A 71,404-nucleotide genomic window follows, 5' to 3' on the forward strand; every position below is an offset into this window, starting at 1 on the left:
TTATTACATTTATATGCCGCCTTTCCTCCAAGGAGCCCAAGGTGGTGTACATGATCCTTCTCCTCCTCTCCATGTTATCCTCACAACGACCCTGCGAGGTAGGCTAGGCTGAGAGTCACTGACTGGCCCAAAGTCACCACTGACTTTGGTGTCAGTGTCACCATGGCCGAGTGGGGACAAGAACCCAGCTCTCCCGGGTCCCCGTCCAACACTTTAACCACTACACCACGCTGGCACCACTGGGGCGATGGGGGAACCCGCGTCAAATACGAGACTGTCTCGCAGCAGCCCGATCCTATGCCCGGGAAGCATCGGGCTCCATGTAACCCTACCCTACCCTTTCTGCCTACTACGAAACTGGCAAAGGAGAAATGGGGGGACTACAACTCCCAGAACGCACCACGCGAAAGAGAAGGTGGGGGAGGGGGAAGGAGCGCGAGCGGCCCCGGCTCGGAAGAGGAGCCGGTCACGTGACTTCCTGAAAGTTGCCTTGGAAATGCGGGCAGGTGAGAGGTGTTTACGTGGGAGTGACTTGGGGATACTTAAAGGAGAGGAGGGCTGCCTGGCTTTCTTCGCGGGGGGGGGGGGGTTGTGGAATTGCTCGGCTCTCTTGTCTAACTTTCACTGCACCTGGTTTAGATCCGGCCTTACTCTTGCTTTCTGGGTATCCTCGATTCAGACGTGCAGTCCGCCCCTGTGCGTGTTTTACTTGGCGGTAGTTTATACTGGGCGCAGTGGGATTCCCCTAAGCTTGATAATTGTTTTTGCTGCCTCTTTCTCTCTTGGTCCTTCCTTCTGCCACGTAGCAATTTAGCAGGAGGTGTCTGCCCCTTTGCTTTATCCCGCTGCCGGGAAAAGCTTTGCTTGCTCAGTGCATGCCTTGGGGTGCAGTTAAAGGCATGTATGTAAAAAACAGACAAGCAAGCAAACAGCCCTGGTGACTGTATTTATTGGCAAGTAAGCGTGCAATAGGATTTCAGATTGCAGGATTACAGTCGGAATGCTTCCTACAGGGGTTCTACTGTGTTCAGTTGGTTTCAGTAATGGACTTTTATTTGGATGGGATGGGGTTTTTTTTTGGGGGGGGGGAGAACATTACCCTGTAGAAAATAAGAGGCATTCATTTCCCCTGCAGGATATAAATACTTTTAATGTTTGATAACACTGTTAGGCAGGTCTTGTGACTGTATGTGAACAATCTCAGTACATTTATTGAGGCTAGAAATGATTCAGTCTGAACTCTTCAGAGATGAGGTCAGACTGTAGAAATCATGGCATCTTGGATTTTGCAAGTTTTGGTGGTGGTGGTGGTTTCTTCTCTTCTTCTTTTTTACGAACAGGAAAAAGTAAACCAGACAAACAGTGTGAAAACAAAAGGCATCCTTAGACTTAATTTCCTGTTAAATGGTACCGCCAATTTATGGAAAATAAAATGCATGTTCGGTAAATCTCATTGGCTTGATCTGTGTTCCAAGAGAACACCAGGAACTTGTATTGTGTTCTAGCTTCTTCTGAGTGGCACAGATTCAAATTCTACCAACCACCGATTGGAGATGGAGAATGTACTCCAAGCTCATGTGTTCCCTTCCCCCTACCTTCCCTCTCCTTGTTTGTGAATTCTCCCTTCCTTCTATGGCTTGCTGTAACCACAGTTTAATGTTTCATCAGCATGGGGGCTATCTGAGGTTAAAACTTCCCAAGAATGCCCCCACACCAAGGTTTGCAAACCCACTTCAAACCATGATTTCAAATAATGGTTTGGAAACACCAACCCATAGCTCTAACTAGGGCATAACCCAAGTAGTATTTCCGGTGTGCAAAGGTCTTCACACATGTTTCCTCAGCCATCCTTATAAGAGCTCTGTAAGGTCGGGTGGTGGTATCCCTCTGTTAAAAATGGGAGGGGGCATGCTGAAGTAGAACTCACCCTAACTTGGTTTCTCCAGGCGGTTGCTGAAGCAGTGCCCCCGCTCCCCCCCCCCCGGACCCATGCTTGGGCCGCCCATTAGCTCGGCGAGTTCCCAGGCTCACTGTGATCCTGTTTGGTGAACGCCCGCCATTTTCGTGCCTTTGATTGCTATGCAAAATGAGAAGTTAAAAAATATCCATATTTAAATATGCGCAGTTTGGAGCTGGGAAAGCTAAATAAGTGCAATATTGGAGCGCGAGCGGGGGGCGAGCAAGGGCAGCGTCTTGGTGGATGCAGTCTGGGGGTCATGGGCAGGGGGAGCCCAACAAATTCCCGGACCCAGTCAGGCTCCCGCAACATCCTTATGCTGAAGTTGAGGGAATAGCAAATTGCCAAGGCCACAAAATGAATTTGTAGCCGAGGTGACATTTGAACTGGGCTCTACAGGAGTCTGAGCTCTCACTCTTGGCCTCTGAGCTCCACCAGCTCTGCCAGAAGAAAAATGTGCGGGGAGAGAATGCAGAGGTGGTAGTTGACCTCAGTAGGCAGGTCCTCTGGGTGTTGATGTCCGCATGTGTTCAGTGAACATGTAATGGTAGAGGAGGAAGCAGGATTGATCCTGCAGGTCACGCTCCATGGGGACTGCACATTCTACATTAAAAATGGGTGCTTGCATGCAGTTCTACACACCTAGGGCTTCTCAAAGCTTTGAGGAAACTTGATTGGGCTGTATTCCTAAAAGCATGGAGGAGATGCCATGTATGTAAAGCTGTATGTGTGTAGGCCCAACACCAGACATGTGACCAACGGGCACAGTCCCATTTCTCCTTGCCCTCATGCATTCAGTGAATCAGGAGGGTTGAGCTCCCTTCTTTCTTTCTGCCTGGCATGTTACATTCCACCAGCACAATAAAAAATGGCACAGTCTTGTGGCACCTTAAAGGCTAACAGATTTGTTGTGGCCCAAGCTTTTGTGGATGATATCCACTTCATCAGATCCATGAATTGTTGACCTCAAACTGGCAGATTTGCTGTGGTGGGGAGATGTAAATTGTGTTATCAGAAGGAATTGGAATGCAAAAAGATACAGACAGTGATCGTTACCTTAAAAGCTGCTATTCACTGTTGCTGGATAACATTGCAATGGTGAGCCCATTAACATATGTAAAAAAGGTAAAAAGGTAAAGGGGTCCCCAACTAGTCCTCCGACTCTAGGGTGTGGTGCTCATCTCCATTTCTAAGCTGAAGAGCCAGAGCTGTCCGAATACACTTCCGTGGTCATGTGGCCGGCATGACTGAGCACTGAGGCAGTACCTATTTATCTACTTGCAATTTCTTGCTTTTGAATTGCTAGGTTGGAAGAAGCTGGGACTGAAGATGGGAGCTCACTCCATCACGCAGCACTAGGGTCTCAAACTGCTGTCCTGCTGGTCTGCAATTCAGCGTCTTAACCACTACGCCACCGCAGCCCCATTAACATACGTAGTGTGATTTAAAAAACAAACCCATCCCTGGTCAAACCACACTGTTGAGAATTCTGAATGTTCTTCCACCAACAGGCAGAGCCTCTGCAGGTGTTAGCCAGCAGTTACTCCTTCACTGTGTCTATCTTTCTCAGTCTGTGGCTGGTCACAGCTTTTATCTTATCTCTCTTGTTAGCAGCTAATTTTCCTTGCTCCCCCTCCCAACCCTTAGGGAAAATTAGCCAGCTAAAGGAGAGATAAGATAAGCATAGACAAACAATGGGAAGAATAATGGTTCGATGTTTACCTCCAATTACCTCCAGATTAGTCTGCTTGTCCCCGGAGGCACCTTCAGAAGTTCTCCATCAGTCAGGGCTTTTATTTTATTTATTTCATTTCTATACTGCCCAATAGCCGAAGCTCTCTGGGCGGTTCACAAAAATTAAAACTAAACAGCACACAATAAAACAATTTAAAATATATAGAACATTAAAACCATAATATAACAATACAACCACAATAAAACCTAGCAGCCGTGCGGGAGTTTAAAATACAAATTTTTAAAACAGCAAAGCTAAAAGTTTAGAAAGCTAAAATGCTAAAATGCCTGGGAAAATAAAGTCTTCACCTGGCGCTGAAAGGAATACAATGTAGGTGCCAGGTGAACCTCACTAGGGAGCTCATTCCAGAGCCGGGGTGCCACAGCAGAAAAAGCCCTCCTCCTAATAGCCACCCGCCTCACTTCCTTTGGCAGGGGCTCACAAAGAAGGGCTGCTGCTGATGATCTTAAGGTCCAGGCAGGCACATATGGGAGGAGGTGATCCTTCAGGTAACCTGGCCCCAAGCTGTTAAGGGCTTTAAATGTTAATACCAGCACTTTGAATTGGGCCCGGAAATGGACTGGCAGCCAAGGCTTGGCTTAGGAATGGCTATGTCTATGTCTCACACAATATAATCTATAGCCAAGGGCACAAGTGCAGTGCATGCTATGCAATGCTGGTTTTCCCCATGTAATGGGAAGCACAGTACAGCAGCCTTCCCCAGTGTGGTGTCCTCCAGAGGTTTGCACTGCAACTTCCGTGCTCATTGGTCATGCTGTCTGGGGCTGATGGAGTCTACAACATCTGGAGATCACCATGTTGAGTAAGGCTGATGCACATGCATGCTTTGTTTTGGAGTGTAGACGCATCTGGCAGCTTGCAGGTAATTCTTGACTCACCCCAGGTGAGTAGCTAAGCTGGAGTAGAGGAGAACATGAAGATACCTCCTTTCCAAGCCACTGAACATGATCCCACTTGTCAGGCAGAAGTGGCACAGCTACTCCTGTACGTAAAGGGGAAAGGCCATCAATGATAGAATGCATGCTTTGCATGCAGGAAGTCCAAGGTTCGATCCTTGGCATCTCCAGGAAAGACCCCTGTCTAAAACTGTGGAGAGAGCTGCCAGTCAGTGTAGATAATACTGACCTAGAAGGACCAATGGTCTGACATGGTATAAGGTAGCTTCCTATGTACAGAGGTAAGGCTTGCCCTGTTGGATAATCTATATAAAAAAGTATGGGCACATTTTTTCATGTGAATACAGCTAAACAACTTGGGACCAGGATATTTGAGAGCCTGCACAGTCACTGACTGTGGAGCTGACGGACTCGACCTTGGGGGAGCTGGGGGTGGTGACGGCCGACAGGAAGCTCTGGCGTGGGCTGGTCCATGAAGTCACGAAGAGTCGGAAGCGACTGACCGAATAAACAACAACAAGAACAGTCACTGAGGGCATCAGATGAGGTGCTCTTGGTGGTTCCACATGAAGTCTGTTTAGAGTCCACTTGGAGTAGAGCTCTTAGTGTACTGGCTCACTTTCTGTGGAATTTCCTGTCAGTTGATGTCAGGAAGGCACCAACGTTGCTTTGTTTTTCGCATCTGCCAAAGGCATGCTACCACAAGATGTAGTGATGAGCACCAATTTGGATGGCTTTAAAAGGGGGTTACACAAATTCCTGAAGAAGACTACCTGGCTAGTAGACCTGATGGCTATGTGCTACCTCCAGTATCAGAGGGAGTATGCCTATGTACACCAGTTGCTGGAGAACATGGGCGGGAGGGTGCTGTTGCACTTGTGTCCTGCTTGTGGGTTTCCCGTGGGCAGCTGGTTGGCCACTGTCTGAACAGAATGCTGGACTAGGTGGATCCTTGGTCTGACCCAGCATGGCTCTTTATGTTCTTATATTTATTTAAACAAGCCTTCCCTGACTGACCACCCATGGTTTTGTTGTATAACTTGATTTTAAATATTTTTATTTTGTATTTTGAGTCTTTTCTTTTTACTCTTTACCACTCAGGAATCCTTTTTTGATATAGAGCAGTTATAAATTTTGTAAATAAGAATAAAAATAAAAATTTAAAATAAAATCAGTAAACTTAGGGAAGGCAGAGTTTGGGGGTTGATAAGAGGAGAGTGAGACAGACGCAGGCATGAATTCCTTTAAAGAGGCCTTACTCTTGTTCCTGAAGTCTTTGTTCCTGCGATTGTTACTGTAGTAAGGTACACTTTACCTTTCTCAGTGTGCCTCTGTCCACTCTAGAGAGGTGGAGGGCTATGTCCTTTCTTGCAGGTCAAGCCAGTCTTACAAGTTATAATTATAACTATGGAATTCTCTACCACAAGACGTGGTGATGGCCACTGACTTAGATGGCTTTAAAAGTGGATGAGGCAAATTCATGGTGGATGAGGCTCTTGGCTAGTAGGCCTCATGGCTATGTGCTACCTCCAGGATTGGTGGCAGCAGGCCTCTGAACACTCGTCACTGAGGAACAATGGCAGGAGAGGGCTATTGCCTTCATGTGGGCTGCCCATTGGGCACTTGGGAGAATCGCTCAGCCTTGGGTCTGATAGAGCAGGCCTCTATGTATGTCCTTAATGGCGTTCATCAGCCTCACACTGTACTAGGCCTGACCCATTCTTGTCCTCTTTCTGCCTTTAAAGCTGAAAGATGGCAAGGAAGCCAAGATGGGCTGGACTCTTCCTGCCTGTGCAGGAGAAGCTTAGTTGGTAACAGAAAACAAGAAATGATGCTTGCATGGTTCAGGGCAGACTTTTTTTTTTTTGAAAGAAAGCATTGGATAGCGAGTAAGAGCCTGCTTTTGGCAAAGCTTGTGGATTTCCACCCGGATACTTCAATGTAAAGGCATATAATGAGTTCATGGATTTCACTGGAGCATACATAAATGTATTGGGCCTTTTAGAGGGATGGGACATTGATCCTATGTTTACTCAGAAGTAAATCCTGACTGATGCAGCGGATTCTATTCCAGAGTAAGGGTGCTTAGCCTTACAGTCTTAAACTCTTTGCTGATGCTGTCTCGGCTTTGGTTTGCCTTGACTTTATTTTTTAACGCTTTATTTTTTGAAGGGAGAAGAGAAATGACTTAATCTACATTCCAGCCTTAAAGGGCAAAGGGGGTTGGGGGAGGGAGTTGGGGAAACCGGAAGGACAGCTATGCCTGGAATATTGAGGAGGCAGCCTGCAAACAGGGCCCTTGCGTCGCAGGTCACGCATCATCACGTTGCCGTGTTCCTGCTCACTTTCTTCAGGTAGGTGGCTGTGGTGGAATTTGTGCAGTACAGATGTTTGGATGTTCAAATTGGGTGGCCACAGAAGGTGGGGAGATGCCCAGAAGCACTTCCTGGATGCTGCTGCCACCTGCTTAGCATTTCGTTTTCATGGGTGATCTGATCCAGAGCAGGTGTTCTCTGCAAGCTCCATGTTGCCTGTAGGGACGTCTCCTGGTTGAGCTTTTTTCCTGTGGAGAATTCATGGAGAATAAGGCTGTCAACCGCTACTAGTCATGTCTCATTGCTGCCTCCAGAATCTCATTGTTGGGTCTGTTAGCATAAATTATTTAATGCCGGGGTCTCCGACACGGTTGGAGCACCAATATGTCCACAAACATGTCTCTTGACACCAGTCAGGCTACCTTGCACCTCCTGATTTTAATTTAATAAGATTTTTTAATGATTTTTTTTAAACTGGGAAGCTGGCACGCTGCAAAGTGAAGGTCTGCCCCCCAGCGCCATCTTTCTTTGGGTTCAAAAGACTGCCTTTTTTTTTTTAGCTCAGACCCCACCTCTGCCCTTGTACTTAGGCTCTGCACTTTTCTTTTAGTCTCACTAGTTTGCCTTCTGGAAAATGAGTTTTTTGTGACTGGCTATGTCCACTACGGCAGCCATTTAATGAATGGGCAAGTCCCCCATGGTGGCCCTTTTGTAAGAACACTCACAACACTCTCTCGAAATTCCAGATCTACCCACCGACCCCAAAAGGTTGGGAACCCGTAATTTAATGGCTTGTTTAATGTGAGTATAACAGTAATATTATTGGTACTGGATATTGTTAATTGACCTGTTGGTATGTCTTGCACTTATTTAAATGTTTGGTATGTTTTAAATGAACTGTAATTGAGTTAATGTTGTATTACAATTATGTCTATTGTATTTTTTCTATGTGAACTGCTTTAAGCACAACTTATTGTACAAAAAGCAGTATACAAATAAATGGACCATGACTGTGGTTCAGGTACTGATTCTCCTGAGACCATCTTTGTAGTTCTTCCCCACCTCAACCATAATTACCCTTGCCAAAAGCAAGAACAAGCCTCTCGGAAAACCAGATAGCATTTTCTGCAGGCCTGAGAAATAACCTGTGTGTGCTCTTCCTCCTTTCTTTCCCCCCACTCCCTTTTTAAATTCCCAGCTACTCTCTACTCCATGCATCCCGGAAGACATTTAGCAATGTCAAGGTCAGCATCTCCAGCCAGTGGACTCCTTCCTGCTTTAATGACACCACTTTCAACCTTCAACCATATGAGGTGAGGGTATTTGATGCTTTCTTGGGCACTGTCCAGCACTATTTCCAAGTGTCACAATAACATTGGTGCGCTTACAGGAGCTTACAGATCTGCTGTGTGTTAGTGGCAGCTTCCCTGTGGCTGATCTCAATGCACTGTGGCCTACGTGACATGAGTAAGGGAGCAATGGTTAGGGATGGGGGCAAAATTGGTTTGGTTCACTCGTCGTGGTTTGGTTCACATCTTAATACAAGCCTACGTAATTCGCCCTTTCCAATTGAATTCATCAACCAGAATACAATTATCCTTTGGCTTTCGCACTTCTCTGAATTTTGTGATGCAGTGTTCTGATCCAAAAGTGCATACATTGGGGAAAATAGCTTACAAAAAGGCATCTATTAGGGAAGCACGCTTGCAAGAAATGCATAGAGTAGGGGAAATTGCAAGCAAAAATGCAGGCAAATTTTCATGAGCTGGCAAATACGTGAATTTTTGTGTAGATTTTGTAAAAACACATTTGCAAACTGATGTGGAAATGAGATGGAATGAACTTGTGCTTGAAAAAATGTGAACGTTGTGGAAAGCAAAATGGACACATCCATCCATTCCTAGCAAGGATGTCGAAGATTGGCTCCAGGGGCAACAACTTTAGCTCTCCTGGTCCCATTAGTCCAATATCTTGTCTCCAAATTAGGGGAGTACACAAGGTTGCTGACATAGGCAGGGTGTGCAGAGGTAAGTTTGACTCAGTTAAATATTTATTCTGACACTGGATGTGCAGCTAAGCTGTTATAGAGCTGTATGTTGAGTACAGCTAAGCTAGTAAACTAGGGGAAAGGAAACTGTGTGACATCCTCCTTTTCCACATTATGTGCTTTCTAGGATTGATCCTAGCTGTGTTGGCACTGGAATTTCCCTTTAACAGAAACTAGGGAGGCAAATGGCTAGGGAGGTTGTAACTGCATGCATATTGACTAGTAAGTTGGTTCTGTGGAAATCAGTGGAATTTCCCTCCAAGGAAAGATGTACAGGATTGTGCTGTAAATTAGGGAAATTACAGGCTCTGTATTTTCAGGGGCCTTTCTTTTCTCCATACCATGGGTGGGGCAGTGTATTTTGTCAAATGAGCTGACTCCTTCTTTTGAAGTGGCCAATTTCCTTCTAGCAGTCAGGGTTTTGCAGCCATGGAGCATGGGCCCTCGGGCAGCACTGGGGCGCTGCATGCAAAACAATCAGGAAGAGAGGCTTAATGTTAAATGGTGGAATCCCCCCTCCCTTACATGTTGGCTATAATTTATTTTCCATACAAGTGAAACTGTGGGAAGAGATATTAAACATGCTTTTATTGGAAGTTGGTGGGGCTGCCAGGGCCCAGGTGACATTGCTCTGGGGCCTAGATCCCTCAACTGACACCTGAAAACAGCCATTCTAACAGGCTGCAGGAGAGGGGAATAGGAACAGGGTCACTCTATCAGCTCTGCTGAAAGTCCATCTCCTTCAGGTTCCTCTTCTCCCTGAAATGTTGGCAGCTGGTAATTGTAAGAACAACTACTTAACTTTAAGGATTGTTGCCTGAGTTTGTTCCCCTTCCCTCCCTGTTCCTTTTTCCTTTTGTGCCATGTCTTTTTGATTGTGGGTAGGGATTGCCTTGTTTTATTGATTGTATGCTAGCTGTTCTGCAAGCCTGTGAGGCTGAAGAGTGGGGTATAAATGCTTTAAATCAGTTTTCCCCAACCTAGTACCCTCCAGATGTGTTGGACTCCAATGCCAACTGGCTCCTTCAGCTGGGGGATTCTGGGAGTTGTAGTCCAACACATCTGAGGGGCACCAGATTGGAGAAGGTGGCTTTAAATAAATAAATCTGGCTTACAGGCCACAAATTAGCTGTATCTACTCTAAGTTAAATTGAAGGTGGCCACCTGCAAGTTGCATTAACAATCTTACCTGAAAGTAAGTCCTGTTGCATTCAGTGAGACTGGCTTCTGTATAAACATGCCTAGGATTTGGGGATGTATTGTAGGACAGAGCAAGCAGACCGAACTTCACACTGTTAGCACCGATTCCCATTTTGTTGTTCCTTCTGCAAAAAGGCTACTTTCTCCTATTTTAAATGTACCAGTAACAGCACTCTTAAGCATTGCATTTGTGCCTTAACACAATGGCAGAAGATTAATCTGGTATATTTTTAGAGATTTCTTCTGGAAAATAGTTTTGCTGTTTACAACTTCTCATTTGGAGGCAGCAATGTATTCTGCCATTACATTTTGTTCAGTTGATAGTAGCTAAGAAACTGAACTGACGTGTCCTCTGTTCAGTTCTTACTCCAACTGTGAACTCGCATAACCGTACAACCTTCTGCAGATGTACTCCGACGTAAATCCTGCTGTATAGGGATTTACTCTTAAGGATGTAAATCTTATCCCCACTTACCTGGGAGTAAACCCAGTTGAACTCTATAGAATTTACTTCTGGGGTATAGGATTGCACTGTAAGTGGCCTTATAAGTTCCTGTTGTCACCAGTTTGAGACTTCCACAGGGGTGGGCAACTTCCAAGGGTCAGGGGCTGCACCCCGCCACCCTGCCGAATTTGCTGCCACAATTTGATGGTGTGGTAGCAAATAAGTGGTGGTTTTTATTTGGAAGCAAAATCTTGCTGCTGGGAAGATCCCCATGCACCTTGTTTTCGAGAAAAAACACCTTTTCTTTGGCCACTATGGCAAATTCAGCAGCAGCACTGGAGACTGCAGAAGAGGGCCAGGGGGTGGGGTGGGGGCCGCTTGCAGCTCGCAGATTGCATGCTGCCCACACCTGATCTACTATAGCAAAATAATAATATGGACTGAATACAGGTTTAGGGTGCAATCCTATGGCCACTAGTCAGCGGCTGGAAGGCCATAGGATAGGTTAGTTTCCAGGAACCGACCTTCCCCCCCGCCCCTGCGCTGCCTCGCAGCCACCTCGGAATGGCTTGGCGCTCGGAAGAGGATCACAGAGCGGCAAAAATGGGACGTTCCAGGGCGGGGATGGTGGAAATGCCAGTACAACACATTCTACGTGTCGTCCGGCAGCCTCCTCCCCTGCTCCACCTTCCTTCGGCTAGACAGCTGAAATTGGCTGTCTAGCTGCAAATGCAGGGCGGCTGAAGCGCGGAGGGGATGATCCCCTCCATGCTTCTGCCCTGCATTGGATAGGTGGTTGCCTCCACGTTCAGAGGCAGCCGCCTATCCCTATAGAACTGTGCCCTTACTGATGTAATGACTGTGATGCTCACCAACCTTTCTAAACCCTGTGCTAGGTAGTATAATGACATTTCTGTATTTCTAAAGTGAAGGCTGCAAACCTGGGTCTGCCAGAAAGTCCGCACCAAACAGAGAGCTTTGGCCTCTTCTTGTTTTTTCACCCTTTTAGAAATAAAAAAAATTCGGATACACCTTTAGCGCTTAATGTGTGAAGCGGCTCTTCCTGGGTAAACCCTGGCAAGTCGCGTGTATTTTTTTGCAAAGTGATCTCAGACTAGGGATGTACGAAAGTCACTTACTTTTTGCAGATTATGTTGATGGGGGGGGAGGTGTTCCGTCCTTCCCCCCGGAGTCCTCGACAGGGCGGGGAGGCACTCCGTTCCTCCCCCCGGAATCCTCCACGTCCCAGCCAGGCCAGAGCCGTCCACAGCTGGATTTCCAGCCGCGGAGGGCTCTGGGGAAAAAAACAAAAAAATCGCGTATGCAAATGGCGGCGGCTATGGCCGCCGCCATTTGTGTTCCTTATTTTTGCCGTCTTAATCTACACAAATATTTATGTAGACTAAGACGGCGAAAATAAGGAGAATGCAAATAGCGTAGCGGATGCGATTTGCGTTCCCCGTATTTTCGCTGTCTTAGTCTACATAAATATTTTTGTAGATTAAGACGGCAAAAATAAGGAATGCAAATGGCGGCCATAGCCACCACTTGTGTACGCGGTTCCCCCCCCCCCAGAGCCCTCCGCGGCTGGAAATCCAGCTGCGGATGGCTCTGGCCTGGCTGGGCCTGGCCGGGCCTGGCCAGCTTCTCCGCAGAGCAGCCGCGGAGAACAGCCAGCCGTGGAGGATTCCGGGGGGGGAGGAACGGAGTGCCTCCCCCCCGTCGAGGATTCCGGGGGGAGGGATGGAACGCCTCCCCCCCCCCCACCATCAACATAATCCGCAAAAGGTAAGTGACTTTCATACATCCCTAGTCTCAGGTCACTTTCCAAAAAAAATACACGCGCCTTGCCGGGGTTTACCCAGGAAGAGCCGCTTCACACATTAAGCGCTAAAGGTGTATCCAAATTTTTTTATTTCTAAAAAGGTGAAAAAACAAGAAAATTGCGGCGTAATTTTCAAATGGCAAATGGCGGCCACCGTAGCCACCGCAAAAACCTGCAAATGGCGGTGGCGGCAGCCGGTCGGAAGACCAGCTGCCGCCGAAGCCGCCGCTGCCTGGAAGATCCGCCCCAGGTAAGTCTCGCCCCAGGGCGGATCCGCGGGGGGGCGGCGGGCACTGGCATTCAGCCTCAACGAGATCCGTGGCTGAATTCTCTGCCATCCCTACCTGAGGCGGACCATCGGCACCTTGATTTGAAGGAAGTGCAGAGTGGGCTGACCTCTAGTGGCAGCAGTCAGTGTTCCGGTGCAGCCTTCGCTCCATGAATTCGCATGGCTCCTCTGCAAAGTCTGGCGCCCCAAAGCATTGAAGGCGTCAATTGGCGTTAGTTGCCCCTTGTTTTCCTCCCCGGGTGAGAGGCTATATTATCCCATCAGCACATGGGAGACCTGAGAGCTTTAGCTACTGGGTGATAAAGAAATGTAAGCAAATAAAATAACCTTTTGAGATTCCTGCTCTTATGGTGATGTTGCTTCTCTCTGCAGCTCTGGAACAGTAGTCATTTATTTCCGGATGCTGAAGAAGCCACTCTCTTCCTTGGGACTCTGGACACCATCTTCCTCTTCTCTTACGCTGTGGTGAGTTAAACCTTGTTCCCCGTACAACCAGTGGAGGCTAGTGGCTCCCATGTCAGTAGGGGGGGTGAATCTGCTCTGAGTTTCAGTCAGAACTCTAAAAGAGCTATCCAACACATCTTGATTAGCTCCTTTAAGGTTCTGGCTGGTTCTGGTTGGGTTTACCACCCTGTTGACAACAGAGCCACCAGCCTCCACTGCGCACAACTCTGGAAGCCAGAAGAAAGAGGGAAGATCAACCCGTGCCACGCAAGTTTGATATCCTATGTAAATTCATATGCCAGGTCAGACCATAGGTCCATCTGGCTCTGTACTGTCTACTCCAACCTGTTGCCCTCCAGATGTGCTGGGCAACAATTCCCATCCTGGCCATGCTGGCTGGGGATGATGGGAGTTGTGGTCCGACACATCTGGAGGGCATCTGGTTGGCGAAGGCTCTCCAGTGTAGTGTAGTGGTGAGAGTGACAGACTGGGAGCTGGGAGATCCGGGTTCTAGTCCCCACTTGGCCATGGAAGCTCACTGGGTGACTTTGGGCCAGTCACACACTCTCAGCCCAACCTACCTCATAGGGTTGTTGTTGTGAGGATACAACGGAGAGGAGGAGGATAATGTAAGCCGCCTTGGGTTCCTTGCAAGAGGAAAAAAGGCGGGATATAAATGCAATAATAATAATAAATAAAGTACAATGGCTGGCAGCAGCTCTCCAGGGATTTGGAGAGAAGTCTTTCCCAGCTCTAAGTAAAGATTGCTGGGAATCGAACCTGGGGCTTTTTGCACTCAAAGCATGTGCTCTGTCATTGAGTGGGGGTGGAATATGCTGAGGATGGTGGAGAACTTGCTGGAGGAATACATTTTGGTTGTTTGCTGCCTTTCCAATGTCCAGATGACTTTGAATGGTTTAGAAGTCCGACCCAACCATGCATGTCATAATTGGGTGCGGAAGGGACCAGATAATATTAAGAACATAAGGAGAGCCAGGGTGGATCAGATCAAGGGTCCATCTAGTCCAGTGTTCTGTTCACACAATGGCCAACCAGTTGCCCACAGGAAACCCCACAAGCAGGACAGGAGTGCAACAGCACCCTCCTACCCATGTTCCCCAGCAACTGGTATGAATAGGCATACTGCCTCTGATACTAGAAGTAGCGTATAGCCCTCAGGCCTAGTAGCCATTGATAGCCTTCTTCACGAATTTGTCTAACCCCCTTTTAAAGCCATCTAAATTGGTGGCCTTCACTACATCTTGTGGAAGTGAATTCCATAGTTTAACTGTGCGCTGTGTGAAGAAGTCCTTCCTTCTGTCTGTCCTGATTCTCCCCCGAGTCAGGTTCACTGGGTTTTACTACTGAGAGGGAGAAAAATGTTGTTTATGTCAGCTTTCCCCAACCTGGTGCTCTCCGGATGTGTTGTAGTACAACTCCCAGAATTCCCCAGCCACCTGGCTGGGGAATTCTGGGAACTGTACTCCAACACATCTGGAGAGCACCAGGTTGGGGAGGGGGCCTATTTTATGCAGTACTTCAAAAATTTAAAGAACCCAGCACTTCACATGTTTTTTTTGTTGCTCTGTGGTGAGTACAGGTCTTGGTACTGGCTTGCAGTTTTAAAAAGACAGAAGTTAGAGAAGGGGAATGTGACATGAACAGGCAGGGGATCTGAGGAGATGATCAGAGATGAGAAGCTTAAGAAAAGGGTTGTATATGTCTACATTATAAACAGGAGTTATTCTCTAACGCTGTAGACCAGGGGGTAGGCAACTTTCTTGGGTCCACGGGCACATTTGACATTTTGGAAAAGTGTCCTGGGCACCACCACAAATTGCCTTGGGAGGTAAAACTACCTATTCTCACTTTCCTTACCCCCCCTCCTTCTTTGGATTCTCACTTTTCTTCCTCCCCCCTGCCCCCAGGCGTTTTTTGGCAGGGGACTTTTGTCCCCACCTCTCTTAAAGTCAATGGAGCATAGAGATGGAGAAAAGGGCGCCCTGCCAAGAAACAGCTGGAGGGAGGGGGAAGCCCACCCACCTCCAAGAACGCCATTACCCCAAGGGTCTTTGGTGGGGGTGGGCTTCACCCCCTCGTAAGCCCTTTTTTGGCAGGGCACCCTTTTATCCATCTCTAAAGTCAATGGAGCGATACTGCTCCTTTGACTTTAGTAGGGATATGGGAAAGCGGCCTCGACTGGGGGGTCTTGGTGGGTGCCAGTGCATCCCAGGGTGCCACGTTGCCGACCCCTGCTGTGGAGTGTGTTATATAACAATCTCCATATTGCCCATCTTGAGTCAGCAAAACCTTGTCTTAAGGAGCACATCACTCATTCCAAAAGAGAAAGCGTTGCATAAGAGGGTTTTTTTTCAGAACTTCATGGCTGAGTAGGGATCAAGGCAGTGATCTTGTCTCTTTTCTCTCTTTCTTGTCTCTTTTCTCAGAATGATACAAACATTGAGTTGCCGTATGTTGGCAATTATGGAATAAATGCCTATTACGGAATAAAAACAACCAGACGTCCTGTGATCTTAAAGACTAACACATTTATTGCAATGTAAACTTTCATGGACCAAATACTACCTGAACTGATTCTTACTGAATCAAATCCTCCTCTGATTTTAGGGTCTCTTTATCAGCGGGATTGTTGGAGATCGCTTGAATATGCGCTGGGTCCTGTCCTTTGGCATGTGTTCTTCTGCATTAGTGGTAAGCTGGGAAATCTTGACGCTGCCCAAGTTGGGAAGAGATGTTATCCCTACAATACTTGGTTTGGACATGGAGAATTTCCTTAGCATTGTACTCAAGCTTATTTCTGAGAGAATGAGGACTAGGAGCTAATGTTTCAAAAAGAAAAACCCAAAGGTTTCAGCATTCTAATAAAAACACATAGACCACACCAAAGAGTCTTATGATATTTATATTGCAAATTGCATTCCATGGCCAAGAGGAATTGTTATAGCTCTGTGAAATATCCCCAGTAGTGCATTATTCCGATAACCTAAGACAGCCTTCCTCAACCTCTTGCCCTCCAGATGTGTTGGTGTACAACTCCCATTGCCCCAACTAGCAATGGGTCAATGGGAGTTGTAGTCCAACACATCTGGGGGGCAATAGGTTGAGGAAGGCTGCTGTAAGATCTTAGCCTGTTAAAAATGACCAAGTAAGAACAAGACAGGAATCGATTCCACTGCTTGTTCAAACTGGCTTTTGCACATTCATTGTAGCCCCTCTGCTTTGCATTGTGATCATTTTGCCTCTTCTAAGCTAAGCTAGTTCAGCTAGAATCTCCAGTTCCACTGTTTGCACACTTGCAGATGCTGCAACTCTTTCTTGGTGATTCATTTGGGGGATTGGGAAGATCAGGCCCTGGGTTACCATTGAATCTAGAAAAATAATTCATTGCTGAAAAAAAATTCATTATTTTTCAAGTCCTAATCATTAGGTAGTGGGATCCCCTCTGAACACTACCTAGGTTGGTACTGAGAATGCTTAGCTGCTAGGGAGTCTCATCATCTGTGTGCCACTTCCTGTCCTAGATATTCTTCCATCCTTTTAGGCATGACCTCGTTTAAACTGTGGTTCCTTTTCCCGTCTACCCTCCATTATCAATCAGTAGCACCCAAATGTTGGTTCCTTCATCCAGCTCGTAAATGACCACTTGCTTGTTCCCCTCTGGTGAACATGAATAACTTCTAGATAACCAAGCAGTTATACAACTCCTACTTTTGTTATCGGCTGCAAGTGACATATGCAGTGGGCTAGTATCTGCTGTGGGCTTATTTGCCAGGCTGCTTTCACCTTGCCCTCACAATGTCCCCTTTTCCCTCCCAGGTGTTTGTGTTTGGCACTGTCACTGAATGGCTGCATTTCTACAACAAATGGTTCTATTGCTGCCTGTGGATTGTGAATGGCTTGCTGCAGTCTACTGGCTGGCCGTGTGTCGTAGCTGTCATGGGAAACTGGTTTGGCAAAGCCGGGTATGTTGGTCCTCCCCTCCGCCCCTTATCCATTAGTGCCTTATCTCTCCTCTGTGTGCATTCCCGCCAGCGATCCCCTCACTGTTGAGCACATATTTCTTGAGTGTCCACGTTCTTTGTTTTCTAAACGCTCGCCCAACTTTTCCATGAACTCAGCCATCTGATCTGCACCTTGCAGACCTTTCTTCCTTTTTGTGTGAAGGTATTGTGTGCTTTCTTGGTGTTTATAAAGAAAATAAGCTGGTTGTTCTCTCTTTTTAAGATGTTGGGAACTAGCAGAGAAAATATTGTTGTTGTTATTATTAATAGTAATTAATAATAATAAAACATTTGCCGCCTTTGAAGACTGCAGTCTTCCCAAGGCAGCTTACAGTATAAAACAATAAAATTAGATATCAATAAATGATCAGACGACCTTATATTTAGACAATTTTAAAATAAGCCCGTTAAAATAAGGTAAATTTTAATAAAATAAAATACAGCTGGTATAGAATAAAATACAGCTGTAGCTGGTACAGATTTGGTGTAAAATGATCTGGCCATCTAGCCCCAACAAGGATGTAAGTGGCTGCATTCTGTAGCAGTTGGAGTTTTTGAGTCATCTTCAAAGGCCTGGTGATGGATGGCCTCGCTAAAGTCCACCTCGTGTGCTGCTCACCAGATCCCTGCCGACCAACCACCCCTCTCGCTGTGTGTGGTGAGTCACCAGGTGGTTCACAGGCGCCCACTGCGTGGCACATGGCCGCCCAATGCCTCAGCAAGCTGCTATTGTGTGTAAAAATGGGGGGGGGGTCATTGTTTTACGTAAAGGGCCTTTTATGCAAGTAGCAGCTGTAAAGCGGCCATTTACTCAAGATCGCAGGCGTACGATTACAGGTGTAAATGGTCTGAGTCAGGCAGGTGCGGCGGTTCGTGGAATGGAGTCCAGGAGGCCAAGTGCGGGGGCGGCGGGAGTCCGCCGGACACCCCCCTCTTGAACTCCCACAACATCCCTAGTCCTGCATCGAGTGGATTTTACACACAGATTAGAAGCTGCAAGGTGGCTGCTTGAACTGTGATCTGGTGTATGGAGCAATATGGCCTAGATGCCGTTGTGTCATGCTCTCTGCTCTACCCACCTGTCTCCTTCTCTGTGCATGAGAGACACTGCAGATTGCAAAAAAAAAAAGGCCAGGTGACATGTATGTCTTCATGGTACTTTTGGTTCTTAAGCTTCATCCACCCTTCATGAGATACGGATGTCACACTTACCTCTTTCTCCCAGAATGAGGAAGTTCACAAAGGGGCAGAGCTAGCAAGAGCAAGCGGACAGCACATGTATAGTGTCTATGAACTAACAACTTTGGCAGTCCTAATGAAGTAAACAGACCTGTAAAGGCTAAACCAGCCTGGTGCCCCTCCAAATGGGTTGGACTACAGCTCCCATCACCCTCACAGTTGGGGATGGTGGGATTTGTAGTCTAACATATTTAGAAGGAGAATTTCACCATGGGGCATAAATCGAAGTCTTCCCTGACTTCCATTCTCAGCATTTGCCTGACTACTCATCTTTTGATTTTTTTCTTTTCTTTTGCACTCAGGAGGGGTTTTGTGTTTGGACTCTGGAGCGCCTGTGCCTCAGTGGGCAACATCCTCGGAGCATTCCTTGCCTCCTCGGTTCTGCAGTATGGCTATGAGGTGTGTAGAGTTGCCTTGCTGTTTCTCTCCTACGCGGATTAGGGCTAGCCCTGTTTTGCGGTGTGGAAAATGATCATCCCCCAGCTTGGGACCTTGTCTCTGGTGTCCATGCTATCTCCAGTGTTACTTAACATCTACATCAGGGCTGGGTAACTGCTGGCCCTCCAGATCTTTAGCTGACAACTCCCATTAGCCCTAGCCAGCATAGCCAATGGGGAGGGATTATGGGAGCTGGAGGCCAAAAGCTCGGAGGGCCACAAGTTGCCCACCCCTGATCTACATGAAGCTGCTGGATGAGGTTTTTTTGGCGGCATGGAGTAGTTTGTGAGCCACAGACGGATGACCCTCACCTCTGTTCCACTTTTCCATCTGAACCTGGGTGATGCAATCTCTTTGCTAGGCACCTATTGTTGGTATTGTTGAGGGAGAATTAATTGAAAGTCAATCCAGACAAGATGAAGTTGTTTGTGGTGAGCAGTTCTATTGGGGTGATGGGAATGCCTATTTTCGATGGGGTCACAAATAACTGAAATTATCAGGGTCATAGCTTAGGAGTGTTCCTGGATCCTGGCCTGATCCTGGAAACTTCGATTGGGGCTATGGCCAGGAGGACAAACTGTCAGCTTTGGCTAGATTCTTCAGGTACATACCTTCTGGAAAAGAAGGGCCTGCATACTGCGACACATACCTTGCTAACCTCTGATCTGGACTACTTCAATGCAGTCTAAGTGGAGCTGACCTTGAAGGCTGTCCAGAAACTGCAGCTAGTCCAAAAGAAGGCAGCCATAGTAGTATCTGGTGTTAGCTTCAGGGACCATAAAACCCCTGTTCTTTATTAGCTCCACTGTTTCCCACTTTGTTTCTGGGCTAAATTCATGGTGCTCACCTTTAGAGCCCTTAAAGGCTTTAAAGATGTCAGCCCAGGAGATTGGAGTCAGTATTTTCTTCCTGCTCACCGAGATCTGGGGATAAGATCTGATGACCCTACCATTCGTTAGAGCTGGAAAAGCCTTTTTGGTGGTGACCCTTAAGCTTTGGAATTTGTGTCTCAACACTGTATGACGGATCTAGAATCTTGCCCATTTGAAGCAGGCTTTTAAAACTCCTTTTTTGTTTAAACAGGCTTTTCATGGTGAGTGTGTTATTGGTTGTCTTTTAATGCTGACCCTCAAGTTTCATTTTGTGGCTCTGCTTTGTAATTTTATTTTATTGTTAGTATCTTTTTAATTGGGGACTCAGCAGGATTGAAAAGTAGGCTAAACATAGCATAAATAAATGAATGGAAATAAAACCCATGGCTTTTTTTCCCTGAAGAAAACTATGCTTAAGTGTGCCTGTTATGCAAGCAAAGATTGCACTGTGCATATTGATGCTCTTTTTCAAGTGTTGTGCATTCTCTCTCTCTCTCTCTCTCTCTCTCTCTCGCATTTGGCAGTTCTTAAGGAATTTGTCAATCATACTTCACTGGTGTTGAAGTGCCTGTGAAGGCATGAAATGCTTAAAAAGGTGGCATTTCATTTTAAAAAGGTGGCATTAAAAAGGTGGCAAAAAGGTGGCAATGCTTAAAAAGGTGGCACTCATCATTTAATTCAAGGGTGTTGAACCTCTTTGGGCCGAAGGGCCGAATTCCATTTTGGAGAAGCTGCGGGGGGGGGGGGGCACATTCCAGCAGAGACGTGGCCAAAACCAAAAGGGTCAGGACAAAAACACCAGCATATTTTAGCTTCAAGCTCTTACTGCCAGTAAGTAAGCCTTGGGAGAGGCATTTGAAACTTTTAGAATGGGGAAAAAACTGCTCAAAAGCCAGGAAACCGCTAAATGATCAGTGGTTGGGGGGGAAAGGGGGTGGGAACAGGGGAAAGGGGGTGTGGCCCTCTGGGGACCTCAGAAGGCCAGATTTGGCCCCTGAGCCAGAGGTTCTACACCCCTGGTTTAATTTTAAGATGAGGAAGCCAAAGAGCCATGTGAAGAATCCACTTTTGCTTTCTCTCTTTCAGTATGCCTTCTTAGTGACAGCATCGGTACAGTTTGCTGGAGGAGTCATTGTCTTCTTTGGCCTTGTGATTTCTCCCAAAGAAATAGGTGCGTAGATGGGGCATCGTCCACCTGCTTTGACTTCCCTGCTCGCAAGCTAACTTGCCAAGGTTGCGCTGAGTGCTTCGTTAACCTTGTCTCTGCACACCACTTGCCTGGCTCCTGCTTCTCTAAAATCCACGTTAGGTAGTGACATTGAGAGTCAGCGTGGTGCTGCCTCTCTTTATTTATTTATTTTACGATACGATACTTTATTGCTTAAAGCCATAGGCCACCACAATGTACATTAAAAAGAGAGAGAGAGAAAGAAAAAAAAATACAGTACAGTCACATATTTGTATATACATAAATTCATACATTCAACAGAATCATCCCTAGTAGGCATTTTGGGCTTTGGCATGTATTTTCCTTGCTGCCAAGGCAAATTTTGCTACCTGGGCAGTGGTGAAAGCATCAGTGCCAGAAAGAAGGACACATACCTGTTCTAAAGGTGTCCTATTTAGGAGGCTCTGGGAAATAATGACAAGAAATTTATGCCTAGGATGGCCATAGAGAGGGCATCTTAGTAAGTAATGAGAGACATCCTCAACCTCCCCAGACCCACAGATACAGAGTCTCTGGACTGGGGTATTGTCAAATCTTCCCTCCAAGAAAGCAGAAGGCATGCATTGTAGATGCAATGCTGTAAATGATTTCTGTAAGTGAGGCACAGTCAGAGTTGTAAAGTAACTCTCCAGACCAAATGACGTCTTATATAATGGGTACCAGCAAGAATAAGGCATTTGTGAGATTGTAACCAAATCCATCCACTTAGAATAAAGATAAATTTTTTCTTTAAGCCTCTGCTATACTCTATCAGAAGGGAAAGAAGGAAAGGACTCCGTATCAATTCCATAAGCTTGCAACATAGGTTTGGTCAGGTTTACCCAAGCCTTTTGGTATGGGGTCTGAAGTTGCTCTTGAAAGCATTTTTTGGAAGGCGGGAATCGCTCATATGGGTCAACTTGAGCCAATACAAAGCAAGAGCAGCGTAAATAGATGCTTTAACTGAAATCATTCCTACTTCTGCCCTTAGAAGGGCCCCAGGTGTACTCCGGGGGACAGTTAAGAGAGATCTCATAAGAGTTCTGAACCACCTCAAAAATAGAGGCATCCGTGTATCCCCATACCTCAGCCCCATACGTCAGTTGTGAAACTTCCTTCTTCTGAAATATCTCAACTGCAGGGGCAACCAAACTTCCCCTTTGTGATCAAGAGAACTGAAGGCGAGATTGAGTAGACTGGGATGATTTCAGCTTAATTACATCTAGATGTTGTCTCCACGAAAGTCGGGCGTTGAAATTAAGGCCCAAATATCTAAAGTTGTTCATTTGTTCAATGGATTCATTGTCCAACTTCCACATATGTGTTTTCCTTTTCTTCCCAAATAAAAATCCCAGATTTTTAAAAAATCCCAGATTTCCACTGGGTTCAAGGCAGCTAACAAAGCAAAAGAAATTCAATATAGAGATATAGATACAATGAAACATTTAAATCTTTGCACTGCAGATAGGTTCTATTTGGTTATTTTTACTTGTATGCTGTAGTTTTAAATGTTTAAATTTTTATCTTGTATTTTATCATCTTGTATTTTATGGTTTTAATTGTTATGGACTGTGCAGAGAGCTTCAGCTATTGGGCAGTGTAGAAATTAAATATAGTAAATAAATAAATACATGACGTAAATGAAGAAACAGAGCAGCAAAACCCAGAAAGATAAAACCGTTTACAGAATAGCAGTAAAAAAAAAAAAAAAGAAAGAAAGGACCCACTAACTAAAGCTGACTAAAATCACTAGAACCACCGAAACCCTTCCCCAAAAGGAAGGTCTTCATGCTGTGGCAAGAGACCATCAAGGAAGGGGTGAGGCTGATCTCTCAAGTAGAGAATTCCAGAATCTGGGTGCAGCCATGGAAAAGGCCCTTTCTCTGGTCCCTTTTAAGCCATGAGTTTCGGACACAAAAGAGGGTCTCTGATGATTGTAATACTCAGGCAGGCTCATCTTGGAGAAGGCAGTCCCAAAATGTATTGGGCTTTAAAGGTCATCTCCAGCACTTGGGCCCAGAAGCCAATTGGCAGCAAGGGCAATGGGTTCAACAATGGTGTAACGTGCTCCGATTCCATCAGGCTGAGGAGAGGGAGAGAAGGGGACCAGCGCTTCCATCAGCTCTGCTGAGAAGCGGGCTACCATCAGGCTCCTCCCTCCATCAGCTGTCACCTGGCAGCAGCCATTGTAGCGGGCTGAAGCAGAGGGAAGAAGAGTAGGGAAGCTGGGCACTCCACCGGGTCTGCTGAGAGACCAGCAACTTTGGGCTCCTCTCCTTGAACTGTTCCTATTCCAGCTGGCTAGTTTTAAGAATTTTGAACCAAGCACTAGTGCCTGAGTTTGCTTCCCCCCACCCTCAACCCACTCCCTTTTCCGCCAAGTCTCTTAGAGTGTGAGCGTGAGTGCTGCGACTCTTGTATTATTGATCTTTGTAAGTGGCTCTGGAAGCCTCTTTCAGCTGAAGAGTGGGGCAAAAATGCTTCTAATAAATAAGAATAAATAATAGTTAATAATAACGTTCCCAATATTCAGCTTCAGTTAATAACCTAGCTGCCTAGCCAACCCAGAGTGAAGGATGTGGCTTCTGGAGCCTGCAGATATCGCCATGGGAGGCCTTCTGTTGGAGTCCAACTCTGGGCACTGTTGGGAATGCAACACCTGTAGATGTCTTAAGCAGTGCTGTGTCCAAGGCCAGCAAAACAGTCATTCACAAAGGCACTGTTGCGTGCTATGGCAACTTAGAAATGGGTTTATGTTTACTTATTACATTTATCCTGCCTTTTTTCCTCCTTAAGGAACCCAAGGTGGCCTCCTCTCTTATTTTATCCTCACAACAACAACCCTGCGAGGCAGGTTCAGCTGAGGGTCTTTGACTGGCCCAAGTGAGCTTCCATGGCTGAGTGGGGACTCGTACCCAGATCTCCCGACTCCCAGTCCAACACTCTAACCACTACATTACACTGGCTCTCAAGAATTTGTCTCCGTTAGGTCCCATTCTTAAGAGCAGCTTATGCAGGGTTCATTTCCTCCTCATAACCCCCCAGGGAAGGTTAGGCTGAAGGCAATGTGTGATCTTGGAGGGGGCCTGTGCCTTTAATAGCTGCAAGCCTCAGAGAATTTTGGCAGGCAATGCTTCCCATGGGCTGTGAAAAGAGTTGGCTACCTCCAGTATATCTCTGATTACGCAATGCTGTTGGGGTGTGGGGAGAACAAGCATCCTGGAATGGGTATCTCCATCTTGCTCTGCTAGCTGGCCATAAAGTGCTGGATTTAAAAAAAATATTTATTACATTTAAATCCTGCCATTTTTCCTCTTGCAAGGAACCTAAGGCAGCTTACATAGTCTCCTCCTCTCCATTTTATTCTCACAACAGTCCTGTGAGGTAGGTTAGGCTGAGAGGCAGTGACTGGCCCAAAGTCACCCAGTGAATTTCATGGCTGAGTGGGGACTCGAACCCAGATCTCTCAAGTTCCAGTCCAACACTCTTGCACTGGATTCCATGGCGAATCTAGCATATTTCTTTACTATATCTACCACGTTTCTTCAAAACACACAAGGAGGTTGATAGTTCTAAAATAAGGTCTTGCATTCAGAGAGACATGAAACAAAAAGAAAAATAAGCCATTACAAGTACTGTCTCTTTCATACCAAGGGTGAAGAGGTGGTGGGTAGCCTGCCTGATAGGGGGGAGTGAGGTAGCCTGCCTGATAGGCGGGAGTGAGGGGGCATGTGTCCACCTGATGGAGGCAGTGGGGGGAGTGTTGGGGGCCAGAACTTACCGAGGCTGGGCGGTAGGCACTGGCGGAGTGCTCGGGGTAGGCCATGCCAGGTAAGGGGAACAAGGGAGAGATGTGTAGTATCTGTCTCCTGCTCTGGGCCTGTCCAGAGCCAAAGGATGGCTGGGGGAGGTGTGACTCCATCTTCTGGCCTTCGTTTGCTGCTCTGCAATGCCAGGTTTGTTACCCAGAAAACCTCCCTCATCCATGACATGATCCTGGATGAGGGTGCAGACCTGGCATGTATTACGGAGACCTGGCTGGCCAAGGCTGCTGCTCCAACTCTTGCGGCCATGTGTCCAGCTGGATTTTTGTATGCACAGCAGCCGAGGGCTGGGGATTGGGGACGGGGAGTGGCTGTTATCTACCGAGAGTCCTTGGTCTTCACCAGACCCCCTCTCCGGGAGACCAAGGTTGCTGAGTCTTCACCAGACCCCCTCTCTGGAAGACCAAGGTTGCTGAGTGCATGTACTGGAGGTGACAAGAGGAGGCTGGGGGATGTTGACCTGGTGTTGAATGGGGTACGGCTACCCTTGAAACGTTAGCAGCCTGGGGATCATTTTGGACTCCCAGCTGTCCATGGAGGCTCAGGTGTCAGCTGTGAGCCGGACAGCGCTGTATCAACTCCATCTGATATGGCGGCTGCGCCCCTTCCTTCCCGACCATCTGCTCCCATCGGTAGTACATGCCCTGGTCTCCTCTCGTTTAGACTACTGTAATGTGCTCTACATGGGGTTACCCTTGAAGACGGTTTGGAAGCTGCAGCTGGTACAGAACACAGTGGCTCGCCTGATTAAAGGCAGCCGCCGGCAAGATCACATCACTCCAGTGCTGAAGGAGTTGCACTGGTTACCAGTTGTTTTCCGGGCCAAATTCAAGGTGTTGGTTTTGACCTTTAAAACCCTATGTGGTTCCGGCCCAGCCTATCTTAAGGAGTGCCTCCAACAACACCAGACAGGCCGCTTAACAAGATCAGCCTCGGATGGCCTTCTCTCTGTCCCATCAGCCAGGACAGCTAGACTGCTGGGGATGAGGGAGAGGGCCTTTTCTGTGGTGGCCCCCACTCTTTGGAACTCCCTCCCTAAGGAACTCCGTCATGCTCCCTCTTTAATGAGCTTCCACCATGCATTAAAAGTTGTTCAGGTAGGCATTTGGGGTGGGTTAGAGTATTTTAGAAAATGTTTTTATTGTAGAATTTCATTGCTTTAAACTGTTTTATTATATGTTGTACATCACCCAGAGCGGCTGGGTGACCAGCCAGATGGGCGATTAATAAATTTAATAAATAAACAAATAAATAAATAAATAAGAACCTCAGGCTCGTGGGCCAAATATGGTCCTCTGCCAATTGTTTAAAATTATGGAATGGCTGCTGGGAGAGATAGTTCTGGGAGGGGAAGAGCCACCTGGCAGTTGGTCCCAGTCAGGCTGATGGAGGGGGCCTTGCTGTGTCTGATCTCCCTCAGATGCAGCAAAGCGGAATGGCCCAGGGAGACCGTTCTGGGAGGGAGGAGCCAAATGTTGCTTGGTTCCGGCCAAGCTGATGGAGGGGGCCTTGCTGTCTCACCTGTCACTCAGATGCAGCCTGATGGAATGGCGGCTGATGGAGATCTCCAAGTGAGACAGTTCTTACGTTTTCCCAAGCATTTTGTACTCTGCAGCTACTAAAGGCCACAGGTCCTTTCAAGGTTAGGCATGGCAAGCTCGGTGATTAAATCTGTACAGGATGCATGTGCCAATTGTACACACGGATATGTACCGCAGAGGAGCCTGCGGCGGAAGCTGAAATAGTTGCAGAAGAAGAGTGGATTTGTAGAGATGCTAAAACTGGATGTGTGGCGACCTTCTAGCTCAGATGGTTTTAGCAAGCGTCCAGTAGAGGGGCTTCCTTCCAGTTCCTCCACTAGAAACCCTGCTGGTAGATTGAGGTGTCCTACTTTTGAGTCCCAGCCAACAGCCAGTGCAGTCAGCAATCTGGATCTTATAGTTGGGGGACGTTCAGCCACCCTCCAAATAGAGAATGCACTAATTTGTTGTGTCTTCCAACTAATGGCCAGACACTCAGGGCAGACAGAGCCGACGCCAGGATCAGACAGGAATACTTTCGAGAGCGCTAGAAGACCAGGGGTAGAAACTGTTGACTCTGCAGAACACCATCTAGAAGCATTTCTAAGCCAGAGGAGGAGGAGGAGGACTGAGGTATGGGAGAGCAAGCGAGTGAATTCAGAAGGGAGGGAAAAAGGACTCAAAGGAGCGAGCGCTGGGAGAGGGGATTCCGTTATCCTGTTTTTCCAGTTTGCGGCTCCATGTGTTCTCCCAGGCCTCCCTGAAGTTGGTGAAGAGGGTGACGGTGCTCCTGAAGAAGGTGCCAGCGAGCCGTTGATTGGCGGCGGCAGCAACGAAGACGACGAGGATCAGAATTACTCCATTCAGGACACTGACTTGAGCAGCAGCATCAGCAGCCCCCAGCCCGAGGCCATTGGTTTTTTTCAGGCGTGTTGTCTACCTGGTGTTATGTTGGTGAGGTCTCCCTACAAGTCACAAACACATTTACACTTCTCTCTCTACCTTCTAGAGCAGGGTGAGGAACACTCGGGGTGCATGTGGTTCCTGCCGCACCCCCAAATTAAGAAATACATATCTTCAATGAAAAATGGGGTCAGTAGCTGCTACTGAGTGTCAAAAGGGCCAAATGTTGCTTGTTTACAAGATATATTTGGCCCTTTGGGCGCTGCATAGCTGTTACAGAGCATCAAAAGGGTTAAATTTAATTTGGACAGAAGGTAAGTTTAATCCCTGTAGTGCTACAGAGTGGTTTGCTGCCTAATTTTTGGCAGTAAACCTGTGTTGTCCCCCCTTTTAAAAACTTGGGGCTGCCCCAGCAACTACACAGGGCCTCGAGGAGCCTGGCCCCCGGACGTTCCCACAGTTGCAACCTCTGCTGTAGGAAAATGCCATTAGGATCTCTTGAGAGTAGCCAGTGTCTCTAATGTTGGAAAATTCACAGCCAGGACAGGAGGGTGGGCGGCTTGTCTGGCGCTTCCTGTTCTCTCCCCCCAGTAGTGGCCTGGGTTGGGCTGAGGGATGGGGGCTGACCCTGAGCTGCCCAGCAAGTTTCCTGGGAGAGCAGGGATTTGAACCCAGGCCGCCCCACCCCAAGCCTGGCTCTCGGCCTTCCGCAACCTCTGGTGCTGCCCAGATGGCCAGTAGCCATGCTGCTGGGGGATGGTGGAAGTTGCTGTCCAGCACATCTGGAGGGCACCAGGTCGGGGAAGGTTGCTCTCCCCATTACACCTGGGATGGACATCTTGTAGGCCAGAACGTCTGGAGGGATAAAACTCCCATGATCCCTCACCATTCGCTAAGCTAGCTAGGACTGATGGCAGCTGTAGGCTAAAGCATCTGGAGGGACACAAACTGCGTTATACCAGGCTGGCTTGTTTTGTGGGGTGCTTCAGTCCTAATGGCTTTCCATTGTGGGGTGTGCATGTTTGTTTGTTTCAGTATTCCTTGGCCTATGCCTGCTTGAAGCTAGTGAACTACTCCTTCTTCTTCTGGCTGCCCTTCTACCTCAGCAACAATTTTAAATGGAAAGAGGCAGAAGCTGACAAGCTCTCGATTTGGTATGATGTCGGAGGGATTATAGGTATGCATGTGAAACAAGCTGCAACAGCTTTTTCCTTTCCTTGATTTGCTGGGCCCCCTAAGATCAGAACTGGATGTGGCAGGGTTGGGGTGGGGATTCTGATTCTCAGCCAAGCCAACGCCAGTGATATGATGCAAATTGTGTTGTCTCAACACCTTGATTTGGGGCTGTTTTGCATCTAGGATATCTCTTTCGAAGGCTAGGGAAACAGAGGTGTGACTTTGCCTAGGGCAGGAGTGTATAACTTCTTTCAGCTTGAGGGCCAAATTCCATTTTGGAGAAGCTTTCAAGGGGTGGGGCTAAAGGCAAAAGCAGTGGGGCCAAAAATAACCAGCCTATTTTAGCTTAAAACTTATTGCCAGTAGCTAAGCCTTAGGAGACCCATTTCAACCTTTTAGGATGGGAAAAAATTGCACAAAAGCCAGGAAACCACCAAAGTTTCAGTGATGGTGGGAAGGGGGCATGGCCTTCTGGGGACCCCAGGTGGGCAGGATTTGGCTTCTGGGCCTGAGTTTCTGCACCCCTGGTCTAGGGGCGTGGTCTAAGAGCTATAAGAAGAACCCAGAAACCTCCACAGAACTCAGAAACCTCAATTTCTGGCCTGTTGTAAACAAGGACATCTGATGCTCGAGTTTATTTTTACTTGTACTGAACTGTGATTTGCTATTGTTGGTGCAATTTACAGTGGCTAAGACACAACTGGGTGCTTTTGGCATTCCTAACCAGGAGGCCCGGCATTCCCTTTATTTCTGCAGGTGGCACCATCCAAGGGTACATCTCTGATGTGCTGCAGAAAAGAGCTCCGGTGCTAGCCGTTAGCCTCATCTTGGCTGTTGCATCTCTCTTTGGATACAGCCGTGAGTATTTCTCTGCTCAGTATATGGGTTTGATTAGTGTGGGGTCAGGTGCCGCCAGCTTGTCACCTTGTCTGATTTCAGACACAGTGCAGCCTCATCTATCTGCAACAGGAGCAAGCAACTTGTAGCCCTCCAGATCTTTTGGCCTACAACTCCCATCAGCCCGAGCCAGCACAGCCAAGGGTGGGGGTCGTGGGAGTTGTAGGCCCTGACCTACGATGAAGGAGACAGTGGTATTGATCCAGAACCACTCTGACATTCAACAGAAGCCTAAATAGAGCACAGCAGTCATAGTATCTGCCCTGGAGTCAAATTATTCCCTTTTCCCAGTATTCCACTTGTTCACCTCTGCTTTAAATAAAAAGCAACTTCCAGGGGCCTGGGGGCTGCATTGACTCCCCCCGCCACCTTGGAACTCAGCCTGCCATTGCCAAAATTCCCCCTGTTGAAATTTCTGCTGTGCAGCAACCCCCCCCCCATTTTAGAAGGAAACAAGGTGCATGCCATGTGTTGCTCACCCCTGATTTAAAGGGGCAGTAATACAGTAACCATCAGTAAAGACAAAGCTCAAGGCAGACTAAGTTAACAGAAGATTAAAACAGACTCTGATTATCATCCAAGCACAGATCCTTGGTGAAACTGTCATAAGATCAGTTCCTCACCTCTTCTTACTCTTTTCTACCTGTGCCAAAGAAGAAGTATAAACTCAGGGTGTTGTTGTTTTTTTTCATCTTTATAGGATCACCAAACAGTAAACCTATCAATGCAGTTATCATGGCAATTACAGGTAAGGGGCCAGTACTGCCATTTCAGTATGGCTGGAGAGCAGACAAGGAAGACTTAGTCCCAGCAGAATAAAATCTCATCAATATTAGAAGAGAGCGGCGATCTGTTAAGTTTCTAGTGTGCTGCAAGGCTTTTCTGGCCATAGCTGTAAGGGGTTACTGTATATTCTCTTTTCCTTTCCCCCTACAGAGGTAGATTGGTCATGATGCAGTAGCTAGAATACCCCGAGCCTTTCCGAGCCAAACACTGATGTGTATATGTACCCGGCAATTAGGATAACACTTCATGGGTTGGACGAAGCAAACTAGTCCATGAAAGTTTATGCCATAATAAATGTGTTAGTCTTTAATACACCACAAGACTCTTGGATGTGTGAAGGAGCTTTCAATAGACAGAACTTTGGCATCATCTTGAGCACAATGAGTTCACACAACATGACAACCCACACTCAAATTTCAGTGTGGGTTGGGTGTGGGTTGTTGAACTGTGGGTTGTGTGAACCCAGCCATGCTAACAAACCATGGTTTGTTAACAATGAACTACCCATGAAGAGAACCCATAGTTTGTTGTTGGATTGTGAGCTGTGGGTTGTTCATGGCGAACAAACCATGGTTTATTAGCATGGCTGGGTTCACACAACACAACAACCCATGGTTCAGTGACAACCCACCCTCAACTTATACTCAAACTTGAGTGTGGGTTTTTGTGTTGTGTGAAACCAGTCAGTGACCTGGTTCACATGTAACACTAACTCATGGCTTGTTTAAATCATGTTTCGTTGCCCTGCCCAGAGTGTGTCTAGCAGATGATCAAACAAACCATAGTTTGTTTTCTCAGTCACTGGGTTTTTTGTTTCCCTCCTTTACCCACTCCCTCCCTGTATCCCAACTGCCTTTGCAGGACTGTAGTACTGGCATACGAAGAGGCTGGGTTTTTTTTGCCATTCTTGCCTACTGTCTCTGTAGCCTGGCAAAGCAACGCGTGAACAACCATAGTTCTGGCTTCGCATGTAACGAAAACCCATGGTTTAAACAACCCATAGCTTACAACCCAACAACAAACCATGGGTTCTCTTTGTGGGTTGTTTGTAGTTAACCATAGTTAATCTATAGTTCTGGGTTTGCACATAACAACAACCCTCAATTCAACAAACCATGGTTAATTAAACCATGGTTCGTCATTACGTGTGAACCAGGCCAGTGCTTTTAAATTAAGTCAGTTTAGTTCACAAACTTCATGCATTTTATGTTTGCATGCATGAGTGAACTGGACCCTTAGCCAGCTGAGGGCAGATGGAAGTGCTATATACTCGGGCTAAGGACATCTTGGCTTGTATCAGAAACAGCTCCTATCCTTTGCACGACTCTCATTCTCTTCTGTGTTCTCCTTTGATGGTCCTTAGGCTTTTTCATTGGAGGTCCTTCGAACATGATCAGTTCCGCCATTTCTGCAGATCTGGGGCATCAGGAAATGGTGAAAGGGAGCAGTGAGGCACTAGCAACTGTGACAGGAATTGTGGATGGCACCGGAAGCATAGGAGCAGCTGTGGGGCAGGTGAGAAAGATCCCAAAAGGATTCAGACTCATTCGTTAGATTTCACCTCAGAATGAGCAAAGATCAGAAGGATCTGACGTCTTGTGTTTTTTAAAGGGTAAAAACTTCCTGCCAGAGAACTTTAGATTTAGCACTATTGAAGTTCTTCCTTTCAGTAGTCCTTGTAACATTTCACTAAAGCCACATCTTGATCCTGATGTTTGTTGCATCTCAAAGAGGGTATTGTAGAGCTGGCGCTGGGGAGGGCAGCCAAGACGATTGGAGGGCTGGAGCAAGTTCCCCACAAGGAAAGATTACGGTATCAGGCTTTTTAGTTTAGAAGGGAAGGGGACATGAAAGATGTTCACAAAACAGAGAGAAGTTTTTCTCCTCTCATATCACTGGAACTTAGTACCATCCAATGAAGCTGAATGTTGGGAGATTCAGGGCAGACAAAAGGAAGTACTTCTTGATCCACACAGCATGTAGTACCACATAGTTAAACTGTGGAATGTGCTACCACTAGATGTGGTGATGGCCACCATCTTAGCTGGCTTTAAAAGGGGATTAGACAAATTCATGGAGAAAAAGGCTATCAGAGGCTACACGTAGTGATGGCTATGGGTGCCCTGAGAGCTTTGGTTTCAGGGCAACTCATAAATTAATTGAATGAATGGATGAATGAATGAATGAACATCGCCTCCAGTATCTGAGGCAGTATACCTCTGAATACCAGCTGCGAAGGAACAAGAGAGGGAAGGTGCTATCACACTCATGTTCTGCTTGGGAGCTTCCCGTTGGGGCATCTGGTTGGCCACTGTGGAAACAGAATGCTGGACTAGACAGTACTTTGTTCTGATCTAGCACAGATATTCCTAATCCTGAATGGAATCTTGAAATTAGTTTCCAAACTTCTTATGAAAGCCCCATTTCAAAAGTGCAGGTATTGCCATGAAGCCCCTATTTTACATGGGAACATTGCCCTATTTTACATTAGCCCTGCCGTCCTGCTTGATGTTATTCTTGGTCACTCCCATATATCTGTTTATATGTGGAGCGGTATATAAATGCTGCAAAGTAAGTAAATAATAGATTACAGCCCCGTCTGTAGTGGTTTCTGAAGTTCCAGCCTAGGTTTGTATATATGTTCACTTCCTTGGTTGGTGCTTGCAAATTAAGTACCACTTTCTGACTCCCAGGCTAGGAAGCTTTTGTGAATTAGAAGAAGTTTTCCCCCCTTTTCATTTATACATACATTTATATCCCATCTTTCTGTCTTTCAAAAAAGACCTCAGAGGCAGCTAACAAATCTCCATAAAATATTAAAACAGATCAGAATATTCAATAAAAACTACTGGACAGCAGAATCATATAAGATCAGCAGGGGAAACATCAGTCTGTCACCATACAGGCCCCCTTCCAAATGCTCTAAAGAAGTGCCATGTCTTTGTGGTGCAGTGGAAAGCCACGCCAGCTCCGTCTGCAAGCTCTGCTGACCTGCCGTGTTCCAGGAGCGAGAGGGGGGCGAGGAGGAAAAGTGTCTTTGCACATTATGTGTCCCTTAATGACCTAAACTCTCACTATGTTTTCCCCCCTACTTTCAGTACTTGGTATCTTTGATCCAGGAGAACTTGGGATGGATGTGGGTCTTCTATTTCTTCATTCTGATGGTAAGGGATCGTCGTCGTCGTTGTCATCATCATTATTATTATTATTATTATTATTATTATACTTGGGGCTAGAGGAAAAATAGTTCCTGATGGGAATTTGATGGGAGACAACAATGGATTTTTAGATTTAAAAAAGTACCTAGCAACTGTAAAGCACTTCAAATGTTCAAAGCACTTCACGTACATCCTACTGTAATCCTCTCAACAGCCTTGTAAAGTAGATGAACATTATTCTCCCCATATTGCAGATGGTGGCTGAGGCTGAGAGAGCTTGGCTAAGGCCACAGTGCAATCCTATACGTGTCTGCTCAGAAGTAAGCTCCATTTAATTCAGTGGGACTTGCATGGAAATAAGTATATAGGATTGCAGCCCTGTTATGTTAATGGCAGGTGTGAGTCAAACCAAAGATTTCCTCATTCATAGCTCAGTCTCTTAGCTGTTACACTGTTCATAGCTGCCTAGGGAGTCATGCTGGGCTGCAGTTCCCTATTGAGCACTTGTGGGGAGGGTCTGCAGCTCTTGGTAGAGCATGTGCTTGGCATTCAGAGGGTCCCAGGTTCTGTCTGTGGCATCTCTCATTGAAGAAAAGATCAGGTTTTCTGATCTTTTCCATCAGGGAAGGGGAACCTCAGGCCCAGGGGTCAAATCCGGCCCTCCAGAAGGCCAGGCCCCTTTCCCCAGGCCCCACCCCCTTTCCCACAACCACCAAACATTTGGTGCTTTCCTGGCTTTTTTGTAGCTCTTCCCTATTCTAAAAGGTTGACATGCCTATCCTAAGGCTTATTTACTTAGTTGGCTTAGTTGCCAGAGGTCTGAACTGATGGCATGTAGAGGGACACATGAAATGAGGCCCTAGGGCCATAGGTTGCCCACCCTTGGTGTCGTGCATGTGAAACGACCCAGAGAGCTGATGCCATAACGGCATTGTTGAACCCCAGTGTGCACCTGGGCTGAAGTCCTTAATCCCCTTTCTTTTACAGACCAGTTTAACAGTACTGTTCATCACACCTTTAATAGTGAAGGAAATCAACATGCTCCTGGCGCAGAGGCGCCTGCGCAGGTTGGCTGGCTGACACCACCCTCTTGCCACCATTCAATGGAACTCCTGAAGGAAGACCGCCCAGGGGAAAGGGGCTTTTCAGAACTTCCAGCACTTCACTTTTACTTCTTTATTTACATCTGCCAAGCTCGGAGTGGGTTAAAAACAGCCGCGGAAGGGTGTGCTGCTGAGCAGTGAGCATCTGAATCCTGTCCTAAGATCTGCCGTGGCCATGTGGAGGTGGCTGTATGTTTGGAGGGCTCATTGAATGGGCCAGAGAGGGGTGTTGTTTCCCGATGTTTACCTCCTGTCTGAGGGGCCAGTTTACACAGTGGTCAGACTCCACCGGTAGAACCTTTGCTGGACTGCAGCATTTTGGGCTGCAGGTGGGAAATCTCATTTTGTAATCCTCTCCCACAAAATTCATCTCCTTGCACATAGAAAATGAGTGGGTCCAGGAAAGGAATTCAAGCATGCTCTCTTCCTGTTGTGCTAGTTGCCTCTGTGGAAGAAATGTTAATGGGGTGGTGGTGGTGATCATTTATTTATTTTGTGTATTTACTACATTTATATCCCACCTTTTTTCCATCGTGGAGCTTAAGGTGGCTACATGAGGTTCCTAGGTGGTCTCCCCTCCAAGCACTGACCAGGCCCAGACCTGTTTAGCTTCAGCACTGTGGGAGCCTTATGTGCTTCCAGACCATGCCCTGGGACCAATCATTCAAATGTGCAAGCCCTACCTGCTGCTTGAAGTAGAACAGTCCAGGAAAAGCTTCGCCATCGTATACTGATGACTTTGAATAAACCGGCCCCTCATATATTCTTTGTACTGTTATGTGCTTGTGTCTTTATGCTACATCTGGACACTGTACAGTTGCCAGATGTCTAAAACTGACAGTCTTCTTTGCAACTTCTTTAAGCAAGGCAAAGACCTTTTCATTATTCGATACCAAAACGTTGTTTCAAATTCACCTATGGCCAGCCCAGTGCAGGTTTTTTTGCAAACTGATTGTGCCAACTACCTGCCTCCTGCTTTCCTACCTGGATGTGTGTTTACAAACTACATAGCAGAAAATTATGGGGAGCAGCCCAGATCCTTAGCGCACTCACATAAAAAAGAATGGTTGCTGTGTTTTTATTTGATTTCTAAGTATTTGTCCTGACCAGGTATTCTGGCCTCTGTTAATTTAACCTTCCTGTGTCTAACAGTGCAATTGCATTCCATACTTGATTTATTTTTCTCTTAACTGCCTCATGTGTGAGAGTGAGGCTGTGTGTCTCTGGAGATGTGCAGAGCTAAATAATTTCATGCAGAAGGGTGGCACAGTTTTACCAGAGTCCTTAAAATTAAGATGAACGTGATTTTGAATGGGTTTCAGCAGCTGATCAAATAGGAAGGGGTTAATCTCTGGTGTCTCATCAGCTGTGAGAACTTGCTGTCTTTGGTAACCTCTGAGAAGATGTCTTACTTACTTGTTGGGGAGTCATCCAAGTCACACTCCTCTGTCCTAGCTTAAAAAAACATGGTTGAATGATCCTTCAGCCTGCACCAAATGCATTCTGAAGGTGGAACTAGCCATCACAAAATGTGCGGAGCTGCCACCAAAATATACAGCCTCCCCCTGCCCTCCTCTGTTGAGTTCTCCCTATTCTCCTCCACATAGTTCAACGTCCTGGTATTATTATGCTGTAGAATGAGAGTAGGAAAATGCACAGTTTAATGGTGCTGGGACATTAGCAAGTTGAACTTGATATTACAGAAGAGGAGAAATTGACTGTGGGGTAGCTGTTTTGTTCAATGTCTCATTTTTTGTTCAGTCATGTCCGACTCTTTGTGACCCCATGGACCATAGCACGCCAGGCCTTCCTGTCCTCCGCTCTCTCCCGGAGTGTGCTCCAGTTCATATTCATTGCATCAGTGATGCTATCTAGCCATCTCATCCTCTGCCGTCCCCTTCTCCTTTTGCCTTCAGTCTTTCCTAGCATCAGGGTCTTTTCCAGGGAGTTTTCTCTTCGCATTAGGTGGCCAAAACATTTGAGCTTCAGCTTCAGTATCTGTCCTTCCAATGAGCAGTCAGGGTTGATTTGGATTCTAACTTGGATTCCTGCATTGAGCAGGGGGTTGGACTTGATGGCCTTGTAGGCCCTTTCCAACCCTACTATTCTATAATTCTATGATTTCCTTTAGGACTGACTGATTTGACCTCCTTGCAGTCCAGGGGACTCGTAAGAGTCTTCTCCAGCACCACAGTTCAAAAGCATCAATTCTTCGGCACTCAGCTTTCCTTATAGTCCAGCTCTCTCAGCCGTACGTTGCTACTGGGAAAACCATAGCTTTGATTATACAGACCTTTGTTGGCAAGTTGATGTCTCTGCTTCATACTATGCTGTCTAGGTTTGCCATAGCTTTCCTCCCAAGGAGCAAGCGTCTTTTAATTTCATGGCTACAGTCACCGTCTGCGGTGATCTTGGAGCCCAAGAAAATAAAATTTGTCCCTGCTTCCATTTCTTCCCCTTCTCTATGCCAGGAAGTGATGGGGCGAGATGCCATGATCTTAGTTTTTTTAATGTTGAGTTTCAAACCAGCTTTTGCATTCTCCACTTTCACCCTCAACAAGAGGCTCTTTAGATCCTCTTCGCTTTCTGCCATTAGGGTGGTATCGTCTGCGTATCTGAGGTTGTTGATAATTCTCCTGGCAATCTTAATTCCGACCTGTGATTCATCCAACCCGGCCTTTCTCAGGATGTACTCTGCATATAAATTAAATAAGCAGGGCGACATATACAGCCTTGTCGTACTCCTTTCCCAATTTTGAACCACTCGGTTGTTCCATGTCCGGTTCTTAGTGTTGCTTCTTGATCCTCATACAGGTTTCTCAGGAGACAGGTAAGGTGGTCTGGTACTCCCATCTCTTTCAGAATTTGCCACAGTTTGTTGTGATCCACACAATCAAAGGCTTTAGCGTAGTCAATGAAGCAGAAATAGACATTTTTCTGGAATTCTCTTGCTTTCTCCATGATCCAGTGAATGTTGGCAATTTGATCTCTAGTTCCTCTGCCTCTTCGAAACCCAGCTTGTACTTCCGGTAGTTCTCAGTTCACATACTGCTGAAGCCTAGCTTGTAGGATTTTGAGCATCACCTTGCTGGCATGTGAAATGAGCGCAATTGTACGGTAGTGTGAACACTCTTTGGCATTGCCCTTCTTTGGAATTGAAATGTAAACTGACCTTTTCCAGTCTTGTGGCCACTGTTGAGTGTTCCAAATGTGTTGGCATATTGAGTGCAGCACTTAACAGCATCATCTTTTAGGATTTTAAATAGCTCAGCTGGAAGACTGTCATCTCCGCTAGCTTTGTTGTTAGCAGTGCTTCCTAAGGCCCACTTGACTTCACTGTCGAGGATGTCCAGCTCAAGTTCAGTGACCGCACTATCATGGCTATCAGGGACATTCAGATCTTTCCTGTATAGTTCTTCTGTGTATTCTTTCCATCTCTTCTTAATCTCATCTGCTTCTGTTAGGTCCCTGCCTTCTTGGTCCTTTATCATGCCCGTCTTGGCGCATAACGTTCCCTTGAGATCTCCGATTTTCTTGAAGAGATCTCTAGTCTTTCCCATTCTATTGTTTTACTCGATTTCTTTGCATTGTTCATTTAAGAAGGCCTTCTTGTCCCTCCTTGCTATTCTCTGGAACTCTGCATTCAGTTGGATATATCTTCCCCTTTCTTCCTTGCTTTTCGCTCCCCTTCTTTCCTCAGCTACTCGTAAAGCCTCCTCAGACAGCCACTTTGCTTTCTTGCATTTCTTTTTCTTTGGGATGGATTTTGTTGCTTCCTCCTGAACAGTGTTACGGACCTCCGTCCATAGTTCCTCAGGCACTCTGTCTATCAGGTCTAATCCCTTAAATCTATTCCTCACCTCCACTGTATATTCATAAGGGATATGATTTAGGTCATACCTGAATGGTTTAGTGGTTTTCCCTACATTCTTCAATTTAAGCCAAAATTTTGCAATAAGAAGCTCATGATCTGAACCACAGTCAGCTCCAGGTCTTGTTTTTACTGACTGTATAGAGCTTCTCCATCTTTGGCTGCAAAGGACATAATGAATCTGATTTCGATATTGACCACCTGGTGATGTCCATGTGTAGAGATGCCTCTTGTGCTGTTGGAAAAGAGTGTTTGCTATGATCAGCGTGTTCTCTTGGCAAAAGTCTATTAGCCTTTGTCCTGCTTCATTTTGTACACCAAGGCCATGCTTGCCTGTTATCCCGGTGATTTCTTGACTTCCTACTTTAGTATTCCAGTCCCCTATGATGAAGAGGACATCTTTTTTTGGTGTTAGTTCTAGAAGGTGTTGTAGGTCTTCATAGAACCGATCAACCTCAGCTTCTTCGGCCTCAGTGGTTGGAGCATAGACTTGAATTACTGTGATGTTGAATGGTTTGCCTTGGATTCGTACTGAATCATTCTGTTGTTTTTTGAGATTGTACCCCAGTACTGCTTTTCCCACCCTTTTGTTGACTATGAGTGCTACTCCATTTCTTCTAAGGGATTCTTGCCCATAGTAGTAGATATAATGGTTACCTGAATTAAATTCGCCCATGCTTGTCCATTTTAGTTCGCTGATTCCCAAGATGTCGATGTTCAATCTTGCCATCTCATGTTTGACCACCTCCAGCTTACCTTGATTCATTGATCTTACATTCCAGGTTCCTAAACAATATTGTTCTTTACAGCATCGGACTTTCCTTTCACCACCAGACACATCCACAGCTGAGTGTCCTTTCGGCTTTGGCCCAGCTGCTTCACTCTTTCTGGCGCTACTTGGAAATACCCTCTGCTCTCCCCCAGTAGTATATTGGACACCTTCCGACCTGAGGGGCTCATCTTCCGGCATCATATCTTTTAGCCTTGAGAATTACCTTGTTCAAGACCAGCCAGAGAGACTCCTTCTACACTTCAGCATTCCTGGGTGGTATAGAGGTTCACTACTGCCTAACTACATGTTTAGGACTGCTTTCAAAACTAATCTTTTAGCCTTGTGATATGTTCCATGGGGTTTTCTTGGCAAGAATACTGGAGTGGGTTGCCATTTCCTTCTCCAGTGGACCACATTTTGTCAGAACTCTCAGCCATGACCTGTCCATCTTGGGTGGCCCTGCACGGCATAGCTTATGGCTTCACTGAGTTATGCAAGCCCCTTCGCCACAACAAGGCAGTGATCCATGAAGAGATTAATGTCTCATCCTGCCCTATAAATTCAGAAATAGGAGTAGCAGTACACTGGGCTGGATCAGGTGATACCTGCCCCCCATTCTTCCCATGCATGGTGGTTGTGCTTTCTCTCCTTGCCCACCTGATGTGCCTGTCCTCTTCTGGACACTGTGGATCCCTGCAGGGTGAACACACATGCTCACATTTGCTCTCCACTGTGTGTAGGCTGTTTGGAGCAGTCCATTCCTAGATTTTATTTGGTGGGGTATCAGCTGGGCAACCTCTATCCACATTTATTGGAATTTTACACGCACACAAGCCATATTCATTATGTTCCCCTGGGGGCGATATCTAGTATGTGTATGGAGTGAAAGTGGGCCCTTGCTTCCTACCACACGTACGGGATGGATTTGTGGACTGGTATTGTTGGATCCAGCCCACTGTTACCTTGACTGTTCTTTTGTTGAATTGCGGGTGGGGGAAAGAGTGGGGTACACAGGCTCCTGCCCAGATTCAGTGCACATTGCAAAAAGTAGACTGTAGGTAAATTGGATCTAGGTATGCGGCACAGTGTTCTTTGGGTCACTGGGGTGGCCCTCAAATCCTCAACCCATGTCTGAAAACCATACATTGTGCCTTTTGACTTGGATGATTCCTCAGCCATGCATTTTCAGCCTGGTTTCTTGCTCCTGCCGAGATTGAGGGGGAAGAAAAGCACTTAATTAAGGCAAATCCTATGGATGGATGGGGAATGCTGGGAGTTGTGGGAGTTTATTCTGGCTAAACATGCATAGGACTGTGCCCTTAATTGTGAATTTGGGGGAAAGGGGGTTGGGTTTTTCTTTCCCAAAAATGCCTTTATAAATACTAAATGTACAGTGCTAGCTTTTCTTTTTTAATATAATTATTTATGAATGTAGATGTTGAATCATGTTGTGACTCCCGTGAGCAAAATGTTCTTGGTGTTTTAAGGGCCTCTTACTTAATTGAGTGTTGCTCAACTGTTGTGTGCTCTTATCCAACAGTGTTGCTCAGTTCCACTGTTCTTCAGGATGTGGTAACTTAATTTCTGGGTGTTCCCTTTTTTAAAAAAAAGAAGGGGAAATCTTTCCTCTCTTTGCTCTTAGTTTAACTATCTAATCTATCAGTGGCATGAAGATGTAAATTAGAACTTTTTTTCTCCCTACTCAGTTGCAACATCAACTGTTCTGTGGTTTATCCTGAAGAGAGAGGTTCTTTGGTCCTTAGGATGCAGTCCTATCAGGATGGCTGTGAACCTCCAAACTCAGGCTTACGGACATCCAGTGCCACGTGGGAGAACTGCTCTCCTCCCACTCTGCCTTTTGGCTAGATGGGCTTTTTCGCCTATCTAGGTGGGCGCATCACACCAGGAGGGAAGAAGGCTGGGGAGTCCTGCAGAGACGGTGTAAGCCAGCCTCCCCAGCTCCCTCCCTGCCCACCAGCATGCCCCCTTTCCCTTCACTCCAAAGTCGTTTTTACAAGCTTGGAGAGGCAGCCAGCGTGAGAGAGGCTTGTATTCCTGGCTCTGAGGTTGGAGCGCTGTCTCTGACCTCGGATCCAGGAACCTATTCTCTGCCCCCCAAACTCTGTCTAGGGGCCACAGGATTGCTCCCTTAAATGTCTGACTTTATTATGAAAGCGACATGCTTTGAATTCTGGACCTTTCCTACCTAAGAACCCTTTCCTAACCTTTAGGGTGTATGCACACAATCACTTTCCCACTTTTTGTTAAAGGAGATCCACAAAAATCCACTGGATCTTTGAAGAGGGTCTGATACTTGTTCAGCACCCCACCTCATGTATCTGCACAGCACCAGGGTGGTTGAAGAAAAGCGGTTGTCTGAATAAGCCCTCGGAATCCCAAGTTTGAAATGTCAGTCCTCGTACATTTCTGGGCTGGCCAAGGATGAAGACAGACATATTCTAAAGGTGCCTTCGCCAACCTGGTGCCCTCCAGATGTATTGGACTACAACTTCCACCCATGCTGCACTGGCTGGGGATAATGGGAGTTGTGTCCAGCACATCCAGAGGGTGTCAGATTGGGGAAGGCTGTGGTGGAACTAGTTTTGACACAGACTGTGTGTTCAGAAGTCCATTTCTACCACACTTGGGCTGCCTGTCTTCCTTCAGCCCAGGTTAAGCCATAAACCTCAACACAAACTGTTCACCTCAGCACTGCATTAGACGGCTTAACAAGTTTTCCATTCAAAGTCTGACATTCACAAACCGTTCCACGGGTGCTCTGAAACACACTGTACTTGATGACTGACAACCAGTTAGACACTTCCCTCACCCCATATTTTCCCATTTAAGATCCTCTGACTCTGTGCAAAGGTGGGGGGGATGCTGTCAACCTTCCAGATAAGTTTCACAGGAATAAATTATTCTTGGCAAATTGGACAATTCTGCGTGTGCATTTTGTTTTGCTGTTGGGATGACACTGGGTGATGTGCATTTCCTCCTCTCAAATGTCATTTTGTGGCCACATGTGATGACTGTAAAGCAGCCTTCCCCCACCTGATCCTCCAGATGTTTTGGACTTCAACTCCCATCAACTGAAGTTAACATGGCTGATGATCAGGAATTCTAGGAGTTGTGGTCCAAAACATCTGAAGGGCACCAGGTGAGGGAAGCCAATTGTAAAGCATGGGGCATATTAGAAGAGCTAGGAAAATGATCAATTGCTGTATAGTCAGACATCTGTTTTCTACTTATGGTGGGAGATTATGACAGTTCCAGCTGGCTCCACCCTCACTCTGTTGTCTTATGTTAGACACCATATTTGCATTAAAACCCATGAGCATAGGCCCAGTTGTCCATTTCATGATGTATAGATGATATTTTGGCCCTATGAGTGTTGGGCTGTACACATGTAGGCCTCTGTGCCAACCCATTGTCAGATGCATGCACATCAAGGATGTGCAGCAGATGACGTTGGTGCTGTCCTTGTCCCCTGATCACACACAGAAATCAAATCTCTGCAGAGGGCAAATGATTTCATTTGCAAGTGGAGTTATTTTGGTTTCTTGCATACTGCTGCATCTTAAGGGTGGTTGCAAAGCACTTAGGGTTGGTAGGCACTTAGGGTTGCAAAGTTTTCCTTGACTGAAGCTTTAAAACCCACATGGCAGGCAATGCTGGCTCCAGGTTTTTGAGGGTCCTTAGGCAAGACACCCTCAATGGGCCCCCTCCTTCAGTGAGTTTACCTTCTCACTGCCATTGTCACCACTTGCTTTTGCTCCACATCCTCCTCTTTCTCATCCTTGCTTGACAGGCAGAGAGCCAGTGACCAAACAAACAGTGGCATCGACTTCACCACCTCTTCACCATCACCATTGTCCGGGCTAGAGTGAGAGGCAGGTGAACAAGCAGGTTGCAGTGATGAAAAGGAGGAGCAATGCCAGGGGGCTCTTGCTAGCAGGCCCACTGCTGGGGTCAGCACCCCTGGCGGCTGCCCAACCATGCTTACCTTTGACAGTGGCCCTGATGGTAGGTAAAAATTCGCTGGGTTGCAGTCTTCTGTGGTGAAAATCTCCACCTTAGAAAGGCTGTACCTTTGTATGTCCACCTGTTATATAGGTTTTAAAGGCACAGTGCCTGCGGCAGGGACAAAAGGGGTCAAGCCTAGAGCAATCAAGGTATTTCATTCATTCATTCATTCATTCATTCATTCATTCATTCATTCACTCATTCATTCATTCCTATATTTCCCAATAGCTAAAGCACTCTGGGCAGTTCACAATATGATAGAATATAATATAAATCTTTAACATACAAAAACTTAAATCAGTTTGAAAAAGTTAAGAATGATTAACATTAAAACTACCAAGACTTGATACCCTGCCCCCCCAACATTAAGAAAGCCCTATTGTATGCTGTCCAAGGCTTGGGAACAGAGGAAAGGCTTAACCTGGTGCTGAAAAAATGACAATGTTGGTGGCAAGTGGATGTCACTACAGAGACGATTCCACAATTGGGGGGCCACCACTGAGAAGACCCTCTTCCTTGTTGGCATTCTTCAGACATCCCTCAGAGGAGGGTCTCAGATGTAGAATTAAAAGGTATTTGAAAGGGACTGAAAGGCAATAAAATTTTAAATGCTCTACAAAGAACTGAGTTGTGCTTTGCAGGCATGAAAGCTGTTACACCGGGGCTTACTCCTGAGTAGATATGCCTAGAACATCGCTGTGTTTTGTATGCTCAGTGAGACAGTGTCCAATTGGGTAAGAATTGCATCTGTCCTTAGCCCTGCCCACTGCTGGAATGCAGGCCCTGGGTCCCTTCTCAACTTGGAGTTCAGCCTATGGGCTGAAAAAGGTCTGTCACCCCTGTTCCAGAACAGCAGTTCCACACCCCTTGTTTGTTGCTTGGGTCTAAATGTCTTTCTAGTGAAGCACTGTCTGGGCTGGGGATGAGACTGCATTAGCCCATTCCTCCAGTACCAAAATATTTCTTGAAAAATGTCATTCTTGCTCCCAGTCAACAAGGATGTTGCAAAGCAGACTATTTGATAGTGCCTGTAACATCATGGATGGTAAGGGACACAATTCCTTTGCTATGGTGTGATCTTTACACTAGTGATCAACCTGTAAAGTGGGGCTTCATAGAATCATATCACAGAATAGTAGGACCTACAAGACCATTGAGTCTAACCCCCTGCTCAATGCAGGAATCTAAGTCAGAGCATCCCTGACAGATGGCTGTCCAGCCTCATCTTGACTGCCTCCAGTGTGGGAGAGCCCACCACCTCCCTAGGTAATTGGTTCCATTGTTGTATTGCTCTAACAGTCAGGAAGTTTGTCCTGATGTTCAGCCGGAATCTTGATTCCTGTAACCTGAGCCCATTATTCCGTGTCCTGAATTCTGGGATGATCGAGAAGAGATCCTGGCCTTCCTCTCCATGACAACCTTTCAAGTACTTGAAGAGTGCTATCATATCTTCCCTCAGTCTTCTCAAGGCTAAACATGCCCAGTTCTTTCAGTCTCCCCTCATAGGGCTTTGTTTCCAGTCCCCTGATCATCTTTGTTGCCCTCCTCTGAACCCTCTCCAGTTTGTCTGCATCCTCCTTAAAGTGTGGTGCCCAGAACTGGAGACAGTACTCAAGATGAGGCCTAACCAGTGCTGAGGAGAGGGGAACTAGTACTTCATGTGATTTGGAAGCTATACTTCTATGAATGCAGCCCAAAATAGCATTTGCCTTTTTTGCAGCCACATCACTTTGTTGGCTCATATTCAGCTTGTGATCGACAACAATTCCGACATCCTTCTCGCTTGTAGTATTGTTGAGCCAAATATCCCCCATCTTGTAACTGTGCATTTGGTTTCTTTTTCCTAGGTGCAGAACTTGGCATTTATCCCTATTAAATTTCATTGTGTTTTCTGCCCAGCGTTCCAGCCCATCAAGATCACTTTGAATTTTCCTTCTGTCTTCCCAGGTAAAAAGTGCTAAAGCTGACTAGTCGCCAAGCAACGTATGGGAAACTGTGGGCTGCGTATGTGTAGCATCGGTTGTTGACCAATATAGAAATGCAATTAATTATATTAAAATAAACTATGCTTAAACACAGAGAGAAAATAGGAAGAGAACTGAGTTATCCTCCCCATCAGCTGATCAAATAGCTGATCAGTGCAATTGCAGCTTATGTTACAGGACGTGTGTATATGTGGTCTTGGCACAAGCGGTGTTGGATTGGGGCCTTTGACGCTTCACCTCAGTGGGATTTGCTGCCAGGCAAAGGTTCCTGTGTCGACGGTGGCTGGGGTCCAAAGAAACGTGGTTAGTACATTGCACCCAGGCTTGTTGGGCTTGTACATTTTTGAACAGCGGCCCTTCACGCCGTAGGGCAAACAGCTTTTTGAAAAGAAGAGCACTTTCACAAGCAGCGTGAGATATGGCACGTGTGTGTATGTGCTGTTTAAAGTGAACGCAGAGCGGGGGGTGCTGTGCTACTGGGCAGGCCCAAACCCTTGGAGCGGCTCAAGTGGTTCTTTGGATCCCAGTCTTTGCCTTAACTAGTCAGTTTTAACTCTTCCACACAAGTTTCCTCTTTCAGACTTGGTGCCCACTCTTTATGTGCTGGGAATAATGGAAGTTGGCATCCAATGGAGCTGGAGAGCAGCTTGTTGGAGAAGGATGATGTAGGGATAGCCCCTTTAAAACAAACAAACACACCGGAGGATAATAATCCCTCCTGTTTTGGCATGTGCTAGCTAGATACTGTGCTGTTAGTCTTTGAACTGGGACTTGCAGATTTATCCACTAAGGGCGCAATCCTATGCATGCCCCAGCCAGCTTCCTCGCAGCTTCCTGTGGTCTGCAGGCTCTATTCAGCCGATCTGCAGAAAGTTTGCAGCACAATTGACTTAGCCGTGTGCTTGATTTATTTATTTTTCTGACAAAGGAGATCAAAGCCATTTTGACCAGGGCTGGATTATTGAACAGGCTAGCAAGGTTCTGGCCCAGGGCCCAGTTTACACAGCACTGGCACAGTTTACTAATGTTTCCTTTTAAAAAATGTATTCATTAAAGAGGCCCTTCTCAGCAGCCTGACTTTGGGACCATGATTTTCATAATGCAGCGCTGGTTTTGATGATGATGCTGGCACTGAAGGAAAAACAAGGTGGATTCAGTAGTTTGCCAACTGCAGAGTTAGACAACTGCTGCTTTGTGGGGTACATTTCCCACAAAAATGTGGGAAATACAGAAATGAACATCTGGATACGGCCCTCTGTCTTTTTTCTCCCTCCCCTTTCTCTGAGTCCAGTAACCTTTGACTCCAGCCATGATCTCATGGCTCCTTGGTCTGGTAGGTTTCCTGCTCTTGTTTCACAAGTCTGCTTTACCTAAGGAATGGAGGCCGTTGTGATTAATGGTTTCTGATAACGCAGCCAAAACACATTTGATCCTCTCCTCCTCCTGACCCCCCACCCCACACACATTTATCTGTACTTGGAAGTGGTTCCTCCTTGCTTGTTAATTTGTTCTAAGCACCTTCCAAGTAGTGACTAGATTCTAATCCCTCAGTCTCAAAAGTGGGTTGCCAGAGAGCTTGATCATCACATACGCATGCGCACGCGCACGCGTACATGTTTATGGCTTTATTTAAAGATTGGGAGAGGATTTTGGCTTTTCTTTCTTTCTTCCTTTCTTTCTTTCTGAGATACTTATTCACACCCTTGTGTCCCCCTTTACCTAGAAAAGAAAGCTGCATCTCCAGTAATCCCTGTTCTTGGAAAGCAGCCATGGCCTATTACATCTCTTGGGGTGTACATGCTGAAGCCAGAATAGCTTAGTGTCTTGAACTTTCTAACATATCCTGCACATTGTATCAACTCTTTCCTTTCACTGACTGTATATAGCCAGTGTGGAGCAGCCATGAGAGTGTCAGACAGGGACAGGGTAGATCCAGGTTCAAATCCCCATGAAGCACACTGGGTGATCTTGGGGCAGTTACTATCACTTAGTCTAAACTACCTCACAGGGCTGTTGTGAAAATAAAAATGCGGGGGGGGGGGCAGGAGCGGGCAGGAAAGCCATGTATCCTACTTAAGGTCTTTAGAGGAAGTATGGGATAAAAAAATGTCATCAGCAATAACCCAGCTATCAAGTAGGATGAGGTCACATTTTACAAGTGTATTTAGTGGCAGCAGCCACTGAATAACTTTTAAGTCACTGTAATTTTGTCGAATTCTGAAAATGTTAAATTTCTAATGTACTTTAGACCTTCTTGCAGCATAAACTGTAGAGCAGCTGTCCCCAACTTGGTTCCCTCCAGATGTGGTGCTGGACTACAACTCCCATCATCCCCAAACCAGGCTGGCCAATGGTCAGAGGTGATGGGAGTTGTAGTGGGGACACCTGGTTGCAGAAGGCTGAGTTCAGGTGCTTTCTTGCATGTTTAGACATAAAAAGTCCTATAGCTGGCTGGGGGATGCTGGGAGTTGTAGGACTTTTTTAATGTCTAAACATGCATAGGATTGTGCACTTAACCTGTCTTGGGATCCGGGTTGCATGAAAAATGTATGCTGCTGAAGTCCAAATGCAAAAGGACTGTCTTCAAAGTTTGTATTTATTTATTGGTTTGGTAACAACAGTGCACATAAAGTTAATTGCCCGTTTGACTTGCCATGTATACTTTTAAAAATGGCTAACCGTCCACAGCTTGGCTTGTAGATGCAAAGCGAGTCGTGCAGGTTGTGGTACTCCATTATGGAAAAAACAAACCGGATTTCCCAACAACGGACATCCCTAGGGTAAACATGCTATAAAACAGAATTGCATCTGGATTCTTACCTCATACAAGGCTTTGCTTGCATAATACAGCAGGAACCCTACAACAAGCATTTCTTCCTCTGGTCCCAAGGTCAGTCAGAAATAAGTATATTCAAGCAGCAGTGCTGGTGTCCTCATCTACCTGCCAGCATTGTTGAGTAAGGATGACGTCACAGAGGAAAGACAGAGGAAAGGTGACTGCCTGAGTTGATGATGTTGACTTTGAGGGGGTTTGTCTATGTCTTTTGTGATCATATCTCAATATATGTTCCTTGGGGGGAGGGGGGGAGTCAGCAACAAATTGAGCCTGAAATAGAGTTAGGGTTGCCAACTGAGCAGATGAAAAATCAGCTTGACTTGCTTTTGTACGCTGCTGTAGAAATCTGTCAGTGAAATTTGTTAGCATGGATCTGAACATGATCACCTCCTCATAGCTTGAGCTTGGACTGCTGTGAAAGCCAAAAGTACAAGGCTACCAGTTCAAAAGGTGACAACTCTAGGATGCGTTCTCTGCCACTGAAAAGCTTGCATGCCGCATCGTGATCTTTGCTTGGCCTTTTTTTACACTGTACTTTTAAACTTCTAGTTTAAAAGTACAGGGCTGCGGTGGCTTAGTGGTTAAGATGCTGAACTGCAGACTGGAAGGTCAGCAGGTCAGCAGTTCGAGACCCGAGTGCTGCGTGACGGAGTGAGCTCCCGTCTTCAGTCCCAGTTTCTGCCAACCTAGCAGTTCGAAAGCAAGAAATTGCAAGTAGATAAATAGGTACCGCCTCGGCGGGAAAGGTGACAGCGTTCCGTGCACCTCGGTGTTCAGTCATGCCGGCCACATGACCACGGAAGCGTCTTCGGACAGCGCTGGCTCTTCGGCTTAGAAACGGGGATGAGCACTGCACCCTAGAGTCGGACACGACTGGTTGGGGACACCTTTTTTTTTAAACTTCTAGAGTTTTATATTATGTTTTATCTATTGTATGGTTTTAATTGTTGTGAACCGCCCAGAGAGCTTTGGCTATTGGTTGATACAGAAATGTAATAAATATAAATAACCGGAACGAACAGACAAACAAAGCTACGTGCATGGTGAATAGGCCGTAGTCCCCTGGGCATTGCTGTGCAGCAATGAAAGAAAGAGGCATCAGGGCTGTATCTGATGGCATTGATTGCATCAGCACATCAGCCACCTGGGTGGCCAGGCTGTTCTTCCAATGCATCATGAAACTACTGAAGAATCATCTCTTCAAGCACAGAAATAAAACCCGCCATCAAGGGAAGCCAAGAAAGCCAGTGCTGGTAAGTACTTCCCATGGAGGGGCTTTAATGCAGCCTTCTCCAGTATGGCTCCCTCCAGAAGTCTTGGGTTTCAGCTCCCATCACCCAGGCCATGCTGGCTGGGACTGATGGGAGTTGCAGTTGAACACCTCTAGAGGGCACCAGTTTTGGAGAAGGCTGTTTGTAATGTCATTATGCATTGTACTGAAATGGATCCAGTGCCTGGATGCGCACAAAATTACCTTTGAGGGTGGTGGTGGAGAGACACCCGTGTTCTCTTTTGGGTTGAGAAGCCCTTTGCCAGCAGTGCTCTGGTACTAGGCCTTTCTGCCATCTGGTGCTGGCTACAGGATAGTAAACTGGAAGGACCGTTGCAATTGGCCTCATGCTGACTCTTCCTGTGGATCAGCACCCCAGTCCACGGACAGCACTTCATAATGTTTGCAGCTGCTTTGGCCATAGAACGAACTGCTGGGATTCTGGGCCTGACTCGGCAGAAATGAAAAATAACAAGAGGGAAAGAGGTTGTCCCACAAGATGCGAGGTCCCAAGCGTCAGAAAAAACACTATAGACAGCTGTGACATTAACTGTATATAACAGTGTGATCCTATATCCATTTACCTGGAAGTAAACTGACCTCAATGGGACTTTCTTTGGAGTAGACGGTATACAGCAACTTTCCCCAACCTGGTGCCCTCCAGATGCGTTGGACTACAACTCCCAGCATCATCCAGCCAGCTGGCTGGATGATGCTGGGAGTTGTAGTCCAACGCATCTGGAGGGCACGAGGTTGGGGAAAATTGGTGCATAGGATTGCACTCTTAAGAACGGCACAACATTGGAACACTCAAATGTGTATAGTCTAAAAGAAGGCCCTGGTGCTGAGTAAAATCGTGGAACAAAGACGCAAAGCTTTCATATGTGCAATCCTGGTTAATTTTAACAAATACATTAATTAATTATAGGAATTTCCACCCCGCGCTTTCCCAGGGCAGCATACTCCCTACCCCCAAACAATATGCACATGATCCAAATGGAATAAAAACAATAACATGCGCAAACAATATATGAAAAGCAGCAAAAATACGACGAGTAGCATAGAACCGGGACCAGAGCCAGACCAGCTTAAGAGAGCAATCCTAGGATCCTTATTTATTTATTGCATTTCTACCCCGCCTTTTTTCCTCTTGCAAGGAACCCAAGGCGGCTGACATTCTCCTCCTCCTTTCCATTTTATCCTCACAGCAACAACCCTGTGAGGTGGGTTGGGCTGAGAGTGTGTGACTGGCCCAAAGTCACCCAGTGAGCTTCCGTGGCCGAGTGGGGACTAGAACCCAGATCTCCCGGCTTCCAGTCCAACACTCTTGCCACTACACCACATTGGCTCTCATCACACTGGATCCTTGGAGAAGAATGGCAGGGACCACAGGATTGTTCGGATTCCTCCTTCCAAGGTCGGAGGCAATGGTCTGACCTCGGAAGGGGCAGTCAGAGATCTGCCCCCTCCCCCACCCCCTTGCAGCTGGCACAGAAAACTGCCTTCTGAGGTCGGAAAAGCAGCCTAGTAGAAGGTGGAAAGGGGGCGTTCTGGTGGGCAGGGCCAGGAGGAAACCGGAGAGACCACTGCTGCTCCTGCCCTGCACTGGATGATCAGAAGCCTCCGAGTTGGGGGGGGTGGGGCCCAATCACTAAACTACTAGCTTGGGACAATATAAGGCTCCCCACCTGACACCAAAATGACACCTGAGTAGGTGTCAGGCATGCAGAGGGCAGTTGACAATCAGGACACCACCATCAGTACGGTTCTTTTCCCCGGTAGCCACCTTCAATACTTCTGATGGCAGAGGCACCAGGGTACAATTCTCTATTGAAGACATTAGTGCAGGGTTGGGGAACCTCTGGCCCATGGAACTAATCCGTCCTGCAGAGGTTCACTATCTGGCCCACTGAGCCTTCATGGCTTCCTCTAAGGATGAGATTCTGCTGGGGTGAAGTGTCCCTGGCTGGGATAACAGCTGGACTGATCCTCCAGCTACCAACTCAGCCAGGGCCACTTTGCTGTGTGCAAAGGGTGCTGTGGGCCACTGGCATTTGGCCGGGAACCAAATGATGTCAGGGTGTGTGGCTCTGCCCCATTATGGCATTCAGCCCATAGAGGGCTGGGGAGTGGGGGAGTCACCCTAATATAATTCCCAATTCCTTAGTGTATCGACAGACTCATGTGGTCCTTCAGGTAACCTGGTCTCTAGCAGTGAATTGCTTTAAAAGTTTGATTCCTTTAAATTAGATTTGTTGTTGTTTATTTGGTCAGTCGCTTCCGACTCTTCGTGACTTCATGGACCAGCCCACGCCAGAGCTTCCTGTCGGCCGTCGCCAGCCCCAGCTCCCCCAAGGTGGAGTCCGTCACCTCCAGAATATCATCCATCCATCTTGCCCTTGGTCGCCCCCTCTTCCTTTTGCCTTCCACTTTCCCTAGCATCAGCATCTTCTCCAGGGTATCCTGTCTTCTCATGATGTGGCCAAAGTACTTCAGTTTTGCTTGTAATATCCTTCCCTCAAGTGAGCAGTCTGGCTTTATTTCCTGGAATATGGACTGGTTTGATCTTGCAGTCCAAGGCACTCTCAGAATTTTCCTCCAGCACCACAGTTCAAAAGCATCTTCCTTCACTCAGCCTTCCTTAAGGTCCAGCTCGCAGCCATAGGTTACTACGGGGAATACCATTGCTTTCACTATGCGGACCTTTGTTGTCAGTGTGATGTCTCTGCTCTTCACTATTTTATCAAGATTTGTCATTGCTGTCCTCCCAAGAAGTAAACGTCTTCTGATTTCCTGGCTGCAGTCAGTGTCTGCAGTAATCTTTGTACCTAGAAAGACAAAGTCTGTCACTGCCTCCACGTTTTCTCCCTGTTTGCCAGTTATCAATCAAGCTGGTTGCCATAATCTTGGTTTTTTTGAGGTTTAACTGCAACCCAGCTTTTGCACTTTCTTCTTTCACCTTCGTCATAAGGTTCCTCCGCTCCTCCTCGCTTTCAGCCATCAAAGTGGTATCATCTGCATATCTGAGATTGTTAAGGTTTCTCCCAGCGATTTTAACTCCAGCCTTGGCTTCATCAAGCCCAGCACGTCACATGATGTGTTCTGCGTACAGGTTGAATAGGTAGGGTGAGAGTATACAACCCTGCCGTACTCCTTTCCCAATCTTAAACCAGTCTGTTGTTCCGTGGTCTGTTCTTACCGTTGCTACTTGGTCATTATACAGATTCCTCAGGAGGCAAACAAGATGACTTGGTATCCCCATACCACCAAGAACTTGTCACAATTTGTTATGATCCACACAGTCAAAGGCTTTAAAATAGCCTCTATTAAATTAGATAGAGAAGTCTATATTATACTTAGGTATGGAAGTCAGGGATAAAAGCATATGGGGAGAGGGGAGAGTTCCAGCAGGAAAGAGACTAGTGTTGTAAAGTTAAGCACTCCCTTCACTCCTATTCCTTCTCCAGTGCATCTCTCTCCCTCCTAAGGGTTCTTGGTGAGCGAGAAGAGGCCTTTGGCATGTCCTTACAAGTGGCTGCAGGATAACATGCAATTTGCCTCTCAGATGTTTTTATTTTCAAAAGCCTTTACTATTATTGTCATCACCCCCATTTGTAACATTTTCTGCTGCAGATTGTGCTTTGATTTGCCATTCAGGGGTTTAAACAGATTGTTGTCTTAATAGACGTTTTCTGCTGTATAATATGCATTTGACTCAAACTTTGATTATAATTTAATGATCGAAAAACCTGTCCCGGTAAAGCTATCTCATGTTGGCTCAAGCTCCACAAAGCCAGGACATTGGAAGCTGAGGCTGATGCTTTAACAGATGTGCCCTGTGATCAGTAATGATGTTGTGCAATGTCACAAATCAGGCTTGGTTACAACTTACCCTCCATGCACCCACACTTTTCCTTGGTCTTTCAGGCCCAAATCCAGATGGGGAGGATGGAGTGCCTGGGAGCAGTAACTGAGTTTCTTCTCCTGATTTGAGTACACGGACGGAACACATTCAGGCTATAATCCCACAGACACCAATCTGGGAGTAAGCCCTATTGAACTTAATAGGACTTGCTTTCAAATAAAACATGAATAGGATTGTGCTGGCAGGAACTTTAGTGTGGAGTATAATTTAACATGGGCAATTCCTAGGAGTGAAATATTATCTGTAGAGATAATTTCTAAGCTGCACTTTAACCTTTGTCCCAGCTATCACAATTGCTTCGAAATATTATACTGCAGGCCTAAGATGCGGTAATTTGACCTCAGCATAATTGAATGCCTTTATTTCCAAATGGTATGACTAACAAACGACCCAACAAACATTCACTGTTAGCTTGCTCATGGTGCAGGTCAGAGGGTAATGAATTTTGGGAAAAGGCAAATAGATATTTACAAACATAATGAGTTGTGCAGTCCTGTGCATGATACAGTTTTAAGTTGGTTTAACAATCGTGCTCTCACTGCAGTATTGGCATGTAAAGAGGGTTTGTTTGTTTTTTTACTGTCCTTGCCTGCTACCTCTGTAGCCTGGTGAAACAACCCACAATTTAGGGTTCTCATGGAATGACAACCCATGGTTTAAACAACCCACAGTTCACAATCCAGCAACATACCATGGGTTGTTTGTGGTTAACAACCCATAGTTAACCCATAGTTAAGAGAACTGAAAATGATCAAGGCCTGCCAGTCACAAAATGCTGGCAGATGGAGGTGGCTTTTGGTATAATGAGCTGGCAATTACTGATATCGTTTTACATTGGTAAGTAATCCCTCTTTGGAAATGGCTTAATTCTTTGTCACAGCTATTTCTTTTTAGTAGGGAGTTCCATAGTTCAGCTTTCCTCAAGTGAACTACAGACATTGGCTCTGGAGGTATCACGACTCAGCCTTCCCATTTCAGGCAGAATTTGCTGAGAATTTCCTCTGGCTACTTAAGCCAGGGACTATAAGTAGAGAAGACCTTTTTATATATATTGTTTTCCTCCTTTGCCCCACATGCCTCTCAAAGTATACACATCTCCCATCATTTTGTCTCCCCTTCTCCTTTTACACTTAACTTGTAACCTATCGCCCACACGGCCAGTTTATTTCATCCCTCCCTCCTGCCACTTTTACATTCACTTACTCCTATAACAGCTTCCCTTTCTTATCCCATTCCTCTTCATTCCCAGTTTTTCAAAATTATTACGAAAAATATTAGCCATGCTCTCTAACCAACTCCTGCTGCCTCACCTGCCTATACAGTATGCATGGTGTGGCCATGGCACAGGGTGGTCAAGCAAAAAGACTCTGGGCAGTCCGCAGCACTGAGACCCACTGGTGTGTCCTAGTTTGAGAGACACTGCTTTAGGGCAGGGGTCTCCAACCTTTTTGGACCCATAGGCACATTTTGGAATTTGAGAGACTGCTGTGGGTGCCACCACAAAATGGCTCCCACAGTGGATGTGGCTAGACTCATTATGGCTGCCCTGGGGCCTGGCTAGTCAAACATGAGCTAAAGGCAGGGGGTGGGAGAGAAATAGCAAGGCTAGAGGCTGGAAGGGAGGGGGAAATAGCAATGCTGGACTAGATGGACCCTTGGTTTGATCCGGCATGCCTCTTCTGTTCCTAAGGCAAAGGGTTAGAGGGAGAGAAAGAACAAGGCTAGAAGCTAGAAAGGGAGAGGAAGAGGACTGCCCGAATGTTTTCCAAGGTTTTTCTTAACAACCATGTTTTAAAAGTGGGAAGGGAAGAGAGAGCTTCATGGGCACTGTTAGAGGCCCCCTCAGGCAGCATCGCGCCTGCAGGCACTGTGTTGAGGACCCCTGGTTTAGGGTATATGTGCAATGCTAAATCTGCCATCAAGGGCATCAGGATTTCTAAGTTTTGGAAATGGCATGTTTGTGTGGATTCTCGTGACTTGCTTGTGAACTTTTTCTCATGTTCTTAACTGTTGATCTTTCTCGATTCTTTCACTGGATGCTGGCTTTTCTAAATAACGCCGCCACTGGCTGATTTCTTCTCAGCCCTAGTCCAAACCTAACTGTATTTTTTCTAAATATCATTGAAATTCGTGAGAATGACCAGCAGGTAAGAATGGCTCACTTTGGTTCCTTAATGTTGATTTTTGTCCTAAGTCAAGCTGTGCGAGGCTGCAATCAAACTGCTTGGAAACGTTTAGAGATCCTGGGTGGTCAATAGATCTCTGCAAGCTCTGCAGCCGACTGGGGTTTGATCCAGCTCAGCACTGGCCATTCCAAGGAGTGTGTCAACATATTGCTGTTTTCTTGACAAAAGTACTAGTCAGCTGATTTGGCTGTGTCAGCTTGACCCAGGTTGCCATGGTGCTGTGAGAAAATAACTTTCATAAGCAATTGTTTGTGCCAAGATCTTAGAGGATACCTTAAAATGCCCAACAGCACTGTGGGGATTTAGGTAGGGCTACAACTGCCAAAACATTGGATGGGAAGAATGAGAGAAAGATGGCAGACAAAATTATATTGCATTGGATGAAGTCATTAGGGGAGCAATCCTATGCAGATAGGCGGCAGCCTCCGAACTCGGAAGTGACTGCCTATCCAATGCAGGGCAGGAGAAGCATGGAGGGGATCATTCCCTCCGCACTTCTCCTGCCCTGCATTTTCAGCTAGACAACCGATTTTGGCTGTCTAGCTGCGGGAGGCTTGAGAAGGGGAGGAGCCTGCTGTACGACACATTGGATGTGTTTTACAGGCATTTCTGCCCTCCCTGCCCCGGAATGCCCCCCCCCCCGGGGGATGCCCCAGTTTGGCTGCTCTTGCGAGCATGGAGCATTCTGCGCTGCCTGCGAGGGAGTGCAGAAGTGGGGGAAGGTCGGTTCTCTGGGAACCAACCTCGGAGTGTGGGCTCTGAGGTTGGTTCCCGGAAAACCGGATATCCCATGGCCATCTAGCGGCCATAGGATTGCTCCCTCCATTTATTTTTTTTTTTTACTGTTGTGAATAAAATTTTTGAACCCAACAGGCAGTTCTTCAGGCATTGGCATTCAGGGCAAAAGTACAATAAGGTTCATGGAAACTCATTGTTATGCAACCAGGCTAGGTTGTGGGTCTTCTGTCATCCTGAGGCTAGTTAGAAACAGATGATTATTTCTAAGAGAGTTGAAAGTATGATAGAGACTCAACCGTCTTCAGCGCGTGGAAACGTTAAATGATTTTGTCTCACTGTCGTTTCTGGTTGAAGAGATTTTGCAGGGTTTTTTTTTTTCTCTATTTGAAGTACCGCTAGGTCTGGACTTTGGAGCCAAAGTCCAGGGCTGATGGGATTATTTGGTATTGCTGTCTCCTGTTAAAAAGGCAGTTAGCAGAGAAAAAACAAAAGGCAGAACAGAACGAGCGTTACCAGCCCAACATTTATTTATTTGGTACATTTCTATACTGCCCCACAGCCAAAGCTCTCTGGGCAGTGCACAAAAATTAAAACCTCAAGATGCAGTGTAAAACAATATAAAATATAAAAGCTTAAAACTACAATATAAAAGCACAAACAGAATAAAACTTAGCAGCAATGCACAGATTTAAAATACTGATTTAAAACAGCAGAGCTAAAAGACTAGAACAATAAAATGCTGGGAAAATAAAAAGGTCTCCACCTGGTGCCAAAAGGAGTACAATGTAGGTGCCAGGTTAACCTCTCTAGGGAGCTCATTCCACAGCTGCGGTGCCACAGCAGAAAAGGTAGCCAGCTTCCTGGTAGCCACCCACTACACTTCCATTGGCAGGGGATCCTGGAGAAGGACCCCAGAAGATGATCTTAGGGTCCGGGCGGGCACATATGGGAGGAAACGATCCTTCAGTGAATGATCCAAGCCATTTAGGGCTCTGAATGTTAATACCAACACTTTGAATTGGGCCTGGACATGGACTGGCAGCCAGTGCAGCTGGGAAAGCACTGGCGTAATATGATATTGTTGGCCAGTCCCTCTTAACAGTCTCACTGTCCTACTTTGGACCAGCTGAAGTTTCCGGATCATTTTCAAAGGCAGCTCTACATATAACACATTACAGTAATCCAGAAAAGAGATAATCAGAGCATGGATAAGTGTAGCTAGGCTATCTCTGTCCAGATAAGGGTGTACTTGATATATCAGCCTAAGCTGATAAAAGGTGCTCTGTGCCACTCACATGCACACAGAAGCTTAAAAAAGAGACCACACCTTTCTTTAGTGAAAGAAAGAAAACCGCTTTTACTCACAAATATTCTTGCATATAAATGCAGGTACAGCATAGGGTTTCAAAAGAAGTTTGTTCAGTCCATTTTATGTTCCATTACACCGGCAGGAGCAAGAGAACAAACACACGTGTGCTCCCAGCAATGGAGAAAGCCAGACACAGGGGAGGGGAGGAGCAGGAAACTACACTGAAGGCTATAGAGATCCTAAGGCTAGTTATGCCCCAAATTCCCATGCATGAACTAGTTAATTGCAACACTGCCCCCTTCCTGTAACTTGCAGATGAGGTTGCTGTCAGGGATGAGTCCAAGCCCCTTGAGATGTCTGACAGCTCTGATTCTGAATCAGAGTTGGAACAGTTAGATTAGAGCCTGGGGGAGGAACTTTCCCTAGAGCCCCAAGGTGCTGGGAGAGATTCCTCTGAAGGCCTTGACAAACAGATGGCCCAAGGTGAGTCGCTGCCTCCTCCCTCCACTGTGAGAGGAGGAAGAAGAAGAGGGGCATGACTTGAGAGACGCTAGGGCACATCGCAAAGCAAAGTGGGAAAAGTTAGGGACGGGGCTCAGACGCTCTGCCAGGTTAGCCACTCTTAGAAGCCAACGTAGGAGGGAGCCACCCTAAGGGAGGGGCAACACTGTGAAGCAAGCTTGGCTGTGAGGTTCACAGGCAAACTGTCAGCAACTTCACTACCCTCTGGTTTGTCTTCTCTGATTAGAAATTGCAGATTAGTTGTTCAGGGCCTGAGGCAGTCTGAGAGCTTCCTTGAATCTGCATTTGTAGAAAAGCTAGTCTTTAGTCTGAAGCTTTGACTCTCTGTGGTGTTGACTGCGAAAAGGAGAAGGACGATCTACTCCAGACAGCTGCAGTATTCCCAACAAGGGGCCCATGGCCCAAGCTCATCTAGCTGACCTAGCGATGGATAGGACAGGCAATGGAGAGGCTTTAGGATCCTGCAGATCCCAGCCTGTCCTTGTCCCTCCCCTTTTCCCTCTTCCTGAGCTCTTCTGACATCACTGTTGTGACCTCAGAAGAGCAGCTGCCCTACAGCTTTCTGCAGCAGCTGCAAGGGGGTGGGGGGAATGGTCTAATCTCAGATTCTCCCTCCTGCGGTCATAACGGTGTCTACAGCTTTGTGGGGGGAGATCCCCCATGTCCTATGGTCCCTGGGACACTCTTCCAAGGACCGTAGGATTGCTCTGCCCGTGGTTTAACTTACTGAAGCATTTTAACTGCTTAGCCACATTGTTCTATGGTTAATTTTGATATTTTGATATTACATTGTATTTATCATTCATTTAAAACCTTTGTAAGCCACTCTGATGATCTTTTACATGGAAGCGTAAAAATGCTTAGAGTTAAACAAATTGAACTCAGCTAGATTCACTTCAGAGTGACATCCATAGAAGTTTTCCTTTCAGGTTCTTTGTAATGGCATCATCTGTTCACGCATCAGTGATAACTGCCACCTCTCCCTATCATATGGACCAAAAAACCTTGGCATTTTGCATCACATGTTAATACATTTACGTTTTTGCAAGTCCAGAGTCACTTGTCTGTTACTGAGGCTGAGCTAAAACATAAGACAAAGAGTCATGGAGCAGCCCTAGTCAACGAGAGCACAACCAGCACCACTTCTGCAGCTCACCTCTCCCTGATTTCTGAAAATCTTGTTCTGACAAGCTGCTCTTGGTATAGCACCAACATAAACAAGGCCCCCAGAGCTATTTGACTAATCTATTTATGCACTGATGAAGATACAAAATATTTTTCTTTTGTAATGCTTTTGATTTTACGCCAGAGCAAACCGGGAAATAAACCATGTATGCAAATTTGGGTGTGGATTAGCGAGATAAGAAGAAATGGGTGGGGGACCCAGCATGGCTGAATCATCAAATGGCCAAATGCTACCTCTGGAAAATAAACGAATACATCTAATACCACGAACTCTTACATGTTAGGACTGTTTCTAAAGGAGTCAACAACACCCTATACTATGACTCTAAATAGGTTTATTTGGGAGCAAATCCAACTGATAATGCAATTTACCTGCAGTACGTTTGCAGGCCATCATAAAGCCATTATTGCCTCTTTGTTCCAGCAGCCCTCTGCGCAGTATGAAATCTGTTTTGCAGATGGTCAGGAATGCTGGGAGTTGTAGTCCAAAACTTCTGGAAAGCACCAGGTTGGAGATGGCTGCTCTAGAGGAGCCATAGCTCAGTGGTAGAGCATGTGCAGCCATGTGTCCTACTTTTGCAGATGATAGTCCTCGATTTTGAAGGCATCCTCTATTTGAAGGGCTGTCCAGTCCAAGTCCAGTTTAAAGACAAAGAACCATATGAAGGGAGAGCCAGAAGGGACCTTGAAGTTGCCCACCAACAAACACTACCAGGATAGCACACCGAGTAGGCACACAGGTCACCTGGTCTTGGTGGCATGTATTGTACTCTAATTCAATTATAGTAATAATTTCTTTATTTTCATCTATAAGCTAGAAAGTAACATATGCAAATGTAATGCAAAGCACTGACCTCTTTTTTGCCAGTGCATATCCTCTTTTTGGGCAATGCATAAGCGGCCACCCTACTATGGTTCCAGGTTTACTTCCCTGCATCTGTACTTTAAAAGATTTCAGCTAGCACGGCTGGAAAGACCCCTGCCTGCATCCTTGGATTGCTGCTGCCCAGGCTTGTCTCTAGGTGTGAGGGGGCCCTCAGTAAAGTGGCCTCTGGTGGGGCCCCTCCTATGGCAGTGGTTCCTGGCAGGCTTACTTGGCAGTGACCACTAATAGCAGCCACACTCTGAACTGATGGCCAGGAGCTGCTATTTTAATTTCCCGTAATGCCCTCGAGTGACACTATGTCAGGAGCATAATGGGAAATTAAAATAGTGTCTCCCTGCCTCCCAGCGTTGATCAGAGTAGGGATGTATGGACTGTGTAAATCCGTCCCGTCTATGTTTCGCAGGTTGTCAGGCACCTTTCAGTCCATCGTCCACCCATTGACAGGATTGGATTTTTTCATTGTTTCCGAATTTTGTGAATCCACATGTGCAAAAATATGCAAATTCCCACAAAATGGCCAAATCCCACTTTAGCCATTTCCTATGGAGGACATACGCATTTTCGGCTGGGTTTTTTTTGCGTATTTTTCTTTGATGAAAGTTGCACAAAATCCCCAAAGGTTAGAAAAACAGTCTGCAAGTCTGTGGAATCCGCCCGACAGGGGGAAAGCCAGTCTGCTGCGGAATCTGTGGGTCAGATTCATAAAAATCCAAACACGTTTGGTTCTGTTGCGGATTTCTCCAACGTCCCTAGATCAGAGTGCCATTTAAAAAGCGGTGGGGGGGGCAGGGCAGGCATCAGTGGTGCATCCTGCTGAGGCACTGGAGTACGGTGACCATGTATCCTTCTTTACAGAGGGTGGTCCTCTATCTGAAGGGCTGTCAAGAGGACAGCCCTCTATTTGAAGGCATCCTCTGTTTGAAGGGCTGTCCATTCCAAGCCCGGTTTAAACATAAAGAACCATGAGAAGGGGACCTCAAAGTTGCCCATCAAAGGCACTTGGATAGCAGACTGAGCAGGCACACAGGTCACCTGGACACAGTCTTCCCAGCTATGATGAGAAGCAGTGTATTTCCATTTAAATTCCAGTAATTATTTCTAAGTTTTCATCTATACATATAAATTAGCATAGGCAAATGTTATGCCAATCTGTGCCCTCTCTTGCCCTCTTTTTTTGGTGATGCATTTCCTCTTTTTTGATGATGAGTAAGTGGCCACTGGGGCAGCTACTTCATGTGCTGATGCTGGGCCTGTAGCTGGCAACCAGAGCAGACAGAACTGGGCTAAATCAGCCTCCCCCAACCTGGGGCCCTCCAGATGTTGTATACCACAACTCCAATAAGTCCCAGCCAGCACATCTGGAGAGTCCCAGGTTGGGGAAGGCTGGGCTAGAGAGATGAAGCAACCATCTGATTCATGATAAGGCCGTTTTCTATGACTGAGGGTTTACTCAATTCCACTGTGGGATTGGCCTGTCAGACTTGCTTTCTCTCTAGGGGTTGTATCACCAGGATCTTGCACCTGGCCTTTCCAGAGTCATCCTTCTGGTTTCCTGGTGCTACTGTGTGCCAGCATGCCCATGTGCACTCTCATAAGGCAACGGAACACCTGACACCCACAGCCCCACTGCAAACGGCAGGACGTGAGGCGGAGGCAATGACAACAGGGAGGGGAGGGAAGAGGAGGCCAGATGTGGACTGCCGTGGGCTGCCAACTAAGAAGCAGGGCCCTAGGGGAGAAATGCATGTGTATCTCAGCTCTTCAGCCACTAATGCCACACAGTGTGTGTTAATGCCTCATTCTGTGGTCCAAGGAAACCAAGAGGGGGCCTCTGTGTAGAGGGAAGAAACTGGGAAGCGACTTGCCTGAAGCCAATCTGTGTTAAGAGCGCAAATTCAATCACAGCTAGCTCTGCGCTCAGAAATTAGGAAACTGAGAGGGAAGGTGCTGTACGCACGCACAAAACATCAAAAAGGAAAAATCCAGAAGTGCCACTGAGTATGGGCTGTAATAATTATTTATTTATTGTGGAGATCTCTAAAATACTTGTGGACTGTAAAAGTTATTTATGTATTATGTAGATCTCTAAAAATGCTCTACACATTTTGAGACTAGGTCTCTTCCTCAGGGGGAATTGATCTCTTTGATGAGCCTGCTTCTGTTTCTGTTGAAACTTGTCTGTTCTATCAGCTGTCAAGAGATCAGTTGCTCTTGTATTTTAGAGATCTGCACAATAAATAAATTATTATTACAGCCCATACGCAGTGGCACTTCTGGATTTTTTCCTTTTTGATGTTTTGTTTTTAGCTCTGTGCTCGGACCATTAAAGCGTTTGGCCTCTTTGCAAATTGTGTTATACAGAACGTACAGGGAACTGGAGAGGTGGGAAGAGACGGCTAATTATGAGGACAAACGAAGCTGCATCTAACTGAAGCATAAATGTCTGCAACTGTAGACAGCCACTGTGTAATGTAGGTCCCCCATCAGCGAGACCATAAATGGGGATTAAACTTTTATGTGGGTACTTTGAAAAGCGGGGAAATGGGTCCTAACTCCCACTGTTAAAGTGACGGTAGCTTTGGGCCAGTCCACCTTAATGGGACCTTTGATGCATGAAAAGTTCTTTCTAACTTTCCAATTGTGGTGTGTATTGCTTCCCCATAAACCTGCCCGTTGAAGAGTGCTGGCTAAGGGTGGAGCGTAGGGTGCCTGGAGAAGTGGGGGTGGAGTTGACGTCAAACAGGCCTGCTTTTAAAGTGGGTGATAAATGCTGTCTGCCGGTCTTGGATTTGTTTGACTTTGGGGTTTACACAAGAAGATACAATGATAGGAAGGTCGTTTGTCTGCAGCCAGATTAGAAGCTTGAACACTGACCCCCGGCTAGCCTGGATTGATCATGTTTGGTGTTGGTGGTGTTTTGAAACATATATTTTCTCATCTACAGCTGGGTTTCCAGAATTAAGCAGCTACTGGGCTGTGCTAAGAGTGGACAGGGCGCAGTCGGACTTTGGAATGCGACATTCCAGAGCTTGCATGTTGGAACTCTAATGCTCAGAAATAAGAGGACCTACTTTTATGTTCTGTACAGCAATGATATCATGGAATCAGTGACAATCCTTTGTGATGTTCCAGTGTGGTGTAGTGGTTAGAGTGTTGGGCTGGGACTGGGGAGACCCAGGTTCGAGTCCCCACTCAGCCACAAGTCTCACTTTGGAGTTTGGACTAGTCTCTGACTCTCAGCCTAACCTACCTCACAAGATTGGTGTGAGGATAACATGTACACCGCCTTGGGCTCCATTCGAAATGTAAAAAATAAATAAAATTTTAAAATCCTTTAAAATGAGGGATTTAAAAGTGCAGAGAAGCAGGGACACCAATACTGATGAACATAAAGGTGCGAGGAGTTCTGAGATTAAGAATAACTCAAATCAATTTGAAAAGTGTATTTCTCATCCAGCATTTATACCTTGCTCTTCAAAACCAAAAAGGGCTTCCAGGGCAGCTAGAAATGTAAAACCAACCATGGTAAACAACAGCCATCACATGAAATCAATAAAAGGGCAGAATGTTAACAATATCAGCAGATATTGAAACACCATGTAAGTAAAATAAAGCAACAAATATCAGCACATCTAAAAGGCCTGAGCAAATTAAAAGGGCTTTGCCCACTGCCATAAAGATAACAAAGGTGGCACCAATCAAGCTTCTCTGGTGAGGGAATTCCAAAGACAGGGAGCCACCACTGAACAGGTGTCGCCACTGGAAAGGTGGTGGCATCCAAAGAAGGAACTCTGCGAAGGATGTCAGGGTTCATGTTGCAATGGGTTAATCTGCTTTTGATTCTGTTACTTTATTTTATCTGATGGCAATTGGTTTGTAATAATTTATTATAAATGGAAAGCAATAAAATATAGTAAGGAACATGCAAAATTGGCACTAAAAATGACAAGACGAGGATTTTTTTTTTTTTAATCCAGTCATTTGGGATGTAGGGGCTTATTCACAATTACTCCAAAATGTGGAATGTTCCTATATTCTGGGTTGCTGGAATATAAGGTAGGGCTCCTGCATGTTTGTTTAGTAGTGGTGTCCTGGGGAGAATGTTGAGGAGTGCAGCTTCTCCTGTTGGAGTACTGCACCAGTGGGGGAGAAACTGTGTCTGCCGACTGTGGCTGTAGTTTTCCTAGATTACCCCAAGGCTGAGATCTGTATTCCAATGTGCAATGTGTGTAGGGAGAGACTGGGCCATCCATGCTGTGGAAAAGGTGTCTATGAGCATCATTAAGCTCCCTTAGTCACTCTCTGCTCCTCCCTAGAGAAGGCAACCTCAAATTTCCAGATCTTCTGAGAGCCAGTGTGATGTAGTTGTGGGAAGCACCTTCCCTGGTGCCCTCCAGATGTGTTGGATTGCGACTCCCATCATTCCCAGGCAGCATGATGGCTAGGAATTATGGGAGTTGCAGTACAACACATCTGGAGGGCACCTGGTTTGGGAAGGCTTGGTTAGGATATTAGACTTCAATGGCAGAGACCGAGGTTCATATCATTGCTCATATATGAAAGTATCCTCGTGACCTTGGGCCAGTCACTCAACTAAACTTGCAGGGTTGTTGTGAGGATAAAAGGAGTGGAGAACCATCTACACTACCTTGAGCACCTTAGAGGAAAGGCAGAGTTATAAATGTAATAAAATGTGTAGAGAAGGGCATCCATAATGGTCAAAGGTCTGGAGCAAGTCCCCCACAAGGAAAGGTTACAACATTTGGGGCTTTTTGTCTTAGAAGAAAGGTGAGTAAGGGAGCAACATGACAGAATGGTATACAATTACATGGTAAGGAGAAAGTGGATAGGGATAAAAATTTCTCTCATAATACTAGAACCCGGAGTCATCCAATCAAGTGGAAAGTTGGGAGATTCAAGACAGACAAAAGGAAGTAGTTCTTCACACACCACATATGAAATTTGCTTCCACAATATGTTGTGTGATGGGCACCAATTTGGATGGCTTTAAAAAGATGTTAGACAAATTTATGGTGGATAAGGCTAGTCATGATGGCTATATACTACCTCCAGGTCAGAGGCAGTACGCCTCTTTAAGTTGCCCGGGAACACAACAGGAAAGTGCTATTGCCTCCATGTTCTGCTTGTGGGCTTTCTAGTGGCATCTGATTGGCCACTGTGGGAACAAAATGCTGGACTAACCATAGTCGATTTATTTGTATACTGTGCTTTCCGTAACACGTTGTGCTCAAACTGCTTCACAAAATCAAATAAATACAACATCCATCATTATAATATAAGATTAACTCAATTACAATTCATTTTAAACACATCAAAATGTAAATAAATACAAGACATACCGATCGGTCAGCTAACAATATCCAGTATACTGGATACTCAACAACATAGTCACACTACTGTACATTCATAAGGTACTGTAACTAGAAGTCAAGTTGAAAATTCTTCAGCTCCCACAACAGTAGCTAGATGTCTTTATTGTCTTCTGCTCACTTTATTGACCATTTGAAGACTTTGGCAACTGGCACCCTTCTCCATCCCTGAATCCCCAGTCCTTTTGGCCTAGGAGCAGACCTAGACTGACACCTTGCTACATAGCACGGCTCTTCTTATGTTCTTAACTGTAATAAATAGTGATGAGGGTTTTTCCAGATATGCTACAAAAATCCAACATTGCCTCTGGCTCTTTTTACTGAGTGTGAGAGTGCTTGGCTTATCCTTGGAGGATTTCGCATTCTTTCTTTCCTGAATTATAGTTCATGGCCTTGCTTTAATACCATTGCAATGCTTTGCCTTCCCTGAATGCTTTATTTTGAAGTGAAGCAAACTGTGTTAACTCTGAACGTCTTCTTTATCAAGTAGACTGATCAACTGGCTATTCACAGACCCTCTAAGAGCAAATCTACAGGAATGCTTGTTTTAGCAATAAAACCATAAGCTAGGTGTCTAGCCTCCCCTATCCTCATGCTATCTATATCTTTTTAACCCCCCCACATAATTATTATTTTTAGCGTGGCAGAGAACTTAAAGGCCCTTGCAGTGAGACAAGGCCCAGTGGCCACAGACAAGGTTCAAAAACTCAAGATGAGACAGCTTATCCTCTTGCAATCTAAACAGATCGGGCAGACAAACCCATGGGAAAGAAGATTATCCTTTGAATGCAGACTTGCAGAGCAAAGCTATATGTTAACTAACACCTCAGATTGCCAGATCTCTTGAGATTCGGACTCTGGGGGTAAAAACAGGTGCGACCCTGGAAATCTATGATCTTTTTCTTTTTTTAACTTAAAAGCTCAAAGTGGTGGTGGGTGGCTCTGATTTTGCTCAGAGCAATGGCATGAGTGGACATTTTCCTGATCAAAATCCCCCCCCTGTTGCTATAAGCCTCACTGGGGGGGCGAGCGGGGGGAAGAGTCAGGTGTCTCTTGGGTGTAATAGCAGCCTGTGTGTGTGTGAGTGAGTGAGACTTAGTTTTAGATTGGGGAACTGGAAAGGGAAAGAGTTATACACACCCTTCCCCAACACCGCTGCTCTGATTGAAATCAATGGCCTCTGCTGCTATTATCCAGTCATGAATCTCCTGCATCACGTTTATTTTGGCCCCGAGACAGGTGCAACATGGGACCAGAGGGGTGGGTAGGGTAGCTTCTTAAGAATCACCAAGAAAGAGGACAACAGTTTGCATAAAATTTGCATATGGAATTTCTATGTATAGATGCAAATTTAGAAATAATTATTATACTTTAAATAGAAACACAGCACATCTCTCCATAGTGTGGAAGACTGTGATCAGGGGACCTGTTTGCCTTCCTCTTCAGCCTGCTGTCCAATGGGCAACATTTCTTACGGCTCTTTAACTTTAAACTGGAATAGAACAGAACAGCCTTTCAAACAGAGGATGCCTCCAAATAGAGGATGGTCCTCTGGCAGCCCTTCAAATAGAGGACTGTCCTCTGTAAAAGAGGACACATGGCCACCCTAGGACAGCGGGTGGAGTCTAGAGTTGACTGGCAGGGAGAGGGTGCTCCGCCTACCCAGTCACTAGGCAAATACTGCCTGTGTGTGGAGATCAGTCATGAACCCTGATGGAAAAGAACTTGAAGCCTATTGCAAAATTGATCATCATCCACACATTAGGATTTAATAAGACTGGGAGACCAATGTGATTTACATGATCATTATTGCTCTCTCTTTTGGCAAAAAGGGGCAGAGACCAGCGCTTATGATGACCCGGCCCATGTCCATTAGTTCACCTTTTGAATTCCGGGGGGTTCTTATTACATTTGTAGCCCACAAATTCATCCAGCAGCCCAAATGTTGCCTATGTTTTAAGGTTGGTGGACTGCACCCCACAAGTAGAAAGAGACTCTGCTTCCAGACAAACTTGCAAGTTTTATTTAAACAAAGGCTCCTTAACAAAGAACTCTCTTAGGCTGTGGCCACTCTCTCCTCAAGCCAGAAGCAGTGGGTCTTGCCATTAACTACTTCCTGGTTCCTCCCAGAAAGCACAACCCAGGGCCCATCTACATGGGAGGTTTTCTCTGATGCTGCTGTGATTAAAGTCGTTAGGGACACATGACATAGTGGCCACTGTGCAGCCACCCCGAAGTTTATCTGTGGGGAAGCTGCATTTTTTGCAGAGTGCTTTTACTTCTTTGTTTTTCTTTAATTTGGCTCCCCTGTGGTTCAGCTGTTGTGTGCCCATCACTCCGCTTTAAATTCAGTATGATTGGGCTGTTCCTAGGAGTGTGTCTTTCACCTGGTTGTTCCCTCCATAACCTAGGTAACTAGAATAACTAAACTGCCTTTCCAACACATCAAAATGCTACAGCGCTCTTTTGGGCCTTCAGAATCATGCTGCACTCCCTTTTCGCCAGTGGGAGTGACTAACCTCCATGATTACACATTTCTCTGGTGTTTGCATTACTTAGCTTCTGTGATCTTGTGTGAAGTTGCTTCTGTGATGTTATGTGAAGTTGTGTCTCTGATGTTGTGTGAAGTTGCTTCTCTGATGTCTCATAACTTGGCTTCTCTGTGATGCTTGCAGTAAGGGCTAAAGGGCATAAGCCCTTATGAGCAAAAGGGGTTAATTGCAGTAGTGATCTACGGCAGTTTCAGGATCATGGGACCAGAGAAGCCTGTCACTGTGAGCAGAGAGAAGTGGACAGAGAAGGAGAAAGGGGGCTTGGAAGCTATAACTCTGCGACAGTTTGTTGGAATGGGGTGAAATTGGGGTGGTGGGATGCTGTCATGGGAAGCCTTCAGATGCTGCATTGGATAATTGGGGATCTTGGCTTCTTCAGGGAAAAGTGACACCCCCCCTTTTCCCCTATTCTCCTCTTTCCTTTGGCATTAAACAAATCCACATAAGGGCTCTATCACAGTAGCAATCTACTGCAGTCCAGGGATCCACAGGAGCAGAGAAGCCTGTCCTTGTGATCAGGGAGAAGTGGCCAGAGAACAAGAAAAAGGGTTTGAAGCTAGAACTGCCTGTTCACTGGAATGGGGCTTATTTGTGATGGTGGGGGGCTGTCATGGGGAGCAAGTATCTAACCTGCCTTTTTAGCATTGTTTCTAGCCTTCAGAATTGTGAGTTAGTTACTCTCCGTTCATAATGTTATAGCAGGGGGCTGCCTAGACAGGGGTGGGAAACAAGCCTCTCTCATTGGTTGAGCAGCCCCTGCCAATTTGATGATGTTCAGTTTTACTTCCCCCACCCAACCCAGAAGTATGTTCCTTTCAAGCGCTGTGTGACCCGTGAAAAGGGGATTTCTAATTATTTTATTTTATTTCATTTCATTTCTATACCGCCCAATAGCCGAAGCTCTCTGGGCGGTTCACAAAAATTAAAACCAAAGAGCACACAATAAAACAATACAAAACATATAAAACATTAAAACCACAGTAAACAATACAACCAGAATAAAACCAGAATAAAACGTAGCAGCAGTGCAGGGATTTAAAATACAGATTTAAAACAGCAAAGCTAAAAGTCTAAAGAGCTAAAATGCTAAAATGCCTGGGAAAATAAAAAGGTCTTCACCTGGCGCTGGAAAGAATATAATGTAGGTGCCAGGCGAACCTTCTACGGTATGGTACACTCGATTTTTCTTGCTTCGTGTGTCCCTGACGGACCAAAGCCTATTCCATAAAAATCTGGATAATGCTCAATGCACTTCACATTCCGTTGTTGTGAAGATCCCATCACCACCTTCAGGCTGAATTCAGCAATTCTTTTATATTGTTACAGCCTACAGACCAGCATTTATTGTAGACAGTTCATTAATTCTCCTTAATCCATAGCTCCTGGAAAGTGGAGGTGAATGTATTGGCAAGCACTTTTTGTGGGGCGCCTGCTCTCTGTTTGCAACAAAGAGTGGTGTAGATCATGAGTGGGCAACTTGTGGCCCTCCAGATGCTTTGGCCTACAACTCCCATCAACCCCCACCATTGGCTATGCTGGCTAGGGCTTATGGGAGTTGTAGCCCAAAGCATCTGAAGGGCTGCAAGTTTCCTACCCCTGGTTTAGAGTAAGCCAGCTTTCCCCAACCTGATGCCCTCCAGATGTTGGACTCTGACTCCCTGCATTCCTCACCATTGGCCTTGCTGGCTGGGTCTGATGGGAATCAGATTCCAGAACATTTGGAGAGGACCAGGTTGTGGAAGGCTGGACTAAGCCTATCTGGGGATGGTGGATGGGGCGAGGGAAAGAGAAGGCCATCCCATAGGGAGATGGGTCAGAGGGGAGGGACTTTAAGCTCCATGTTAGAGCACATGCTTTGCATGTAGAAGGCCCTGGGTTCAATCCTGGGCTTCTCTAGGTATTAGGACCAGCCCAAGGCATTTTTCTACCTGAAGCAAAGGACAGGATTTCCCATTCCCATTCCACGAACAAAAGATGACTGGATTGGCAGTTGAATCTTTTTTTAACACTGGCAATGGGACAGTATCCTCCTCCGCGCTGGAAGGCAGCAGGCTAATTTAGGGAGTGCAGGGCAGGCTGCATGGCACACACAGCTCTCTCCCCTCAATACCTTGCTGCCACCTGAAGCAACTGCCTCACTCTGCCTAATGGTAGGGCCAGCCCTGCTAAGTATGGCTGGGAAGGTTTCCGACCTCAATTCCCAAAGTGTATCATGAGTAATGAAGCTAAGGGAGCAGTCCTATGGCTGCTAATCAGTGGCTAGAAAGCCATAGGGTATGCAGTTTTCCGGGAACGACCTTGGAGCCTGTACTCCGAGGTCAGTTCCCGGAGAACCGACCTTCCCCTGCTTCCATGCTGCCTCACAGGCAGCATGGAACAACCCTGTGCTCCACACTCACAAGAGGAGCGCAGAGCAGCCAAAATGGGGCTTTCCGGGGCGGGGAAAGCGGAAATGCCGGTACAACACATCCTATGTGTCGTCCGGCAGCCTCCTTCCCCACTCCGCCTTCCCGAAATTGGCTGTCTAGCCACAAATGCAGGGCAGGAGAAGCATGGAAGGAACGATCCCCTCCGTGCTTCTCCTGCCCTGCATTGGATAAGCGGTCGCCTCCTAGTTTGGAGGCGGCTGCCTATCCCCATAGGATTGCACCCTTAGTGGAGAGACTCAGGATCTAGTAAGGAAACAGGAAGTGCTGGGACAGGAAGGCTGTGGGAGGGCCTCTCAATGACTGCATCTGGCCTAAGTGGATGGTTGAACACACTTAACGGAATAAAGGCCTTTCCTCTGACCTAAGGCCTGCCAGTGATTTTTGCTAATGAAACACGGAGAGCCGCTACCAGTCAGAGCAGACGATACTGAACTAGATGGACCAGTGGTATAAGGCAGCTTCATAGGGGCACTGATATTATCTCTGTGCAGGAAAAATGTAACCGGAGAAGTAGAGGGCCTCAAGGTGTTTGCATTTCCAGGTCACTGGTGGAGAGGGCAGCCTCTTGCCAACAATCTTAAAGACAGTGTTTAATGATCAAATTAGTGTTCTTGTTTGTTTGACAAATTCCGCTCTGGTACCTTGAAGGTGTTTACTCTGTAACATGACCTGTGGCTTTGCAATTCACAACAGCCACCCATCCTTAATTGTACACTAAAACACCCCAGGGGATGTGGTTCCGCATTTGGTCTTAGCCATTTCAGCTGAAAAACAAACCAAAGCAAACATTTCTCACCGCCCTCTGTCCCCTGCAAAAGATAAACTATCGGCCATTTTGTGTGAACTGTGCATCTTGCATATTGAGTCTTGAGCCCTTCACACTAAGAACTCTTGACACCCTAGATCCGAACAAAGCGGGCGGGGGGGGGGGGGCTTGTTTTATTTTTTACTTCTCTGCTGAGAAAACAGATACAGGAATTCGTTTATATGTATGGCAGATATATTGAACTGAACAACCGTTGCAGTGATTTTTCTTGTAATCTTCTAATCTTTATCTCTCCTTATCAAAAGAATGTTCAAGATGTTCAATTACTGAGTTCCTTAGTATCCTAGAATTTTGGCATGGGGGGGGGGATATTTATTTTATCCACGACCATGACTTTCTTCTTTGTCTGCTTACCAACAAAAGCTCCAGAAGGAATA

The 71,404-nt window shown here is 46.2% G+C and overlaps 1 protein-coding gene across 2 annotated transcripts; it reads left to right on the forward strand.

Moving 5' to 3' along the window:
- Nucleotides 1-437: 437 nt before the first annotated feature.
- Nucleotides 438-41,898, forward strand: SLC37A3 (solute carrier family 37 member 3). Of its 2 annotated transcripts, XM_084809542.1 has the most exons (16): nt 438-506; nt 6,782-6,963; nt 7,671-7,725; nt 8,123-8,237; nt 13,103-13,195; nt 15,803-15,886; nt 17,012-17,157; nt 18,738-18,834; nt 20,832-20,916; nt 27,051-27,250; nt 28,235-28,376; nt 29,132-29,233; nt 29,973-30,020; nt 31,422-31,573; nt 33,157-33,222; nt 34,204-41,892. In XM_084809542.1, the coding sequence occupies exons 3-16, from the start codon at nt 7,712-7,714 to the stop codon at nt 34,294-34,296; spliced, it is 1,437 nt and encodes a 478-aa protein (XP_084665668.1). In that variant the 5' UTR covers nt 438-506; nt 6,782-6,963; nt 7,671-7,711; the 3' UTR covers nt 34,297-41,892. The 2 variants fall into 2 exon arrangements, with proteins under 2 accessions (XP_084665668.1, XP_084665666.1); XM_084809540.1 differs by lacking the exon at nt 7,671-7,725 and having other exon boundaries at nt 452-506; nt 34,204-41,898.
- The last annotated feature ends 29,506 nt before the right edge of the window (nt 41,899-71,404 follow it).

This window comes from Heloderma suspectum, chromosome 7 (genome assembly GCF_057233095.1).
Source record: "Heloderma suspectum isolate Gila_16-S chromosome 7, 16-S_ref, whole genome shotgun sequence".
NCBI classification, from domain to species: Eukaryota; Metazoa; Chordata; class Lepidosauria; order Squamata; family Helodermatidae; genus Heloderma; species Heloderma suspectum.

Bases quoted from the DNA above. Each gene is read 5' to 3' on its own strand.
- SLC37A3 (XM_084809540.1), top strand. From the start codon at position 6,869: ATGCCTGGAATATTGAGGAGGCAGCCTGCAAACAGGGCCCTTGCGTCG. The intron at 6,964-8,122 runs GTAGGTGGCTGT...TTAAATTCCCAG, and splicing joins TTCCTGCTCACTTTCTTCAG to CTACTCTCTACTCCATGCAT. The intron at 31,574-33,156 runs GTGAGAAAGATC...CCCTACTTTCAG, and splicing joins TAGGAGCAGCTGTGGGGCAG to TACTTGGTATCTTTGATCCA.